General features: G+C 32.7%; 4 protein-coding genes across 5 annotated transcripts; 3 read left to right on the forward strand and 1 right to left on the reverse strand.

The window, feature by feature from the left end:
* The first annotated feature begins 26,643 nt into the window (after positions 1-26,643).
* LOC115694893 (EG45-like domain containing protein) lies at positions 26,644-27,690 on the forward strand. Its single transcript, XM_030621997.2, has 2 exons — positions 26,644-26,788; positions 27,407-27,690. The coding sequence occupies exons 1-2, from the start codon at positions 26,677-26,679 to the stop codon at positions 27,688-27,690; spliced, it is 396 nt and encodes a 131-aa protein (XP_030477857.2). The 5' UTR covers positions 26,644-26,676.
* Positions 27,691-34,692: 7,002 nt separating this feature from the next.
* LOC115694894 ((R)-mandelonitrile lyase 1-like) lies at positions 34,693-38,706 on the reverse strand. The gene is made up of 3 exons (XM_030621998.2): positions 38,625-38,706; positions 37,649-38,308; positions 34,693-36,594 (listed from the first exon to the last, which is right to left on the reverse strand). The coding sequence occupies exons 1-3, from the start codon at positions 38,704-38,706 to the stop codon at positions 35,741-35,743; spliced, it is 1,596 nt and encodes a 531-aa protein (XP_030477858.2). The 3' UTR covers positions 34,693-35,740.
* Positions 38,707-42,332: 3,626 nt separating this feature from the next.
* Positions 42,333-47,183, forward strand: LOC133039114 (uncharacterized). Its single transcript, XM_061117929.1, has 2 exons — positions 42,333-42,992; positions 44,354-47,183. The coding sequence occupies exon 2, from the start codon at positions 44,364-44,366 to the stop codon at positions 47,181-47,183; it is 2,820 nt and encodes a 939-aa protein (XP_060973912.1). The 5' UTR covers positions 42,333-42,992; positions 44,354-44,363.
* A 9,261-nt stretch (positions 47,184-56,444) lies between these two features.
* On the forward strand, positions 56,445-60,244 carry LOC115724800 (patatin-like protein 2). 2 transcript variants are annotated; one of them, XM_030654150.2, is made up of 7 exons: positions 56,445-56,749; positions 56,848-57,029; positions 57,658-57,853; positions 57,968-58,129; positions 58,356-58,658; positions 59,702-59,877; positions 60,018-60,244. In XM_030654150.2, the coding sequence occupies exons 1-7, from the start codon at positions 56,618-56,620 to the stop codon at positions 60,100-60,102; spliced, it is 1,236 nt and encodes a 411-aa protein (XP_030510010.2). In that variant the 5' UTR covers positions 56,445-56,617; the 3' UTR covers positions 60,103-60,244. The 2 variants fall into 2 exon arrangements, with proteins under 2 accessions (XP_030510010.2, XP_030510011.2); XM_030654151.2 differs by having other exon boundaries at positions 56,517-56,749; positions 57,661-57,853.
* The last annotated feature ends 11,845 nt before the right edge of the window (positions 60,245-72,089 follow it).

Raw genomic sequence — 72,089 nt, forward strand, 5'->3', positions numbered from 1 at the left:
GATCGTTTTAGTAAAACAATTTTTTTAATCCTATGAATTTATCCAAACCTATGAATTTTTAACATTAATTAATTAAACCCACTAAATGTATTATAAAACCCTAATGGACCTTCATATTGGGTTTTAATTAAACGATTACCTACTTTGTAAAAATACCATAATATTTTACTTTCGTAGTTAATGCAACTTTAGCTCTCTCTAGAAAATTGGTACAACTACTCTAAGCAATAATATCAACTCACTAACAACAAAAATAAATGAGATAATTATCCTTGCACAATTAATATCCAAAAAAAAAAAAATTAAATAGTATTTTAAACTGGATATTACAGTTTGCCAGCTCTAGGGTTTCACCCTATAAAGCTAGTCGGTTCATGCCTGTGTTTAGAGACCCTGGCCAGTTCTTGGCTGAGTCATGGGACCTTAGTTGCCCCTTTCAAGGCTTGGGAACCATGGCCGGCCTGGGCCTTGGTTCCAAGCGGGTGGCCAGATTTCTGTCCTCTTTTGACTTCGGCAAGAATCTTGTTATAGCCTTGTAGGCATATACAACCTTAGTCTTATATGTGGTTCCCTTAGAATTAGAAAGTAATTAAAGAACACATAGAATTTTTATAGAGATTCGGCCCCTTTTGATATCAGTTCATGACCTACTCCCCTTTTAGATGTATTGATACTGAGGGACAATACTATTCAGATCGCCATAGGTGGGATTTGATATTGCTCCTTTAAAGGTACAAAGTAGGAATCAATAAGCTTGGCAAATTTCAAGTGTAGAGAATGCTATATGGGCGTGAGAGAGAGAGAGAGAGAGAGAGAGAGAGAGAGAGAGAGAGAGAGAGAGAGAGAGAGAGAGAGAGAGAGAGAGAGAGAGAGTGAGGGAGAGAGTTGTCAGACTTGGGTTTAGAGCTTTAGCATTTGGAGGCTAAAATGAGGCTTAATAATTTAGTTTTTCTAGGTTAGAGTTTAGGCATTTATATAGGAAGCCTAAACCCTAATTTCCAACTTGAAACCCTAGATATTTATATATATTAAATTAGTTTATTACAAAAGACCAAAATATCCTTGAACATAGATATTATCCAGCTATTTTATTGGGCTTATAGGGACCAATTCCCAGCCCAATTAGCAGTCCACGTGTAGAAGTGTATAGAAAATCTTGCCAGGCTCTAACTTGGCCAGCCAGACACCCGCAGGGAGTAGGCTGGCCGGCCTTAGTGTAGTCCAGAGGCTTGCGACCAGCTTCTGTGAGGAAGCTAGTCTGTCACTTGATGTCCTGTTTGAGTGTCGGGGTCCCCGTTTGCTGAGGTACTAACTTGCCTTTCTTGTCAGTGAGCTGTACTGCCACGTGGCCCTGATTTTGTCCACATAAGCAATGCCACGTTAGGTGGGCAAAACTCACGATAACAATTTTCATTGATATTAATGTGTACCCCAAGTGGGAGATAGTTAGATTATTTTTTTTAATAATTCAATATGTGGGCTTACAAATTAAGACAATTCATTTGAGCTAATATTTTAAATTGGACTAAATAAGTGATCCAAATAAATGAGCCCAATAAACATCTTATTCGGTATGGGCTTTGTAATGTGTAATACCCAATAGTAAACTTAATTAGGTGTTGAAATAAACTCCCTTCATTCCTTGTACACTAAAACCAGTTTATTACAAAGAGAGTTACAAAACAGTAAAAATAATTTCCTAGGTGGCCTTCGGCCTCTAATATACCTAGGCAGAACACTTAAGTTAGTTACAAAGTATTTAACCACTTTGTAACTAACTCTCATGTTTTTTACTGCATTCCACTATTACAACATATATAGATCAACATGCTCAGATCAGAAAAAAAAAGAGAGAGAAAATCAGAGCAGTACAATATCACAACTCCAGATTAGAATAATACAGAGGAAATACAAGATCAGGTTATGAGGGAAGAGACTTACATGGGAGTAAGTCTTGGAGCACTTTGAAGTGGTGCTCGGAGATCCATCAAAACCGATCAGAAGGCAACACAAACAAGAAGAACAAGGAGGAGTTAGTGTGTATTTTACAGAGAGAAAAAGAGTGAAAAGAAACACTGTAAACACCAAAAATGATTACCAATCGTACCTGTGATTTGGAATCGTTTCATTGTAACTTTTGATCTTTGAAGATTTATAGTGGAATCGAGCTATCTGAGGCGAGCTCAAGAGGACGTACCCGCACAATTTTGGGGAACCTCTATAAAACTGGTGTCTTCTTCTCCTTTTATTTTTCTGCACTTTTCTATATTGTGTTTGTATTTTTCTGGGTTGAAAAAGGGGTTTTTTTTATTGTTGTTGTTTGCTGGGTTTGAATTTTCTGGGTTGGTGTTCTTCATGTTCTTCATAGAAGAACATTGACGAAGGAGGATTCGGCTTGGGGTATATGTGTTGCTGGGTTTTAATTTTCTGGGTATTTAGTTGTGGCTGTTGCTTTTGTGTTCTTCAGAGAAGAACGTTGAAGGTGGCTGCTAGGTTCTAGTTTGAGTGTGAGAGATAAAGAAAAGATATATATATGATTGATATTAGGGTTTCTTGACATATGTATTAAACGACCTGTATTACAATTGAAAAAGGGATGTCGTTGGGTTTAATGAGCAGAGGTCAAAAAGGAGGGCTTTGACTGGGTAAAGGTCAGTTTTGACCTTGGCTTTTTGATTAATCTTGTGTTGTGTGTAGGGACAAGTTGGGAACAAAAATCCTACAGTGGTATCAGAGCCAAACAAGGCACAATCTGCAGCAAAGATTAATCAAGAAAGCTTAAAGAAATCATCAAGAAAGCATCAAGATTCACATTCATACCAGCAAGAATTCAAACCCACAAAACCAAGATTGCAAAGAACAACACCAGGATTTTTCTAAACTCATTAGCTATATAATTTCTTTAAAATAACTTTATACATATACAATTATGAGTTCCATGAAGGTTGATATAGATAAGTTTGATGGTTCAGGTGATTATCGTATTTGGAGGAAGAAGATTAGGGCTCTATTGGCTCAACACAAGCTGTTGAAGGTTCTTAAAGATCCGGTGGAATGGTCAAGTGATACAACCAAAGACCAGCAAGAAGAGTTGCTAGAAAAAGCAACCAGATTGATCATTTTCAACCTCTCTAATGCTATAATCAGATTGGTTGACAAGGAGGATACACCTGCTAAGATTTGGAACAAGTTGGAAGAGCAATTTCAAAAGAAATCTTTGATCAACAATATTTACTTGAAGGAGAGAATCTTTGGTTTTAAAATGACTCCATCTAAATCTCTAGAACAAAACTTGGATGAGTTTTTGAGGTTGCACATTGAGTTAGCAAACTCGGGGGAGAATGAGGCCTTAAGTGATGAGAATCAAGCAATTATAATTCTCAATTCACTACCGGAATCCTACAGGGAGGTTAAGACAACCATTAAGTCTGGGAGAACTGAGATCACTCTTGAAGAAGTAATCTCAGCTTTGAAATCGAAAGATTTGGAAATGAAGGTTGAAAGACCGGGGCATACTAATGGGGATGTTAACCTAAGTAGGGGAAGGCCTAGACAAAAGAAACCATGGCATAATAAGGGAAGAAGCACTAGTAGAGGTTCAAGCACTAGTAGGGGTTCACACAAGGGTAGCAATCATCATCACAAAAGGAGGTCAAATTCAAAGGGTCCTAAAGATCCAAATGGGTGCTACCATTGTGGAAAGTTAGGGCATTTTAAGAGAGAATGCTACTTTTACAAGAAAAGCAATGGGAAACAAAATTCAGATCATCAAGAGGAATCAAACAAATCAAACAAGACTAAAAATGACTATCAAAATGCAAACCTAAGTGATGGTTATGATAGTGGAGATATCTATGTGGCTGCATCATCTTTTAAAGATGATTGGATTATTGATTCGGGTTGTACTTTTCACATGACTAACAATAAGTCTTATTTGTTTGATTACAGGAAATCTAGAGGGGGCAAAGTCATTCTTGGGAATGACCAAACATGCAACATTGAAGGTTCAGGTTCTATTAATTTTAAAATGTTTGATGGCATTATTAAAACCTTAACTAATGTTAGATATGTTCCTGATTTATCTAGAAACTTAATTTCTATTAGTGCACTTGATGATCTTGGTGTTGTTAGCAAAATTGAGGCAGGTACAATAAAGTTGGCAAAAGGTTCTATGACTATCATCAAAGGACACAAAAATGGTGGTCTATACTATTTGCAAGGAAGCCCCGTAGCTTGCTGCCACAACACCAAGGAGCATGTGACGGAAGACACTAAGGCTATCCTATGGCATAGGAGGTTGGGACACATTAGTGAAAGAGGGCTACAACTTATGAGTGAACAAAAGCTACTTGGTAAGGACAAGGTAACCAAGGTAGATTTTTGTGAATTTTGTGTACTAGCTAAGAAAGCATCATAGACTTAAATTTCAAACTAGCACACACAAATCACAAGGTATCTTAGATTATGTTCATTCGGATTTGTGGGGTCCTGAGAAAACCCTAACTTTTGGGGGTAGTGCCTATTTCTTGTCTATTGTTGATGATTATTCTAGGAAGGTTTGGGTTTATCTGTTAAAGCATAAAAATGAGGCTTTTTAAAAATTTGTACATTGGAAATTACTTGTTGAAAACCTAACTAACCGGAAATTGAAAACCCTAAGAACAGATAATGGCCTAGAATTTTGTAATGATGAGTTTACAGGTTACTGTCAAGACAATGGAATCCAAAGGCATAGGACCGTGAGGAAAACTCCTCAACAAAATGGTGTTGCTGAAAGGATGAATAGAACCATATTGAACAAAGCAAGGTGCATGCTTTTCAATGCCGGGCTCGCAAATGGATTTTGGGGAGAAGCAGTTGTCACTGCTACATACCTAATCAATAGAAGTCCCTCTAGTGCAATTGAAGGTAAAACCCCTGAAGAAAGGTGGATTGGTAAACCACCTGACTTGTCTAATTTGAAAGTTTTTGGATGTGCAGCTTATGCACATCAAAGTGTAGGCAAGTTAGAGCCTAGGGCTCTAAAATGTGTGTTTCTGGGTTACCTCGAGGGTGTAAAGGGCTATAGATTATGGGTAAAAGGGAAAGGAGGTTTCAAAACCCTCATTAGTAGAGATGTGATTTTTCAAGAAAATGATTTTCCTTGTAAAAATACTAATGAGCTTGATGCAGGTTCCACAGAAACTAACCCTGCAGGTACATCTATTGGAGTCTCTCAAACCAGCCCAACTGAAGTGGAACCGAATCCAGATCAGGTGGAACCAATTCAAATGGAACCTCAAAAAGCACCAAATCAGGCGGAACCAGTTCAGGTGGAACATGAAGTTCAAGATGAAGAAGACGGGAATCAGGAAGACCTCACAGAATATCAGCTTACAAGAGATAGAGCTAAAAGAGTCCCTAAACCGAACCAGAAGTACAGTTACAATGTGTGGGATGAGAGTATTGCCTATGCCTATATGTGCAAGCTTAAAGCTGAGATCTATGAGCCACAATCTTATGAAGAAGCACTCAAAGACCGAAACTACAAGGCTTGGTTGAAAGCAATGAAGGAGGAAATGTACTCTCTCATAAAGAATAAGACTTGGAAAGTTGTACTTAGACCCGATGGCAAGAGTGTGGTATCTTGCAAATGGCTTTTCAAAGTCAAGGAAGGGAGAACCGAGGATGAACCGGTAAGGTTCAAAGCGAGATTGGTGGCAAAGGGGTTCACACAGAAAGAAGGGATAGACTTCACAGAAATATTCTCACCAGTGGTGAAATATAAGACTATAAGGTTGATGCTCGCACTAGCTACTCAGTTTGACATGGAGATTGACCAAATGGATGTGACCACGGCTTTTCTACATGGGGACCTAGAAGAAGACATCTATATGGAGCAGCCAAAGGGGTTTGTGGTTAAAGGCAAGGAAGACCATGTTTGCAAGCTTGACAAGTCTCTATATGGATTGAAGCAATCCCCGAGACAATGGAACAAACGGTTTGACACTTTTATGACCAAACAGGGGTTCAATAGAAGCTATTATGACCACTGTTTGTATTTTAAAAGTTCGGAAATTACTAAAGTCACTTACTTGCTACTTTATGTGGATGATATGCTAATAATTAGCAAGGAGAGGTCAAATGTCAACAAGGTCAAGGATTTGCTCAAGTCGGAATTTGAAATGAAGGACATAGGTGTGGCTACTAAGATTTTGGAGATCAACATTCTAAGGGATAGAGGCAAAGGAAAACTCATGCTACATCAGGAAGACTATATCAACAAGATCATAGAAAAGTTTTCTATGAAAGATTCAAAGGTTGTTTCACAACCGATTACCAACCAATACCTTATGTCTAAATCTATGTGCCCTAAGACCAAGTTAGAGCAAGAAGAGATGGCGAATGTTCCCTACTCTAATACAGTGGGGTCCATAATGTACTTGATGGTTAGTACTAGACCTGACCTTGCTTATGCAATCAGTGTACTAAGCAGGTTCATGTCTAGTCCTGAAAAGGAGCATTGGAAAGCCATGAAATGGCTTATGAGATACTTAAAAGGTACATCTAAGTTGGGATTGGTCTATCAGGGTCACCAAACACATCAGAACATCGAAAGGTTCACAGATGCAGATTATGCGGGGGACAGGGACACTAAAAGATCTACTTCGGCCTACTTTTTCTTAACGGGGGGAAATTGTACTAGTTGGAAAGTACAATTACAGCCAGTAGTGGCATTGTCCACTACTGAATCTGAATATATAGCTACTGCAGAAGCCATTAAAGAGGCTCTATGGTTAAAAGGGCTTATGGAGGAGCTGGAGTTAATGAAAAAGGAGCCTATAATCTACTCCGATAGTCAGAGCAGGATCTATTTGTGCAAAAATCCATTTTTTCATGATAGGACAAAACACATTGAGATAAAATATCACTTTATCAGGGATAAAGTTTCACAAGGACAGATCGGGATAGACCAAGTGCCTACTGAAGTGAATCCAGCAGACATGGGCACAAAGGTGGTGTCCCTCAATAAGTTTAAGCTTTGCTTAAGCTTATTGGGGATTGACACAGGTTGGTAAAACCCTTAATGGGTTGAGCTAAGACCCTCAGATACTCAGAACAACAACAACAACTAAGATTACAGTGCACAGTTCATAAGGGAGTTTAGGTGGAAATTGTTGAAATAAACTCCCTTCATTCCTTGTACACTGTAAAACCAGTTTATTACAAAGAGAGTTACAAGACAGTAAAAATAATTTCCTAGGTGGCCTTCGGCCTCTAATATACCTAGGCAGAACACTTAAGTTAGTTACAAAGTATTTAACCACTTTGTAACTAACTCTCATGTTTTTTACTGCATTTCACTATTACAACATATATAGATCAACATGCTCAGATCAGAAAAAAAAAAGAGAGAGAAAATCAGAGCAGTACAATATCACAACTCCAGTTTAGAATAATACAGAGGAAATACAAGACCAGGTTATGAGGGAAGAGACTTACAGGGGAGTAAGTCTTGGAGCACTTTGAAGTGGTGCTCGGAGATCCATCAAAATCGATCAGAAGGAAACACAAACAAGAAGAACAAGGAGGAGTTAGTGTGTATTTTACAGAGAGAAAAAGAGTGAAAAGAAACACTGTAAACACCAAAAATGATTACCAATCGTACCTGTGATTTGGAATCGTTTCATTGTAACTTTTGATATTTGAAGATTTATAGTGGAATCGAGCTATCTGAGGCGAGCTCAAGAGGACGTACCCGCACAATTTTGGGAAACCTCTATAAAATCGGTGTCTTCTTCTCCTTTTATTTTTCTGCACTTTTCTATATTGTGATTGTATTTTTCTGGGTTGAAAAAGGGGTTTTTTTATTGTTGCTGTTTGCTGGGTTTGAATTTTCTGGGTTGGTGTTCTTCATGTTCTTCATAGAAGAACATTGACGAAGGAGGATTCGACTTGGGGTATATGTGTTGCTGGGTTTTAATTTTCTGGGTATTTAGTTGTGATTGTTGCTTTTGTGTTCTTCAGAGAAGAACGTTGAAGGTGGCTGCTAGGTTCTAGTTTGAGTGTGAGAGATAAAGAAAAGATATATATATGATTGATATTAGGGTTTCTTGACATATATATTAAACGACCTGTATTACAATTGAAAAAGGGATGTCGTTGGGTTTAATGAGCAGAGGTCAAAAAGGAGGGCTTTGACTGGGTAAAGGTCAGTTTTGACCTTGGCTTTTTGATTAATCTTGTGTTGTGTGTAGGGAGAAGTTGGGAACAAAAATCCTACATTAGGGTTTATGGAGCTCTAATTAGTTTGCTATATAAAGAACATAAGAGTGGTCCTCAAGGCTAATCTCAACTACTCTTCTACTCTAAGAACCCATAGAGAGAAGATTAGTTAAGAGATCATATACGTACCCACTATCTCATCTCATATCCAATATCATAGAATCATGTATGTCTTCCATCTTATTGATTCATATAGAGTAACTTTGATATTCTAACATGAGTTTAAGATCCATACATATTTTATATCTAATTAAGGCACTAACAAAATCCACCATTGAAAATATAGAAAATAAAGTTAATGTATCAGCACTATGCTCATATAATTTAGTCATTGTCATATTATATAGATATATAATAATTTGCTCATAATTATATATTTGGCCGATTGGCTTTAAAATATATATTAACTGCGGCATTTGATAATGTTAATATAAACTTTGGTTTACCAATAAATTTTACTAATTTTTCTATAATGAGTTCATTAAAAAGACAAAAATATATAGTACTGTACATATATAGATAAATATATATAGCTTTATAGACCATTAATTCAAAAACTATGGATAATATTCACGGTATATTATGAATGAGTCGACTGGCACAGTAAATACATATATAATTCAATATTTTAAAATTAACTTCTTAAAAAAAAATCAGATCCAATTGTCGTAGCTAGAAGATTTATAGTTAGCTCCAAGAAAAGAATATAATAAAATAATTAACTTTGTAGTTTTAGGCGGACACCATTGTAAACTCATAACCATTATTGATTGGCTTAATCAATTCTCTCTATAAAATGGGAGCAAAACTTTCGAGTTAGAGAAAAACATATAAGAATTAAAAACACATACATATATATTATATTAAATTATAGTGCTTTAATTTTCTTATTATATATTTAATAAAATATGGGAATAATGATCAGAGTAATAATGATTTTTGTAGGCATGCTCTTATTCCAGTTCTTAGTCGCTTTTGCAGACAAGGGAACCGCAACTTTCTACACACCTCCATATACCCGTAAGTTAAAAGAGATGTATTGATACATCTTTATCTGTTTTTTACCACCCGAAATACAAATTTTTTCTGATGCTCATGTAAATTATAAGTATTTAAGATATTCCTTAAAAAAATTTCTCGTATAAACAGTGTGTTACACGCGTGACTATTCTATTTCGAATGAATATATATATATAGGACTTTAGTTCACACCCAATTAAGTACAATATTTGTATATATTACAGCGTCTGCATGCAATGGATTCGAAGAGGAAGGAGTTATGATAGCAGCAGCAAGCGAAGCCATATGGGACGATAAGGGCGCATGTGGAAGAATGTATAAGGTGAGATGCATCGGCGGCACCAACCAAGGTGTTTCGAACCCATGCAGGGGTGGAGGCTCTATCGTCGTCAAAATCGTCGACCTTTGTCCCTCTCCTGGTTGTCGCGGAACCATTGATCTCTCTCAAGAAGCTTTTGCTATGATTGCTGATCCTAATGAAGGAAAAATAAACATCAAGTTCACTCAGTAAGTAATAACTTTGCTAATAATTAATTAATTTATAATAATAACTTTGAAGTTTAATATTCTTATGTTTAATTATATCATGTGTGAATTTCGTAGGGTTTGAAGAAACTTACGTACGTATACGATCAAGATCTTATGTATTACAAGGGATTTAATTATTTGTAGTTTAATTTAAGCTATTAATTAAGAAATATATATAACTCTCCATGATGTTATAATGAAGTGCTATCGATTGTATAATTAATTAGAGCAAATCTCCATTTATATTTTATTTGTAACTCTCCACCAAACTTTCTAAAATAAATAATAATAAAGAAACTCTTGCTTCTTTTTAATTTATTGTACATTATTCACTTATTAATTTGTCTTGTGAGTGGACAATATTATTATTATTAGGGTAAATATATAGAGCTATAAATAATGGGTAAAGACTCTGTTATTATTTTAAACGTGACACATATAAGATTTAAATTCTTAATTATTGGGTGTTGACAAAAACACACTACAACAAATATTGGTATTACCGGCGGAGCCACCCGCCGGTAATAATAGAGGAGACCGCCGGCATTAATTAATACCGGCGGATTCCGCCGGTAATTATCCGCCGGTATTAATTGGTCGCTATAAGTTACTATTAGCGACGAAAATGGTATTCCGCCGGTAATAATATTAATACCGGCGGATTAATAGCGGTGGGGTCCGCCGGTATTAATATCTGCACTTTTCCACGCAGATGCATTAATACCGGCGGACCACAATCAATTTCCGCCGGTATTAATATTTATAAATTAAAAAAATATATATATTATCTTAAATATAATATATATAATAAAATTAATTATAATTAAATTAATATATATAATAATTAATATATTTTATAATTAAATTAATTATAATTATATATAATAATTATTTCATAAATATATTATTAATTAAATATAAAACATTAATATTAAGAAATTAAGCATTAATATTAATTTGTCCATTACAAAATAAACTTTATTATCTTAAATAAAATTAGATGAAGTTTAAAACATAAAAATTGACATAATTAAAAACACCTAACTATCATTGTTCAAATCAGTATATTCTAAAAATTCATCTGCATTCGAGCTAAGTCTTGAACCATCAAGATTATCACGGGATTGCGCTGGCGGGGCAGGATAATAAGGTTGTCCAGTTTGCGGTGTAGGTAAGATCTCCATAAACTGTCGAGGATGCGGGCGAACCAAAATAGGTTGTTGCTGTTGTTGCTGGCTCTGCGCACTGAAAATCTGACCATACATAGGCTATTGTGGAGATCCTCCCATTAAATTTTCAAATTTATGACATAAATTTTCAAATTTATGACATATTAAATTTTCAGGATTTTTTTTTTAAAAAAATAAATTATGATATTTTTAATAATACGTATTTAATAATTTAAAAATTATTTTACTATTAATTAATTAAATTAATTTTTCATATTTATACTTCTAAGTAAGTATTACTTTATATATACATTACATTTTTTTATTTAAAAAATTTATATTAATTTAATTTATTTTTATTTTATTTTTAAAAATTTATTATTTCAAATTTTTTATATTTATTATTTATGATTTTTTATATTACTCTACTTAGTTATATTTTTGTATATTTATTTGTCAAAGTACTTTTAATTTATAATTTTTTTCATGTTAAATCTTTATTATTTATATACTACAATATTACATAATTATTTTAAAATATTATTTTATTATAATAAACTTTTTAAGTAATTAATATATTCTTATTCTAATTTTTTTAAAAAAAATAAAAAACATTACAAAATTAATTATTTAACAAGCTTATAATTTTTTAACTATTCAAAATTCTAAATGTTAAACAAAAATACACATTTACTATTATAAAATACATTTATTACTATATAAACTTAAAATCTAAAATTTTACAAATTTACACATTTAAAACTTTTAAGCATATATATATAATATATATTATATTTATTATTATATAAAAATTTACATATGTAAAATTTTTAAACAATACATTATATATATTACTATATATACACACTAAAATCTAAACTTTTATAAATTTACATATTCATAATTTTTAACAATATATTATATATACATATAATATAATATATACACTGTTTAAAAATTATATATGTATATACATATATACATATCACATATATAATATAATATATTGTTTAAAAATTATGCATTCATATAACACATATATCAGACATACACAAAATTATATATTTACTCATACACAAAAAAATTACTAAACAGTTGCATAAAAATTACTAAACACAAAATTATATATTTACACATACATTTGCATAAAAATTTACACATACACAGATATATAAATGTAATATACTAATTACTAAACATTCAAAGATTGAAAAAATAAATAAATAAATAAACCTGTAAATTTTTTTGCCAAGCTTTTACTCCTCCCTCGTTTTCACTTTCCGTTACTGTTTCGAGCAAAATATCTCCCCCAAAACTTCAAACATGGAGAAAAAACTAATAACTGTCAAATAAAAATAAAAATAAGATGAAAAAAATGAAAAAACCATAATGAAAAACACATTACCTGTGAAAAAAAATGATGGTGCAATGGCGCTTCACGGTGGCAAACGGGCGGACTATGGCGGAGGAGGACGACTCGGAGAAGGGGACTATGGCAGAGGAGGGTCGAGCTTAGGGAGGAGGAGGAGGAGGAGAAGGGTCGGAGTGGGGTGGTGTGAAATGGAGTGGGAAAATGGAAAATGTTTTCTGAGTTATGGGGGGGGATTATATAGATATTTATTACCGGCGGGACCCGCCGGTATTAATAGGGGTTCCGCCGGTATTAATAGAACGGTCAGAATCCCCTGACTAATACCGGCGGAACCCGCCGGCAATAATCCGCCGGTATTAGTCTTTTCAAAAATTTGGGCGGTAAAAATCCCGCCCAAACTATTAGAGGCGGATTTTCCGCCGGTAATACTAAAGTTCCGCCGGGAATACTAAATTTAAATAAATATTTAATTAATTTTTAATTATTCAAAAGTAATACCGGCGGAATGCCTTTTCCGCCGGTAATAACCCCATTAATACCGGCGGTTTGGCTCCGCCGGTATTACTTCCGCCGGTACTGAGTAAAAATGTTGTAGTGACATGTAGTATCATTTTTTTCTAATGATATTCTTTTAATAAATTAAAACAGAATTTATTCTGACGAAATTGGAAGAAAATTACAGTTTCACAAACATTGAGTACTTATACCTCTAAAAATGAACATTGAATTTATGTTGCTTACAAACTTAAAATTTTGTGTACTTATGTCGCTATTTACCATATTTAATAATAACAACTAAAAACTCAAATGTTGAAAAATACCATAATGCTCCCTTTTATTCGAAATTAAATAGCTAGCTTAGATAGGTACCAGATTTTAAAACAAAAGTTACATACTAAAAAAAAGGTGCATCTAATGCACCTCCTAAGAGGGGTCAATCGATACACTTTCTATTTATATTTCAGCATTTAGAAAATTTGTTTATTTGTTAATTTTTTTTATAATTGTCTATGTTATAGTTATTTAAGACATCTTACAAAATTTTGAGAAATTTAAAATAATTTACAATATAAAAAATAATGTTCAAATAGTCTATTTTACACGAGTATAATATAAAAAAAAAATCGTAAAAAAAAAAATTGAAATAAAAGACTCATGAATACAGAAATAAACAGAATTACATTTTTTAAATTTAATTAAACTAGTTTTTTTTTTTGACGTGGTGAACAAAGTCACACTTGATTAACAATTCAGCACACCACAATTGGCGGTGAAGCCCCTCGAACAAGGATAGCTCATTGTTTAACCGAAAGGCATGTTTTGTCAAACCATGTGTAATATCCAGTTTAAAATAGTATTTAATTTTTTTTTCTTTTTGGATATTAATTGTGCGAGGATAATTATCTCATTTATTGGTGTTTTAGTGAGTTGATATTATTGCTTAGAGTAGTTGTACCAATTTTCTAAAGAAAGTTAAAGTTGTATTAACTACGAAAGTAAAATATTATGATATTTTCATAAGTAGGTAATCGTTTAACTGATATGCAAGTCCATTAGGATTTTTTTTTTTTATAATATATCTATTAGATTTAATTAAGTGTATAAGTGGTATTAAATAATATTATTATTTGATTAATGTTAGAAAAATCTTAAGTTTAGAGAAATTCGCAGGTTTAGAAACTGTTTTACTAAAATGATCATATCTGCAGTTTTATAACTCCGATTGAGGTGATTCCAGTGGCGTTATTGTGACAGTCAGTAGTCCCGTGATCCGTAAGGGGAAATACCGGGTAAGCTGTGCAATCCCACATCGCCTGGGGAAGGTCAAGTGGGATAATTCTGAGACTGTGTAGGTATGGGACTACACAGTTGAAGAGGGCTTAAATGGATTGATTGGTACTACCTATGTCAACAAGGTGCATCTTGTTTTTCGGTAGCCCATCTCGAAAGAACTCCACAGTTAAGCGTGCTTGGCCTGGAGCAATTTCAAGGATGGGTGACCTCCTGGGAAGTTTTCCCAGGAAGCGTGTGAGTGAGGACAAAGCATGCTGGAAACACTTGTGTTGGTCTGTAGGGTCAGTCATCAATCCATGAAGCAGCCAGAGTGGCGTACTCGTGTATAAGAGCCATTAGTCCGTGGGTGTAAGGGCCCAATGGAGGCTTGAAGCGGGGACGTTACAGAATGGTATCAGAGCCTTGACCCAGCCGGAAGTGTGGTCGACGAGGACGTCGAACCCCGTAAGGGGGGGTGATTGTGACAGTCAGTAGTCCCGTGATCCGTAAGGGGAAATACCGGGTAAGCTGTGCAATCCCACATCGCCTGGGGAAGGTCAAGTGGGATAATTCTGAGACTGTGTAGGTATGGGACTACACAGTTGAAGAGGGCTTAAATGGATTGATTGGTACTACCTATGTCAACAAGGTGCATCTTGTTTTTCGGTAGCCCATCTCGAAAGAACTCCACAGTTAAGCGTGCTTGGCCTGGAGCAATTTCAAGGATGGGTGACCTCCTGGGAAGTTTTCCCAGGAAGCGTGTGAGTGAGGACAAAGCATGCTGGAAACACTTGTGTTGGTCTGTAGGGTCAGTCATCAATCCATGAAGCAGCCAGAGTGGCGTACTCGTGTATAAGAGCCATTAGTCCGTGGGTGTAAGGGCCCAATGGAGGCTTGAAGCGGGGACGTTACAGTTGGTATCAGAGCCGATCGTCCGTTAGCCCGAAGGATACTCACGGTATACATACAGAAGACTGAAATAGATCCCTCTCAGTATTATGTAAGTGTTAGTTTTAATTTTCTTGGTATTTCCATTAATTGTCTTATATGTGATACATAGATTTTTTTTTAATAAATATGTTTCTAAGAATTAGATCATCATCTGAGGTGGTGCTTAGAGACATCAATGATACCCTCTATCTCTTATGATTAATTACACTTTTTAGGAAGACGATGAATAAATTTATGTTTCTTTATTGTCTTGAATTGAACTAGGAAGGACCGCGTTCCTTTCTTGAAAATTTAGAATAAATTATATTGGGAGTTCATAAGACTTTATTTGATAAATAGAATATTACTAGTTAAGCTTGACAACATTAAGTTTAGATATGTACACATAATCTTCTCTTCCAATAATTGAACTCTTTTATTTCCATTAAATCAACCTTTCTTGTAAGAGCTCACACATGAAACTAGAAGATCAGTTAGAATCAATGTGAAAGGAACGACCAATAGAGGTGGGGGCTAAGGATGTGTGTTCCGCTGACCCACAGATGGTTGATGTTCCAGAGAACCCAATAATAGTTAAGGCTAACAATCTAATAGAGGTATTGGAAGGACTACGAGCATGACTAAGACAATTTGTTGAAGAGTTTTTCACAGGCTCAGCAAAAGATCACCAACACTAGTAGTGGAACTTGAAGCACATAATGAAATGTACCAATAGCCAACTAAGTACTGACGCATATATTTTCACCTATCTATGAATGGTTGAAGAAGCAGTCTCTGCACCTACCTATGAATGGAAGCCCAACATATAGGAAGTAGGGATGACTTAGAATATTAGACGTTATACTAGACTGGGACAGTATAGTTTACGAAATCTACTTATTAAGAAGGATGAAATAATAGATCTTTAAGGAGCAAGTACTATCTTGTTGGATATTCTATAAGTTACACACTCCTAAGTTAGATGGTAAGAAGTATGAGTATTGTATGCAAAGACATTAGAGATAAGTCTGTTATAGAAATGAGTCAGGAGAGGATGATGCCATCATATAGAAAGGAGTGTAGTGTGTTGAATAGAATCCAAAATAAGAAGTTAGAAAGAGACATGATAAAATTACTAGAGGTAATAGCTTATGAAGGTATCTTAAACACTAAGAGATAAGCAGAGCATCAATAAATATTAGATTACCGAAGGAAAGTTGTAAACTTTAAACTCAAGGTCATCTACTTGGTGGAGGAGACAATAGAGAAAAATGTGCATGGTTTCGACAGAGACATTTTCAAAGGAGAAAGACAATGAAGGTCCAGGCACGGCTAACAATTTGGGTACAACATGAATGAGAGACAACTAAGAGGGTGACTACTCGGAATGGATCACAACTACACAACTAAGAGATTGTGGATGCAGCTTTGTGGCGGGTGTACAACAAACAACTACAGAGAGTGGATCACAAATTCAAAACTTGAGAAAGAGGAAGAATTAGCATTCAAGGGTGACATCCCTAGATTCCAAACACTCACTGCTACAACAACAATGGTGTGGAGTATAACTCAATGAGAAAAATGTTAGGAAAGCCTCACTTAGAGACATGAGAAAAGTGAGACACAATTAGGACCAAAGTAACATATATTGAAGAATTTCATGGCATGGCAAGGACTATACAAGTTTCTGATAAGTGTTGTGATTAGAAAATACTCATGCAACATAAAGGAATTCAAGGCACAACGTAAGCAAATGATACTACAGTCCAATTACGACTTATATTATGGACAATAGTATAAGTATGTTAGAGTGTCATCTAATGAGAAACTAAGAGAAAAACTCACAAAGTCCAGCCCTGCTGAAAAGAGATGGTGTTTCTAGGCCCTATAGTGCCTGAGAAGAGAATGACTATGGATTTGTCAAAAGCTAAAATTTTTAAGAGCAAAAAAAAAAAATTGGATATTTTTTTTTCAATCTAAAAAGCCAGTAATAGAGATCTTTGGAAGGACTCTCTCAAGCTGACAATAACTAACTTATTGCACACTACTAAGTTTTGTCCAATTGAAAGTGCAAAAATTTGAAGAAAAGAAGAAGATAGGTATTGATAATTTGGTGGCGTTTGGATGTAAAATCAGACGCTTGAACGAAGTATTGACTTGTGCTTAAAGGTAGTATGGGAAGTAAGAATCAAAAATCCCTGACTAAGGAATTATAAATAGTGAGTCTCCAGTAATAAATCAAATACAAGTAGGGGTATAGGAGGTATAATGGTGATGGACAGAGTAAGGTCTGTTCGGCATAGTTTGCAAATTATATATATAGTATCCTTACCCTAATAAATTGGTTGATCAATACATTATGAGATTGGTATGGTTGACTTATTATTAAAAGTCAACGGAAAGTAGATAGTTGGGTTATGATAACCCATGGTAGGGTTGAACTTATTTTAAAGGGGTTATTAGTGTTTTTTTTTTATTTATTTTTTTGTTTTAATATGTATATGGTATAGGCTTAAGTAAATAATCAGTATAAGAATGTATGTTTCAGAGATTTGGAAGTTTTAGAGGTACAATTAAGAAGTTAAGATATGTTTAGGCGAATTAAAGAGGACTGCAAGATACAGGGCATGAATATGGCTGGAATAATCAATGGTATGATAAGTATGAAATTATGTGATACCTCAGATAGTTAGTATTACAAAAGAAGTGATCATTGAGCATAACTACAAATTTATCAAGATTACAAATTTGACCACAATCGTAAAGTATCACAAAAGTAGACAAAAGTTATTGTGTAAAACTAGCTAATCTCATAATCAAGTCAACTTGATTGAAAGGAGTAATGGAGGACCAAGCACCATAGGAGAGATTAGCGAAGAAAATACAATAGAGTGATACAAGAAAGTGACTACAAAAGAAACCAACAGCAGTTACCTATGAAAATGGGAAGGCGTGACAAGTGCAATGAATACATGGATAAAGGATATCAAGAAGTGAATGTTAGACAAAAAAGTGGTCGAAATGGATTATTAAAGATATTTATATATAGAAGACTTTTTTTAAGAGCTTACATGTTTATTTCCAAGTGTCATGGAACAAGTGTCTATCGATGAGTGAGTAACATCTATGAAATTGAAAGAATGACACTGTAGCCTTACAGTAGAAAATCAAGTAGAGAAGTAAGATTTTTATACGTAATAACATTTAACTAGAGAGTGGGAATGATTAAAGAGAAGTTTGCATAAGGTCTTCTACCCTACTCCTTGTGTTTATTATTTTGTATTGTATAATGTGTTCTCAAGTGACATGTAAGGATGTTCATTTAGAGAATAAATAGTTTTACTCTTAATGGCATGTAAGGATGCTCATGGAAGAATAAATAGTTTCACTCTTAATGTCATGTAAGGATGGTCATAAGAGAATAATTTTTTTTATAATATTACGAGCATGCTATTGCAAAACTTATGTATTTATAGCATGTATATGTAATTTATTATGATAGAGTACGTTTTGATATTTAAGTAATGTATAGAGAAATAATAATGCTTAATTAATAAGTTATTTGTATTATATGTGTTATGGATTGATCGACAAGATTTAGGTTAAATGCATATTTGTTGGCTCCATATAGTAGATAAGGAGGTAATGCGGTAAGTGGTGAAAGACATGAAGACTCAACACCCCGAGTGTTGGTAAGTTAAATTTCGAGGACGAAATTTCTTTTAAGAAGGGTAGAATGTAATATCCAGTTTAAAATAGTATTTAATTTTTTTTTCTTTTTGGATATTAATTGTGCGAGGATAATTATCTCATTTATTGGTGTTTTAGTGAGTTGATATTATTGCTTAGAGTAGTTGTACCAATTTTCTAAAGAAAGTTAAAGTTGTATTAACTACGAAAGTAAAATATTATGATATTTTCATAAGTAGGTAATCGTTTAACTGATATGCAAGTCCATTAGGATTTTTTTTTTTTATAATATATCTATTAGATTTAATTAAGTGAATAAGTGGTATTAAATAATATTATTATTTGATTAATGTTAGAAAAATCTTAAGTTTAGAGAAATTCGCAGGTTTAGAAACTGTTTTACTAAAATGATCATATCTGCAGTTTTATAACTCCGATTGAGGTGATTCCAGTGGCGTTATTGTGACAGTCAGTAGTCCCGTGATCCGTAAGGGGAAATACCGGGTAAGCTGTGCAATCCCACATCGCCTGGGGAAGGTCAAGTGGGATAATTCTGAGACTGTGTAGGTATGGGACTACACAGTTGAAGAGGGCTTAAATGGATTGATTGGTACTACCTATGTCAACAAGGTGCATCTTGTTTTTCGGTAGCCCATCTCGAAAGAACTCCACAGTTAAGCGTGCTTGGCCTGGAGCAATTTCAAGGATGGGTGACCTCCTGGGAAGTTTTCCCAGGAAGCGTGTGAGTGAGGACAAAGCATGCTGGAAACACTTGTGTTGGTCTGTAGGGTCAGTCATCAATCCATGAAGCAGCCAGAGTGGCGTACTCGTGTATAAGAGCCATTAGTCCGTGGGTGTAAGGGCCCAATGGAGGCTTGAAGCGGGGACGTTACAGTTGGTATCAGAGCCTTGACCCAGCTGGAAGTGTGGTCGACGAGGACGTCGGACCCCGTAAGGGGGGGTGATTGTGACAGTCAGTAGTCCCGTGATCCGTAAGGGGAAATACCGGGTAAGCTGTGCAATCCCACATCGCCTGGGGAAGGTCAAGTGGGATAATTCTGAGACTGTGTAGGTATGGGACTACACAGTTGAAGAGGGCTTAAATGGATTGATTGGTACTACCTATGTCAACAAGGTGCATCTTGTTTTTCGGTAGCCCATCTCGAAAGAACTCCACAGTTAAGCGTGCTTGGCCTGGAGCAATTTCAAGGATGGGTGACCTCCTGGGAAGTTTTCCCAGGAAGCGTGTGAGTGAGGACAAAGCATGCTGGAAACACTTGTGTTGGTCTGTAGGGTCAGTCATCAATCCATGAAGCAGCCAGAGTGGCGTACTCGTGTATAAGAGCCATTAGTCCGTGGGTGTAAGGGCCCAATGGAGGCTTGAAGCGGGGACGTTACAGTTGGTATCAGAGCCGATCGTGCAGACCAACACCCACGGACTAATGGCCCTTATACACGAGTACGCCACTCTGGCTGCTTCATGGATTGATGACTGACCCTACAGACCAACACAAGTGTTTCCAGCATGCTTTGTCCTCACTCACACGCTTCCTGGGAAAACTTCCCAGGAGGTCACCCATCCTTGAAATTGCTCCAGGCCAAGCACGCTTAACTGTGGAGTTCTTTCGAGATGGGCTACCGAAAAACAAGATGCACCTTGTTGACATAGGTAGTACCAATCAATCCATTTAAGCCCTCTTCAACTGTGTAGTCCCATACCTACACAGTCTCAGAATTATCCCACTTGACCTTCCCCAGGCGATGTGGGATTGCACAGCTTACCCGGTATTTCCCCTTACGGATCACGGGACTACTGACTGTCACACCATGAGCTGCGGAAAACAAAACGCAAGCCACATAGGACAAAACTGTCCCCGAAAATATAGACAATAAAACTATAACGTATTTGAACAATACCCCATCACCTTGAAAAATACCTTCCCTTTATTAATAGTTGTCGCCAGAGTTAGCGAGACTGCAAAAACATCACAACACCAAACCAAAAACACAGTTATATTTGAATGACAATCTTCAAAATAAAATCTAAAATACAAACTTAAAATTTAACACAACTCAAATCACTAGCTCAAAATTACTAAAAAACTAAAAAACCAACAAAATTACAAGAATAACTAGCCAAAGGTATTACCCTTTGGCTAGTAACAACAAACTAACACCCTTATTAAAATTGCTAAAAATCAATAACAAACAGATTATATTATTTAAAATTAAAACTTATCGACAAATTCTCTGTAAATATAGGCCCTCCACAAAACAACCTACAAAATAACAAAAATAAAACTTCATTACCAAATAATATAATGAAAAAGAGTATGCGAAAGAAATGATGGTAAACCAATCCATATTAAAATTAAGAACTTAAAAAGACTTAAAATACTTATCTGTTGAAGTGAAAAGGTTGTTGAAGTAAAAAACAAGAGCACAAAATGGATCAAATTTCTTGTCCATCATACCACAAACCTATCCTAATCAAGTAGGAACAAGCCATAAAATGCCACTAAAACCATAAAAGGTACAAAAACTATAAAAAAACATAAAAAACATCAAAAAATTGTAAGAGCGAAATAGTGGGTTATTATTTATAATACAAGCACATTATATAATAATTATTAACAATTAAAAATTAATTATCTAAACTAAATAATAAAATTTATTATAAATTAATATAAAATGAAATGAAAGACAATAAATTAATATGATAATGTATATTATTAAAAAATTAATGAATAAAACACCCAATAAATGAAAAAGTCAATAAATATTAATAAACGTCAAATTTGTGATTTCAAAACATTAATGAAAATTTTAAAATTAAAAGGAAAGTCAAAAGTATCTAATTAATAAAAGTTACAGAAGAGGAAAGAATAAATGAGAAAAATAAATATCTGTAATATATAAAAATTTAAAGTAAAAGGAAAATAAAAATAGTTTAAATTATAATTAGAGTTAATAATGAACATGTTTTGAAATAAAATAGTAGCAAAACTAAAAAATAATAGTCAATAAAATAATTAAATTTAAATCAATAATACTGAGATACTGAGATAGTATAATTTTACACAACCTATTAATACTGAGATACTGAGACATTATAATTTTACACAATTTATAAATACAAGACAATATAGAATATAATATTGTATTAAATAATACCAATATAATCTACCATAATACTATATTATACAATAAAATATGGTGTACCAGTGAGCCCTAATTTTTGAATACCTTCAATACTAGTGGCTTTTTCTTAACTGCACATTAGAAATAGAACAATCATATACTAGCATAATCTAAGAACTATACTTAATTTTCTTATCTTGAGAGTGGAGAGAAGAAAGAGTATGCAATACTAGCTTTTAAAACCAAGACATTTAAATAGGTAGCTAGTTCATTACAAAAAAATCGATTAATTACTTGTGTATTTTTGTCATCAAACTTTTTGTTTAAGTTGTTAATTGTAATAAATATAAGGGTATTTTTTTAGTGTCTTAAACATGACACATATAATATTTAAATTTTAAATCATTGAGTCTGAACAAAAATTCATGGTATGAATTACTTCTGATTCTTCTTCTAATAAATATTAAAACAGAGCTAGGTTTGTATAGACAAAAAACTATAGGTAAAAATTATAATTTTATTAACATTGAGTACTTATGCCACTAGAAACAATCATTAAATTTGCACTACTTACAAACTCAAAACTTTAATCACTCATCAATTTTCTCCTTAAATATAACTACATAGAGAGTTTTGCCGTTGATACTTTTTACATAAGTTGTCAACAAATAAAACAGATAAAAACTATAAGAGTTTATTGTGTACAATTCTGAAAATTACACCAATAATATACTAAGAGATGTTCTTAACAATTCTCCTTAATTTATTATATCAATTATTTGCCCTCTCTTGTGATCTCTCACTTAGTTGATTTTGGTTTGTAGCTAGTGATCTAATAATGGCACGTACATTAAGTTGGTTGATTATTAGATTTTTAGCATTTTCAATTACATTAATATTGACAAAAAACTAAATATTATATAAGTTGAAATGTATACATAGTTTGATATTAATTTATATGAAAATCAAAACTATATATATTTATTTACTATGTTTGACAATAAATTTAACAGTTATATATATACGAATGGTGTACAAGACAAAGAATAATGATTCATGAAGAGTGAGACAATTGTAGGCAAACATTAAGACTCAACCGAAAAAAAGCATATAAAACAATATTTAATCAAACGCATGTATAAATATATGAGCTAACACTCGATGTAGTTGTAAATTAACCACCTCTACAATTACTAAAAAAATTTCACTTATAGTCACAATAAAATTTATATATAAAAGTAAAAAAATTATAATTAAATAATAATTTTTATGTTATGATTAAAAAATTCGTGACTAAAAGTATTAGTCACAAAAATTTGTTATGGTTAAATATAATTTTAGTCACAATATTTATTGTGACTAAAATTAAATTAGTGATATTACTACAAAAAATCTTACTTTTAGTTACAACAAAACTTGTGACAAAGTGAAAAAATTGTGACTAATTATAAATTATTATTCTTATGTTATAAAAGGTCCGTGACAAAAAGTATTAGTCACAAAAATTACAATTTGTTATGACTAAATGTATCTTTAGTCACAATACTTGTTGTGTAACTAAAACTAAATTACTGACAACTTGTATCTAAAAATTATATGTTTTAGTCACAGGTAACATTTGGTTGTGAATAAAAGTCACATTTAGTCATAAAAATATTGTATTGTGACTAAAACGTTGTCACTAAAAGTAGCAGTTTTTTGTAATGATAACTTGTATTTGAATTCAATGTTTTAGTCACAAGTAACTTTTTATTGCGACTAAAAGTCACATTTAGTCAAAAATTTATGTTGACTAAAATATTATCACTAAATATAATATTTTTTAGTAATAAATATATGTAATATGATTTGAACATTGTCTCAAGGCATCATTTAATTATTTCTATATTAGTATTTACACTGGCAAAAGTTAGATTTTTGTTAACACTTTTCATTTTGCATTGGTAAAAGTTTCAACGCCAACACGGATTAATTTGCCAACCGCTTTTACTAGCACAAAAATGTCCTGCCGCTGGCAAAAATAAATATTATTTTACCAAATACGCTGACAAAAATCTTATTTCTTGTAGTGGATACTGATACCACTGATCATTTGAGCATCACTAGATACCAGTGGCTCTAGTCTCTTGATCATGCATTAAAAAAGAAAACTTTAGTGTAATTTTTTAGTCACAATATAAATTTTTTATAACTAAATGTGACTTTTAGTTACAACAAAAACTAACAAATTATGACTAAAACATAATATTTAGATATAAATTGTCACTAATTATTATATATATCTTATTATTTTTATCATCATGTTCAGTATGTTATGTTAAATAATTCTAATTTTTATATTATTATAATTAATTAAAAATTAAAATTTATTAGTTACCAACCACATTGGATTTCCTCACAACATAGCTATAGCAAATTGACCATTTATATATATATATATATATATATATTTATTTATATATATATCTCAATTGTTTGCCCGCTCTTCTGGTCTCTCTCGTTTTTGGTTTGTAGTGATATCATAATGGCATGTTATGTTGGTTGATTAGCTTTTGTAGCATTTTCAATTACATTAATATTGACAAAAAAATATACTTAATATTTAGATTTTAGTGATAATTTACAGCTTAAGTTATTGAAATGTATATGTAAATATATTCACATGAAAATCAAAAGTATAATAACGACATATATATACATATACGTACGGTGTATATGACAAAAAATAATATATGAAGAGTGAGAGAGAAAGATTAGCAAGATTTACATACAATAATTTGCTAGCTAATATTGTCCAAAACCTAATTAAATTAATGAGTAAATTAAAATCATCACTATTTGAGTCATTGTCATCATGTGTGTATGTATTTTATAATTAATAACGTTTCCTTGTAATATAATTGGCCAATTGACATTAAAATATTTAGGATTGTATTTTTCAATGGTTTACATATATACACAGTTATTATATTAACAATAAAGTCCATATTTACATTTTTTATAAATGCATTTCATGTACATGCAGACCTAAAAACTTTTCTCAGCAAAATCGCAAAAATTTTACTAAAAATATGTAATATATACACTCTTTAGTATCTTGGTAGATCTTATTTTGATATTTTTTTAGTCTAATTTTTTGTCATGATCGTGTACGTTATAGTTATTAAAATTCTTAAATATTATATTTGAATCTTTGACGTTTCAATTTTTTTTTTTTCATTTTAAAAAAATCTAAATAAATTTGTGAAAGATATAATATTAATTAGAAACCTTAACATTTAACAGATAAAAAATGATTAAATTTACAACTGTAGCAAATTTATATAAATATATAATTAATACTGTATTATATAGTCTATGTCTAGTATAAATGTATCCCTAAATATAATATAGTTTGTATAATATAATTCATTGTATTTATTATATATATATATAGTGAAACTTGTATACTTTTTCAATATTTTCTTATAAATATTTTATTGTGCCAAAAATAAAATTTAAACCATTTTCTTACTCAAGTGAAAGAAGCATAACATCTATATTCGACATTTTAACCTATTCACAAATTTTGAAAAATTTTTGTAAGCTTCATTGTAATAAACTTTGTCCTAAAAACTAATGGAGACTCAAATACTTTAAATTATGTCAATTCCAAAATATAATGTACTATAAATATATATTTTTTAAAATGAAGATCTATATTAATTATAGTACACATTCAACCCGTTTAATTAAATTTTCAGTAATATTTTATATACTGTAAATAGTGTTAAATAATTAATTGCACACATGTAAAAAAGCAAGCCTGCAATGTTTCAACCATATTATTGGCATGATAAATTATTTTAAATTTTATATATATACTATAACTACAATGAACATAAAAATTATATATATAAAAAATTAAAGTATAATTTCTCTAAGTGCTAAAAAATAGAGATGTGCATCTCAATATATATATACTACAAAATTAGTGTCCTTACTATAGAATTTTCAAATCAGGACTTCTTTTTATAAGTAAACTATAATATTGTTACTTTGGTTTACTATGTAGTAAAATTATTAGTTAAAAAAATTATAAATTATCATATTTAAACAATAAGTTTTTAATAAATAATATTAATTTGTTGTAACTAAATTAAAATTAGTAATAAATATTGTATCTAAATATTAATTTTCAATAACAAATGATTTTTTGTTGCGACTCAAACCGTTACAATGGAGAGGTTAGTGTATTGTGAAGACGGCTTCGGCCCCTCCCAAATTTTTTATTTATAAATAAATTATGGGTTATTTTTCATAAGTTGTTTACTAATAACTTTTAGGGTTCCTAGAATGAGTCAATAAAACAAAATATAGTATTTTTACATGCATGCATGAAAAATGATAAGAGTGAAAATGACTAACAGAGTAAATACAAAAATAAAAATAAAATGGAGATGGATCGATGATTATCATGAGGGGGTAGTGTAGGACAGAAGATCTTGGTCCAAATTAAAATATCAAAGTTGTCCTGTACACTATTTAATTTACTATATCTTAATTAAATATTTGTCTACGTAAGTGTAACTCCAAAATAAATTAATTAATAATTAACAATGTGTAAGCAAGGATTTTTGGCCAAATCAAACTCAATAATGATTGGCTTAGTCTTGATCTATAAATTAGAAGGAAAGTTTTGAGTTTTAAGTACCACACAAGAAAAAACAGTTAAAGGGAAAATAACATAATAACTGTTTAAATTTAGTACTATATATTAATATTTTGGGTATCAAATTGATCATCAAAATGGCAACAATGAGAGTAATAATAGTATTTGTAGGCATGATCATGATATGCCAATCATTAGTCTCATTTGCAGAAAAAGGAACTGCAACTTTCTACACACCTCCTTATACTCGTAAGTATACATGCACACATATATATATATATATATACAAATATATTTAATTAGATGAGTGTTTTTATAGGTAGGGGTATTACTTTGCTATTTGTGTTTTTTATTTTCAGTATTAAGATGCCTAATATCATATCGATGTAGCACGTTATGTTTCTTATGTTAATTATTAAATTAAAATGTGTGAGACTCGATATTAAATTACATCAGTAATAATATGTAGCTAGCAATGAAGTTTTCTATATGGAGCTTACCTATAATTTTCAAAGTGAACAAATAAACTTAGTTACCTACTCAGCAAAAGAAAAAAAAAACTTAATTTTTTATGTAGTGTGAAAAATATATATAGTGCCTAAAGTATATTATGATGACAAAATTTGTTGTAATACTTTTTTCTTTGAAATTAAAAAATTAAATCCCTATGATGTATACATGGAATTTTTTTATTGATGAACTTTTGTTACCACACAAATCTCTCAAAAAAAATTCGATTTTGACATAAATCATTAATTATAGTGATGTATAGTATTATTAAAACTACATTAATTACAAAAATAATATTCAATATAATGCCATTGATTGACAAAACATACTAATAAAAATATTGGGTATGAATTACAGCATCAGCTTGCGACGGAAACAAAGAGGAAGGAGTTATGATCGCAGCAGCAAGCAAAGCCATATGGGACGACAAGGGCGCATGTGGAAGAAAGTACAAGGTTAAATGCATCGGTGGCACCAACGGCCAAGCCAACCACAACCCATGCAGAGGAGGCTCTGTCGTTGTCAAAATCGTCGATTTTTGTCCCGCTGGTTGCCAAGGAACCATTGATCTCTCTCAAGAAGCTTTCGCTATGATCGCTGATCCTAACGCCGGAAAAATAAACATCAAATTCATTGAGTAAGTACTATATAACTAATAAATTAAAGATTTTGTCACATTTTAATTATTTATTTATAAATAGTGCATCCCTAGCTATTATTTGTGTAGAATTCTAATGTGTGTTTTGATGTTATTTTATCTATGAATTTGCAGGGTTTGATGTTGAGATCTTATGACAAGGGTATATACATATGGCTTGTAATTAGAGCTATATTTATTTTTAATATATTAATAAAATAAAAATTAATGTATATCCATGCCACGAAGAGCTATGTATGAAGTTTCTGAAACAAATTAATAAAGAGCCCCTTGATTTATTTTTCCTTTAATTAATTTTTTTGATTGACATTAATTTTATTAATTATCTTTTTTTTTTATTGGTATTAAAACCAAGGTATGTACGTATCAAACTGGATGTAATTAAACTTATTACAAAATGAAAAATATTTAACAAATATATTAATATCACTTTTTTACGTACCATCATACAAAAATTAAGAGCATGTAGTCACGAGTTAAATGTAACGAAATATATAAAATCCAAGCAAAACATATAAAGAAAAATCAAATATTTATTATTCCTATATATATTATAATTCTAATGGTTATTGATTTTAATATTATAATTATATCAATATTGTAAATGCTTTTTCTTGTATCCATTGTATGTCGTTATGGGGTAGGGATGGAGTATATTCAAAAAAATTTAAAAACAAAAATTATTTAGTATATTTATAATTGTTATATTATTTAATATAATAATATGTAGATTAAAATGTGATAATAATATATGTTATTATGTGAATAATATATATTAAGTGTTTGGTAAATAAATTGTGTAAAATATGATTTATTTAACCTATAATTGTAACCTACACTTTATAACATGGAGATGAGTTATAAATTTAATTGCTTTTGTAACTTCTTTTGGTTGATCATATTTTTATGTAATAAAAGAGATGTTACACAAAATTGATGATAGGATTCAAATATTATGAAATATAGTTGTTACAATTATATTAATGCTCATTATATGAGAGAAATGAGATGGTATTTTGAATCCTAAGAGTGATCACATAAACACTATATATAAAGGAATCTAATGTGCTTATTGAGATGAGAAGTTTTCTCTCAAGAAAGCACTTTGCTAGAAAACGCTAAGGCTTGATAATTCCCAAAGCTATTTCCCAGAGAGTTCCCTTAATGCTTAGAGATATATAGGGAGAAAGAAGCTTTTGGACAAATGTGTAATACTTGTTCAAGTCATGGTGATCCCCACTAATCTACACTCAAAAAGTTGTGAGTTAGTATATATATATATTCTCTTGCTATATATATATATTATATTACATGTGTTGTTCTTATCTTCTTCTACCTTTCTTATATATAATATATATAATGTATATATATATATTGTATATTATGTATTGTAACATTAATTTAATCTCTTTGTTGATCCTTGTATTATTTTATAATTGAGTTGTACATATCTTGATTTATCTTCCATTGTCATAAAATCTCTAACAATAATTTGGCTATCCTCATTTTATTTATTATATTTATTTTTACTTTTAGCGGTCACTTCAGGTTAATTATTTATATACATATATATACTAGGTTGATGTTACGTATATATAATGCACGTCTAATTAATTTTTTTTTTTAATTAAGTTCAATTAGGTGATGTTAATTAGTGCAATACATGCATGCTTTATTATTTTTAATTATGTATTGTATTTTTTTTTTAATTTTTGAAATGAACGTTTGAGATTTTGATCTTTAAGAAATTTTTTTAGCTATTGCTACATTGGTGTGTCATTTGAATGTGATTATATATGTACGTATTTTTTAAATTTTTAATTTTTTTAATTAGATAACGTATGGTGCATATATTGTAATTTATTATATTCTTACCCAAAACTCACATAACTGTGTCTATATATAGGTTGGATACGTAAATTTGATATAAAAGTTTTTTATTCCCAAACTTTATGAAAAATATGGTGTATGAATCGATTTACCATAACTAAAAAAGAAAGCAATCAATTCCTTATTACAACTATTTTAATTTAAAATATAAAATAAATAATAATAAAGTTTAAAATATGGTTGAAAATATTTATAATATTTTAAATTTAAATTTTTTTTATATCAACATATATAATTTTTCTTTTATTTTAACTTAAAATTAAACTATTAAATTTAAAAATATGATTTAAAATATCAATAATATTTATATTTTAAATTAAAATTAAATTTTTTTTGTATAAAATATTTATATAATTTTTATTTTTAAATATATGTCATAATAATAATATAAAATTAATAAAAAAAAATATTATGTTTAAGTAATAGGATATATATATTCTGTTAAAGTTAACGTAGAAACTAAAAAATATCGTTAAACCAAGAATTCCATTAGATAGCCACATTTTATATAGAATAGATATAAATATATATCTTTATATATAAAATGTGACTACCTAATTTAAATTTAACAGTGTTAGTATGGTTGGTTTTATAAATATTAATATTATTTATTTTAGGTTAATTGAACTTATACTAATTTTAAATTATTTTAAATATAGGGAAAAAAACAGAAAAATACAAAAAAGGAAAAAAAAAATTACAAAAATACTTTGGGCCGGCCCATTAAACATTTATACAGTCCACATACAAATATTTACAAAAATACCACATGCACTAAGCCTTCAGCTGTACAGAGCGAACCATGAAGATGAAAATACGCGCTCGTTTCAAAACCGCAAAACAACCAAAATGAAACCAAAACGAGAAAAATACAACTATTAATTCTGGCAAAATCAACTGGAAAAGAAGACCTGCAATGATCTAAACTGAAAATGACGAAAAAAAAATCAGAAAAACTGTGAAGAAACTGAAATTACACATTTATTTTCTATTTTATTCGATCAAAACAACTCCCCCTAACATCGAAATCCAGATTCATGAAATGTAGATCTGTAACAAACAGATCTGGAGCTCCCACCAAATTCAAAACAATGTATGATGTGAAAATTTTTAAAAAAACCTCATGAATAATACATCTACGTTATATACAGTTACATTTTGATTGATTACTGGTGTTCAATATAAATATATTTTTTGAAAAATAAAATAAGAAGAGTAAAATCGAATTAAGGTACAACCAATTATGTATAAGTCTGTTTATTTTTTGTTTTGGTTACCTTATAGTTGCATTATCGTTTTATGATAGTTTATATATTATGCAAGAATTTAATTTGATGGGGACTAAGAAATAGTAGTTATACATAGTAAGTTTTGTGCAAATAGTTGCATATTAATTTTATAGTGAAATAACATATGCAAGTAGCAAAACTATAATAAAACTACAAAACAACTGTATGCAAGTGCAAATAGTTGCCTTATAATTGTATTATCGTTTTATGATAGTTTATATATTATGCAAGAATTTAATTTGATGGGGACTAAGAAATAGTAGTTATACATAGTAAGTTTTGTGCAAATAGTTGCATATTAATTTTATAGTGAAATAACATATGCAAGTAGCAAAACTATAATAAAACTACAAAACAACTGTATACAAACTAAAATACAGGAAAAACTCTTTGAACATCAACATCCATGATAAATCTCATTGTTACCCATTGATGATATAAAAATGGACAGGAAACAACTAGATAAAAAACATATTAAAAAAATACATACAGAAGGTGTAAAATTTCAAATATGGGAGAAAACTAAAAAGAAACCGAAAACTAAAATTTCAAAAGGTCCGTTTCTTCGTAAGAATATATAAGAAACTAGCTTTACAATTAAAAATTAAAAATAAAAAGAAAAGAAGAATTGTTATGGAAAAAACTTAAAAATTAAAAACTGAAATAAAATTAAAAATAAAAAGAAAAGAAGAAAAAAAGAGAGTAAAATGATGGATTGATTGATAGAAGTCAATCCTAGACCCCTGACGTGTAAGCAACAAGTGTGATGCATGAAAATGTGTGTGCAAAGTGGTAAAAGTGTAATAAAATAAACTTGATGAGTAAAAAAGTAACAATAACCGTGTGAGGGTATTTCAGTAATAAAGAATGCATTTTGTATTTATGGTGTAAAAATTTCTTAAATATATAAATATTAATATATTATGTGTAACATTATTAATTATTTATTGTTATTTTTAATATAAGAATTATGTTCAATTTTAATATTTTTAAACTTTATATTTGTTTTCTTCTTCAAATTTTTAAAAATTTAATATTATTTTTTTTAGAAAAAAAAATTAATAAATTAATAAGTGGTTTCCTTTAACTTATAAAAAAATTTAAAAATGCACATAACATTATACAATATACACACCGAAAAGAAAAGGAAGTACTTGCAAACAATAGAAATTTATACATTTAACACCTTATTTTCTTATCAAATTATCAAAAATAATTTCGATAATAACATTTTATTTGTTTGGGTATTTACGCTATTCGAATGAGCCTAAAACATACTATTGTGATTTACTTTTCAATGTGAACATTTTAAAATATTTGAAACATAAATTTTTTTTGTTGCTATTTCCACATAAGAAACCATTTAGTTACTAATATAGTGATTAGTTATCGTTTTATAATATTTTTAAATTTTAGTTAATAATATTCATTTTAGAATTTTGTTAATTGAACTATATTATATTATATGGTAACTAATTAACTTTCAAAATGCTAAAAAGGCATATAAAATAATTAATATATAAAAATGGTAGTTTGTTGTATTATATTATATAAAAATGCAACTCATTAGTTTCGAAGATAATTTTTAAAATTACTTAAATATATTTTAAATTATAATCTACCATAATAAAATTTAAAAATAACTAATTAATTACTAAAATGTATACAAATAAGTTTTAAGACGGAAATATGTTTCTCAAATTATATGATATAAAAATAATTTTTTTAAGTAATTTATTGGTTTTTATCAATATCATTGTATCCAAAAAATAACTTTTAAAAATACAAAAAATAACAAAAAAAATAATACGAAAAATGTCAAAAAAAAAACATTAAATTTGATTGACATGACACGCTAATAATAATAGTAATAATATTAAATACAAAGTACAAGCATGATCAGTACATATAGATTTTCGAATGCATGTATCCGATCTTGTAATTTGAAATTTACATCTCTTGTGAGGTTTTCAATTTTGACTAGCTATATTCTTTCTTTCAACATCTTAAGCCCGATATAGCTGCATAAATTAAGAATCAAATTGAGAAAAAGAAAAATATTTGATCAGTACAAGTTAAATATAATAAATTAATCACAAGTAATTTAATTATAAATTAAGAGGAATATATACTAATTAAAAAGATTTTTATTTTTGTTGTCATGAATCATGTGAAAGACATAAATGAGTTGAATGTTTATATAATTTTTAGTATATGTTTTGATGCTGAAAAATGATCAACTCGGTGTACGTATAGAAGAGATGAAAGCTAGAAATAACTAAGTAAAATAGAGAGCAAACACAAGAATTTATATTCACTCCCCATGTCGCGTTGGTAATGGAGTTAAGTTTATTTTGAATTTTTATTTTTCATGAGAATTACAAAAAAATTGATTGTCTGAAAGCTCTAACTTCTAGAGAGAGATGCTCTAACCTTATGGACACTTTTTTGAATGTGAAAAAAGAGCTAGATGAGCTCTCCTTTTATAGGGAAGGAGGTTCTATTAAATAATAATAAAATATTCCAAAAAATATAGAAAAATACATTTAGGCTATTTTTGACCAACGATGATACAGTAAAATTGACTTTGGAGGTCGGTCTTCAATTTCTAGAACTTGAGTCGTGTTCGCAGGACCCACTTTGGGTAAGTGGTAGCTTAAATTTGTAACTCTCTTGAGGACGAAATTAGAGTTAAGAACTTCATAATTGTGATTAGATTAAGTATGATACATGACTTGATAGATCATTGAAATAGCTTCGAAACTCAAGTTGAAGTGCGTCAATCGAATCAATATTGAGTGAGTTACGACTGTTTTATTGAAGGTTGTTCTCGGACCAGAGCCTAAGTTGACATCTAGCACCCAAGTTCACATATGATGTCAACTGGACGCTAGGTGAGTAGAAAAACGTGTTGGGGATGTTTTTTTTTTTTTTTATGCCTAAGTGATATTTTGACATCACTTAGTTTGTTTCTATGTTTTGGTGAAGTTGTTCATTAGTTCTCAGAGGTGTTGTTATTTCGCGAAATTAGGAGACTCGAAACTGCCCAATTTGCGAGTGAGTCACTTTTCTTAAAAAGTGAAAATATGAAGTTGTGATTTGACATCTGACTTGATAGCTCTCAGTTACTATAAAAAAACTAGACGAACGCTCGAGACAGAATTAGAATCGGATAAGCAGAACCCAATGCACCAGGTCACATGTCAACCTAGGCTATGGGTGCTATTTTTGGAGCTTCCAGGATGTTGTTTTTATACTTTCCAGGTTCTTAAAATTAAGGACAAGGTCTTACCCTGTTTTTGACCATTTCAGAGAGAATTCTCGTAGCAGAGTTTACATTTGGATGATCAAAACCAGCGCACCAGGTTGATTGCCAACCTGCGCGCTGGGCTCAGTTTTCATGCCCCTGGAATTCTTGTTTTCTTCTTGAGTTTACTTGTATCTTCATTATTTTCGATGATGAAAAAAATGCCTAAAATACTTTTTTGGAAAACATGATTGGAAACAGCCCAAGTTGATAAAATATTAACCTGGGCGTTGGGTCCAGCACTAGGTGTCAACCTGGGCGCCGGGTCCAGTTTCAAGCCACTAGAATTCTATTTGATTCCCAAAAATACTTGTATCTTAATCTCTAACGAAAACGGAGGATATGCCCGAAAGACTTCTTGAAAAAACTCCTTGGAATTGGCCTAGGTTGACAAAATGTCAACCAGGGAGTTAGACTCTTATTCTTGGTCCCAGATTGGTTTGTTTCTTCCCTTGAAAGTGCTTGTCTCCTCACTTTTGATGAAGTTGAAATATATTCCTGGGATAGTTGTTCAGCTTGATGCTTGGAAGTGGTCCAGGTTGATAATATGTCAACTTGGGCGTTGGGTGCCTAGGGCACCTGGTGCTCGAAAATAAAAGTGCTCTGAATCTCATTCTAATGTCTCATATATATTTGTGACATGTCCAAGTCATGTCCCAGTGCAAAGCTTTTACTTATTTGCACTAAGAAAATCTCAAAAACTAAAATTCTAGTTGGTTGTCAACCTGGGCATTGGGTGAAACCCTAGGCCACCGAGATGATTTCCAAGGTGTTATTTCGTGTTTTTTTAGCTCTTGCGCCTTGGACTTGGATTCTTCATGTCTTCATGGTATAGAATACTAAAATATAGTGAGGTAAAAATAACTTAGTAGGATCCAAACACACATTTTGGAGTTCCCGAAATCAACCTGGACGTAGGACTATGGACGCTCCCTAGGTCAACTTGTTATAACCCGAGACAACTCAATTCTAAAATATTTTTTTATTGGCACATGTCAAATATTGATGTCCACATCATCGGGATTACTTTTGGTGTAAACAGTAGGAATGTTTATGCTATCTTAATTTAGTTCAATTCAATTTATTTATATTTTTATTAATAATTGAAGTTTATTTATTTTATTTTATAATTAGTGTAAAGTAAAATAATTCACAAAATTATATATATTTAAAAAAAATTAAATTATACTATATATAGGAATTGAACTTGTAAAGTAAGGGCATCATCTTTGCCTGTACCTTAGGGATCTTTTATTTTCGGCCCCAAGAAAAATTATATTTCATTTTTTTTATATGACCTATATTATAGCTATAACAAATATCACACACTTTTTTGCTAAATTTTTAATAATTTATTATAGTATTTAAAATCAAGTTCAATTCGTGATAGTCAAAAAAAAAAAAAAAACATGTGCAAATAAATGTTTTAAATAATATTTTTTAAAATATAAATTGTTTAGAACTTTTTTTTAAAAAAATAGATATAAGACTAATACTATAATAATTATAATATGTATTGTAAAAAAAATAGAAATATTTGCTTTGACTTACCGACCAATCATCATTAGGGTAGCCTGAGGGTTTGTCCCAGGGGACATAACAAACGTTGAAGCATCAACAACTCGAAGTGAATCAGTTCCAATAACTTTAAATTCTCCATCCACAACCTTCCCTACCAAGCATCCGCCATGATAATGCCAAAAGGTTGTAACTGAGCTTCGACAATAATCTTCCATCGATGAATTATTTGAATTAGGGTTAGTTGGCAAAGGAGGCCCCAAGAACATGAAATCTCTAACACCATTCAAATCAGTATATTTAAACTCATCCAATGACTTAGTCTTCAACAATTCACTAAACTTCCTCATCGCGCTAACACACCGCGAGAGGTCAGTTGGATGAGAAAAATAGTTGAATCGAACATGCGGTGTGGCTTTAACATCAGTTTTTGAAGCTAACCAGAGTGAGCCAGTGGACAAAGGTCCTACAACTTTTTCAACAATTGTTCCTAGACTTAGTTGAGGTGGAGTTAATGGGTTAGGGTAAAGACCAAAAGGTAATTTTGTTGGTGAAAATGGTAAGTTATAAGCAAAAGTCTGTATGTAATAATCTTTAGTAATTCCTACAATTTGAGCTGATGAGCCTTGGAATGGAAATGGGATTATGAGATCAATACCATTACGTGGGTTATCAGCCATGAATTTTCCAACATTTGATTGGGAATGAACTATGGGAATATGTTGTGATGAGAGGTATGATTTTGGACCAATTCCACTTAGTAATAAAAGTTGAGGACTTCCAAGTGCACCTGCACTTACTATTACTTCTCCTTTGTTACATATTAATGCCTTGTGTGATTTTCCTTTTGAATCGGTGTACATAACTCCAATAGCAGTTGGATCTGTTTCTTGAAACAACAATAATAAGTACACATAATAATACATTTGAAACAATAATTTATTTAGTGAAGAAAAATCAGTAATTAATTTGTCAAATTTAATGAAAGGTTACTAACATCTACAATAATATATTAGAGCTCAAATTAGTAAAAGAATATACTGTTATTCCTCTTCTTATATATTACACAATAGTAAATGCTAAGAGTCTCACCTTAAGTTTGCCAATGCACCACATGAGTTGATGTATAGTTATTTTAATATGGAATCTCACATTTTTTAATTTAATATATTATATGAAAAATTGCTAACTAATTATAATGTGTCATGTCAAAATTAATGGTGTTGGGCTTTAAGGAGCCAAATGATAATTTACAAAAATATTGAATTTTGGGCAAAAATTTACAATTTTATTGCTACACGGAATTTTTTTATAAAAATACTGTTTTTTTTTATAAAACAATTTTAAAACAACAAAAAAGAATAATTAAAAAATAACACTAGAACAACTAAAAAATAACCGTGGAACAACAATAGAAACTTAACGCACACTACAAAAAACTGTTACTTTTAGTGACAGCGTTTTAGTCACAACATAATTTTTTGTGATTAAATGTGACTTTTAGTCACAGCAAAATGTTACTTGTGACTAAAACATAGTATTTAATTACAAGTTGTCACTAATTTAGTTTTAATCACAATAAGTATTGTGACTAAAAATACATTTAGTCACAATAAATTGTAATTTTTGTGACTAATATTTTTAGCCACGGACTTTTTAGTCACAACATAGGGATCGTGATTTATAATTAGTCACAATTTTTTAACTTTTAGTCACAAGTTTTGTTGTGACTAAAAGTAAGATTTTTTCTAGTGATACAGTACACAGTATAAAACTTGCACATTATTTTTGAAAAAAAAAACACAGTATTTTTAAAAAAAATTCTACCCTACAGTAAAAAAAAAATAAAAAAAATTGAAAATTTCTGTAAAAACTCCAAATAAGAATGCTTTTCAAATATATATGTTCAAATGAAATGCAAGATAACTAAAACATACTTGAGGATTTAGTGGAGAAGATGATTTTCTTCACATAAGCATGAATTGCAATTTTCATGTTTTTGAGGTCTCCTTTATTAAGCAACTCCACAGCTCCATGCCTTCGACCCTTATCATCAAAAGTAGAACCAGATTGTTTAGTTCCAACCTTATGTTTTGTAGTAACTCCATTATCAGGACCAACACCAGCTTCCAACAAAGCTTCTTTCACTGCTAAATTCCACACCGACAAATTCGAATATGATACTATGCTATCTCTCACCCACTTATACGCCTTCTCAACCTCATCCAAATCCCATTCAACGCCAGACTTAGTAAGAAAATCATTGTCAGCTTCTGAAAAGAAACCGCCGTTAATCATGCTTGTCCCTCCCAAAACCCTACCTCTAAAATTCTGCACGCCTTCCATTGATGTGAACCTTTGCGCTGGTGTATCACCATCGTCTTCTTCGATGAGATTAGCAAGATTCTTTGATGCAATTAACACATTGGGGTGAGCTAAAGGGGTGTTGCCTCTTTCAAGGAGAAGAACTGAGTATTTTTCCGAAAGAGTCGCCGCCAAAGGGCATCCTGCAGTGCCTCCTCCGATCACAATGTAGTCATATTCTTCCACTAGTGGAAGATCAGTTGCATTGTAAACCGATTTCATGTAACTAAAATCTGCTTATTAAACAAAATCAATTAAGTAGAGGTTAGATACATAAATAATTATGTTTGGGAAATTATCCCATATACTATTTTCTTAACTTTTTTTTTTTAAATTTACGGTTTGAGTTTCTAATAAAGTGGTTGCAGCGCTAGTTGCAATAGGAGTTTCTATACTATTTTTTTTGTTGCAATTTAGGTTGCAGCGCTAGTTGCAATAGGAGTTTATGTGTAGAATTTTATAAAATGCAAAAAAAAAAGTTATTTTGAAGTGTAAAAATAAAAAACTCCATTATATTTTAACATTATATATATAGAAGGAAGTACGTACCATGATCAGAAGCTAGAACCTTTATTTTAGCATGAAATAATATTGTGAGAATAAGAATTAGGAAGAGAGGAGATAGGGCCATTTTTAATTATGTTGTGTGTTTGAACTTTGAAGCCATATATAAGTAACAAAATAAGGTTTGTTTATAGAAAGATGAGGATGATCACCAAATCCCTCTTTTTGCCGTCCAAGGGCGACCAAATATATAATAATATAACTTTTATCTGAATAATAAAGTAATTGAAATAATTGTGATGGTGTGATTTTTAATTTAATTATATTTAAGAAACTTTTTGAGTGTTGTTTTTCATTTTGTTTCCTTTGATCACTTACATATACTTTTCCCATTACATGGTTTTTTGATCCGTTCTTTTTTTTTTCCTAAAAAAAACTTGAGTTTTATTGATCGAAACAATATTGATCGATATATAATAATTATTTCATTTCATTTTAATATGTATATCCTTTTGGCTGTATATTATTTTCTTTCAATGGTTTGTACAATATAAAACTCAAAATATTATATATATATATATATTTATATATATATGTATATAAACTCATGCATGATAGTGTTATTATAGTGTTATTATATATATTAGAACTGTGGTGTGATTTAATGTGGTCTTGCTTCTTTCATAAAAAAATAAAAAATAATAATAATAATAAAAAAATTCACTCAGTTTTGATCTTGCTTCTTCCAGCCCAAAAAAAAATGCCTCCCTTTTGCAAGATCTTCTGGTGTTAATGATCAATGGATTGAAAGGGATCTGATTATTAGATTTTGGAGGATATGATAAAGCTTCAAAGGCATCTCAGTCTAAATCCCCTTCTCTATATATTTTTCCAAAACGATTGAAAACCTCCCGAAGAACACCATTTTTTCGATATCCCAAACATTTGTCGATTTCTCAACCACTGTTTTAATTTTTCTCCTAGAATCTCAAATTAAAAGTATTCATTTGTCTTCTTCTAATCTAAATAAAGTTGGCCTGTAATGTTCTCATGAAGATAGCAAAAATAGTTTTCCATAATCGATATCGATATTCACAAAAAACTCACCCCCTCAAATCTTATACCCATACAAAATCAATAAATTTCAACTCAATCAATAGTACTGCACTAAGAATTTTCATTCAACAAATCATAAACTATCATACATAAAAAGAATTTTCAAAAATTTTGAGAAATAAGAAATATAATCTTTGAAATGGAGAATAATCAATACATATATATGTGTTGGTAAAAAGGGTTGGCATTGTTATTAGAACTTTTGTGAGCACAAAATAAAAAATATTGGCAAAAATGACTTTTTTCAGTGTGTAAATGCACTGGTAATAAAAATTAGATTTTAGTCACTACAAATGTGTGCTAGTAAAACTTTAATCTTTTTGCCAGCTCAGTTTGTGAAATGCGCTGTTAAAAGCTACTTTTACCAGCGCAGTAGCGAACTGGTAACACTACAAGAATTAACTCCATTAGCAGCGAACTTATTAGCGGGGAACATATTCCGCCGCTAATAATAACAGTATTAGCGGCGGACCCCTAATTTCGCCGCTAATTGGGGGAAGTTTTTTTTTATTTTGTTTTGAAAAATTATTACTGGCGAGCAGTCCGCCGCGGTCCGCTGCTAATGAGTAGGCGGGAAAAATCACGCCCTTTGAGTTTAAAATTATTAGCGGTGGGGTATTAGCGGCGGGATCCGCCGCTAATAATAATAATAATAAAAAAAATATACTATATACATTAGCGGCGGAGCATCTGTCGCTAATGCTCCGGCGCTAATGTGTCTATAAATACCCCATCCGACCCTTCTCCCATTTTTCCCAAATTTCCTTTCTCGTCATCTTCAGCTTAAAATTTTTCCTCCATTTCTCCACCACCCCCACGACGCACCACCGTGTACCGGCCATTTTTCCCCATTTTAGGTAAGTAATTTTTTTTTTGTTTTATATTTGAATAGAAAAAATTTAAGGATATATATAGTTTTTAGGTTTTAAATTTAATACATAATGTGTATTTATATACAGAAATATATATTTTAGGTTTTAAATTTGTTTTATATACAAATCTATAAATTATATATATAATTTTGTGTATAAATATATATAGATGATTTTAGGGGTTATAAATTTGAGAATTATAGATAAATATATATATCTGTGTATCATCTGTATATATATGTGTATTATAGATATATAGATAATTTAAATCTATAAAATATATGTATACTTTTTTTTTCATTTATATATATGCATATATAATGTACATAGTATATATTAATGTGTATATATAATATATATATATTGGGATATGATTTTGTCCCGTGATGTACTTTCGCGAAATGTATTCTGTGGTACATTAGATGAGTCTCAGGGTACATTAAATGAGTGTCAAGGTACGTTTCTACATTTTAACCCTAATTACCCCTAGATCAATCTCAGCCGTCAAATCAAATAACTCCCTCATCTGACGGCTGTCGTAGATCACGGATTACAATCCGTGAAAGTACAATAACGGGACAAAATCATATCCTTATATATATTATGTACAGTTTATTTATATAGATATTGTATTGTATTATTTTGTAGTATTTTTAATTGATTTCTGTAATTGAAAATATTTTATATTTTTTATTTTCAGATTGAGCAAAAGGGTTCTTAGCAGCTTGGAAAAGGTGTACACAATTTTTTTTTTTTTGTAAAATGTATGTTTTTAATAATGTGTATTTTTTTTTATTTTATTTTTGATTTTATTTGAATTAAATAAGTTTGTTGGGTATGTTGAAGATGTAATATTATTATAAAAAAGTGAGAATAATAAAAAAATTTAAAAAATATAATCTATTATAAATTTGTTTTATAAAGATAAATTTTTAATTTTAGGAATTAAATAAAATATTAGTTTATAGTTTAATAAATAATAATAATTTTTAAAAATAATTCATTCATATTTATATAATTTTAGAAACTAAGTTTAGTCATTTGTTATTTTTTAAATAAATTAATAAATAGCTTAAATATTAAAAATTAAAAAAAATTAAATAAAAGGAATTTATTTATTTTTTAATTTAAATATAAATTGTAATTAAATGAATAAAATTTTAATTTAAGTTTTTAAAAAATAATTTGTCAATGTAATTTTTTGTTGGTATAATTTTATTATTATAAAAAATTGAGAATAATGAAAAAAAAGGTATAATTTTTTATAAATTTGTTTTATAAAGATAAATTTTTAATTCTAGAAATTATAAATAAAAAAATCAGTTTAAATTTTAATAAATAATATAAATTTTCAAAATAATAATAATTTGTTCAAAAAAATAATTAATTTATATTTATTTAATTTTAGAAAATAAGTTTAGTAATTTGTTATTTTTTAAATAAATCAATAATTAACTTAAAAATTAAAAAGTTAATAAAGAGAATTTGTTTATTTTTTTAATTTAAATAATAATTTTAATTTAATGAATAAATCTTTTATTTAAATATGTGTGTAATTCATTAAATATTCATAATATTTTACAAATTATGTTAATAAGAAATGGTTGAGAAAAGAATATATCATGGATTCGTTATATCATAGCTTTGTTAACGTATTGAAAAGACTCGGTTTGACCGAGTCAAATGGGTTTATATATATATAAAATAATAATAAAATAATATATATGTATGTAAAAAATAAAAAAAAAATAAAAATTTATTTTGAATGCATACAGAGCATCTCGTCCCCCTCACTCTCTATCTATATTTCTCATTCTCTCTCTCTTTAAAATACCAAAAATAAAAACCCATAAACCTCCATAACCACCACACTCCGGCGACCCACCTCTGGCCACCGCCCGACCCAACGCGCCGGACAAGTCGAAAGCCCAAGTGCCGGCGACCTCACTCCCCAAGCGGCGCCGCTCCTCTCGCCGCCGTTGACTCGGGATCGCAAGTCAAAGTTTGGGATTTTAAACTTTGAACGGGTTTTCCGGTCACCTCCGGCGTCCGTTTGACGAGAGATTTTCACCACTACACTCAGCTCGTCGAGGAGAACAACCTACACTAAACCATTTTTCCCGGTTCGCAACTTTTTCCGGTGACATTTTTGTAGCTCCGCCCCTTTCCGGCGACTTTCCGGTGACCTCGTGTACCGTTTTGACAAACGGTTGGCATGAGTGTGATCTACTCGTCGAGGTGGTCGTTTTGATATATACTACTCCTATTTTCGGCGACATTTCCGGTACACCAATTTTTACCGCCACCGATTGTTAATGTGCACCGCTTAGGTGAGAGTAATATGTAAGTTTGGACTAAACAATGGGAGCTCGGGACTTGAGAGCTTAAGATCGTCTTTTGGAAAAAGTTTAACAACTCGGGAGAGGTAGGGACTCAACTTGATTTTTGGACTTGATTTTTATATGCGTTGTAGAACATTAGACATATTCTAATTTTTTACGATTTACAAAATTGTTTGAAAAATTGAAAACTTAATCTGTATATTTTCTGGACTGTTCTGGGGCACCGAGTGCCAAATATATTTTTGTATGCAAATATTTATGCAGGTTATGATTTTTGGGTTTATTCAAAATACAGCTGTTATGCTGCCGAATTTTCTAGAAAATAAAAAGGAATATGTTCTTTTGTTATGCTTATTATTTGCCTGCTTTGGTTATATTGATGAGAGCCATGTTGATCATGTTCGATGCATATTGTTGTTTCACGACCTAGTCTCTGTGTCATCATAGGTAGATCGGTGTGTGCACTCACCGTAGGTGAAAGACCTAGAATCATACAGGGAGTGAATTAAATCTGAGCCCCGTTATTTATGGTGGATATCAGATGCGACTACCCGGTTTTGGATGTCGTTTTCTATGATTTGGTATTGAGAGCTAGGGGTCTAGTGGACGGTGTGATATGCATTTGACGTTTGATTTGTGATTATTTGTGGTCTCTCTATTTTATTTGTACATATTCATACTGTTGATGAGACATTTTATTTTTATAAAGCTAACCATGCAGGAATTTTATTAAACCAAGGGTCCTTTGATATTAGTTGTTTTCCTACTGGGCTTTATAAGCTCACCCCCTATTTTCTCCCATTCCAGGAACTCAGTTTGATGCTAGTGGATGAGGATGGTACCGTTGAGAAAGGAATGTCGTTATTAGTTTAGTCATATTTTACTCTTTCACCTTCTAATGAGACTGATTTTGTATTTAAGAACAAATGGATGGTCTGGATGACTTAAATTAGCTATGTACTAGTTAGAAATGGGAAATGATGGATGCTAGGTATTATTTTGGTATTTTATTGACTTATTAAATCTATCTATTTGGTGATTACATAACTGTGGGAATATTACTGTTCTTTTATATTGATGAGTGGTCCTGATTTTATTACTAATATATTTTTATTAATATAGGAGTTAATCCATTCTTTTAAATTAGTATTTTGTAATATAAATAAAAGGATCATTTATAAGCTTTATTTTCTTACAAGGGTCAAAGTGTGACCTTTGACCACCCAAGTTATGGATATTACACATCTGCCACAGCCTAGGGCTCGGGTCGTGACAGAAAAATGGTATCAGAGCACCGGGTTTAATTACCTCGGAGTGTGTCACCAAATAGTTTAGATTTATTTTAAATAATAATAGTAATAAATATCTTGGTATTTATATGTATAAGGCATATTTATATTATTAGCATCCAATCCTCACTAACTGATTAGCTTTTGGTTCTCAGACCTAAGAAAATGCCTCCTAAAGGAAAGAAGACAAGGAGAACGGTTGGAGAAGACGCCCCTCAAGCTAATGTCCAACCTCCACAAGCTGAATTCCCTATGAACGCCCTTCTCGAAGCCTTAAGAGCTATTCCCGCTCAACAAATGGATCCTGCCGCTCGACAAAGTCATCATTTTCAGATCTTTCATCGAATCCAAGTGCCTGAGTTTGAGGGTGGACAAGATCCCATGGTAGCTGAAAGGTGGTTGAGGCAGATAAAGAAAAATTTCAACATAATAGGAACACCTGAGGAATACCAAGTTACTTTCGCTGTGTCCAAGTTAGAGGGTGGTGCAGCAGATTGGTGGGAGACCTTGTCCAGGACAATGGAAACTGATGGGATGACTTGGCGAGAATTTGAGGAAGTTTTCAGGGAACAATATTTTAGTCCATCTCACAGGAGGGCTCTTATTGGAGTATTTGATGGTCTAAGACAAGGGGATATGACTGTTAATGAATTTTACATGAAGTTTGTAGAGCTATCCTCTTATGCATATCCTGGTGTTGTTGATCAACCCTTGGTGATTGAACAGTTCATGCGTCGTTTGAGGCCTGCGATACGTGGTCCAATAGCCCCTTTGACCTTTAACAACTTGACTGAGTGTGTGACAGCAGCCTTGCGAACTGAGGCTCATGTAGAAGGGAATGAGAAGAAGAACACAAGCAGAGGAAGAGGAAATGACCGAAAGATGACCAAGAAGAATCAAGGACAGTGGTCCCAAGGACAACAATTTAGTGGGGGTAGCACTAGTAGTGGTTCATCTGGAAAGACTCGTAGTGGACCATACGGGTGTTTCATTTGTGGTCAACAAGGTCACAAGAAGAAAGATTGCCCGCAACGACAACAAAGATTTCAAGCATCTCATGGGGGACCCATAGGGAGCTATGTAGAGTCTACTCCTTTTCATGGACAGCCCAGGACAAACCAGTCTCAGTCTTCATCCTATGGTTTCACACCCCAATCGGGCCAGCAGTCTCAGTATCAACATCAGTTCAGGCCACAAGGTTCAGGGTTCAACATGGGGTACTCACAAGGTTTCCAAACTCCTGCTCCTAGTGGGAGTCAAAGAGGGTACAATCAAGGTGGAGGGTCTGGTGCAAGTACAAGCTACCCTAGTCAGGGAAGGGGCAAGGCAAAAGCAAAGTCATCCGCTCAAGCCTACGCTCTTGGGGTTGATGATGTGCAGGGCGGTGCCGACTGTGGAGTTGTCGATGGTATGGTTCTTATCTCACACTCTTGGGCTCATGTGTTATTTGATACGGGTGCATCGCATTCCTTTATATCTTTGATGTTTGCTAGTATGTTGGGTTTGAGTTGGGAAACTTTTAGTCCTGCATTGCATTTGAGTGTACCTATGGGGGGACATGGTGAGGTATCCACCATATGTAGGTCAATTTGTATTGTGTTCGAGGGACACAAGTTGTCTGGAAACTTATTAGTGTTGCCTATGGGGCAATTTGATGTAATTCTTGGTATGGATTGGTTGTCTAAATACCAAGCTATTGTGGATTGTTCACGTAAAAGAGTGACTCTTTTAACCCCTAGTGGTGATTTCATTATTTATCGAGCCAACATGAGTGCAGTGAGACAAAATCCTATCTTAAGGGCATGTTTAGGTGGAAAGAGAAACTTAGAGTGTTATGGGAATCTGTTTGCGATCGATGATGAGTCTAGGAATTTAGACCAGTTCCCTTGGATATCAGTGGTTAGTGGTTTTCCGGATGTGTTTCCAGAGGACTTACCAGGGTTACCACCTGATAGGGAGATCGAGTTTTGCATTGATTTGATTCCCGGAGCTCAACCAGTTTCTATTGCACCTTATCGCATGGCACCTGCAGAGTTGGTTGAATTGAAAAAACAATTAGGGGAGTTAATGGATAAGGGCTACATCAGACATAGTACTTCCCCATGGGGAGCTCCAGTCTTGTTTGCCAAGAAAGCTGATGGGACTTTGCGACTTTGTGTCGACTATAGAAAGCTGAATCAGATGACAATTAAAAACAAATATCCTTTACCGAGGATTGATGAACTATTTGATCAACTTGGTGGTTCAAAGTTCTTTTCAAAGATTGATCTGAGGTCAGGCTACCATCAATTGAGGATTAGGGAAGAAGATATCCCTAAGACTGCTTTCAGGAGACGGTATGGACACTTTGAGTTTTTGGTAATGCCATTTGGGTTAACGAATGCACCTGCTGCATTTATGGATCTTATGAATAGAGTCTTTAGACCTTTCTTGGATAAGTTTGTGGTGGTATTTATTGATGACATCTTGGTGTATTCTAAGACACGTGAGGATCATGCTGAACACTTGACAACAGTATTACAGACATTGAGAGATCACCAATTATACGCTAAGAAAGAGAAGTGTGAATTTTGGATGACTGAAGTCAAGTTCTTGGGCCATGTAATTTCTCAAGATGGTATCACTGCTGACCCTGCAAAGATAGACTCTATTCTACAGTGGGAAAGACCAAAGAATGTCACTGAAGTTCGAAGTTTTCTTGGGTTGGCAGGCTACTACCGTCGCTTTGTAGAGAATTTCTCACGAATTGCTATGCCTTTGACGAAGTTAACAAGAAAAGAAGTAAAGTTTATGTGGGATGATAGTTGCGAAGAAGCTTTTAGAGAATTGAAGGAAAGATTAACTTCGGCGCTGTTCTCACCGTTCCTAATAGTGAGGAACCATATGTGGTATTCACCGATGCTTCGAATGTCTTGGATTAGGAGGTGTCCTCATGCAAAACGGCAAGGTGGTTGCCTATGCTTCTCGACAATTGAAACCACATGAGAAGAATTACCCTACACATGACCTAGAACTTGCTGCGGTAATCTTTGTCTTGAAAATTTGGAGATGTTATTTATATGGCGTAAAATTTGAGTTATACTCAGATCATAAGAGCTTGAAGTATCTTTTTACTCAAAGGGACTTGAACTTGAGGCAAAGAAGATGGGTTGAGTATATGGAAGACTATGATTTCGCTTTGCAGTATCATCCCGGGAAAGCTAATGTAGTAGCTGATGCACTAAGTAGAAAGCCTCATAGTACTTTGGCATGTTTGGCTCTTGAGGACTGGAAAAGGACAATCACAATGGGTGATTATAACTTGCAATACTATGAAGGGAAAGAAGTAGCTTGTATCTCTAACTTAGTGGCTACACCAGTACTACTTCAACAAGTTAAGCAACGTCAGTGGCAAGATGAGAAATTAAGACTTATTTGGAACCGAATCCAGGATGGTGAGCAACTAGATGGGTGGACAGCTAATGGTGAAGGGTACCTATACCATATGGGAAGACTAGTTGTTGCGTATATCCCCGAACTTAGGGAGACCATTTTGATTGAGGCCCATAGATCCAAATTCGCTGTACATCCTGGAAGTACAAAGATGTACCAAGATTTAAAGAGACAATATTGGTGGGAAGGAATGAAAAGAGATGTGGCCAGCTTTGTAGCTAAGTGTATAGTATGTCAGCAAGTAAAGGCTGAGCATCAGAGACCCTCAGGTTTACTTCAGACTTTGCCTATACCAGAATGGAAGTGGGACAAGATTACCATGGACTTTGTTACCGGGTTGCCATTGACACCTTTGAAGCATGACGCCGTTTGGGTTATTGTTGATCGTTTGACTAAGTCTCGCTCATTTTATTCCAATCAGGAAGGATTACAAGCTTACCAAGCTAGCTCGACTTTATGTAGACAATATAGTTCGACTACATGGAGTGCCTTCAAGCATTGTTTCTGATAGAGATCCTCGATTTACATCAAGGTTTTGGAAGGCCTTGCAGCAAGCCTTAGGGATGAACTTCACTTGAGTACCGCCCATCATCCACGGACGGATGGACGGTACGAGAGGACCATACAGACTTTGGAAGACATGCTTCGCTCTTGTGTTTTGGATTTTGGAGGTAGTTGGGGAGAACATTTGTCACTAGTGGAATTCACATACAACAACAACTACCAAGCCAGTATAGGCATGGCTCCTTATGAGGCCTTATATGGGAGACCATGCAGATCGCCATTGTGTTGGGCAGAACCAGATGAGCATGTCACCATTGGACCCCAGATTATCACTAGTACCACTGAAAAGATTAAGGGAATCCAAGAAAGACTTAAGGTTGTTCAGAGTCGTCAAAAAAGCTATGCCGATCTCCATCGACGGGAAGTTGAGTTTAATGTTGGTGATTATGTCTTCTTGAAAGTTACTCCTATGCGTGGCGTAACGAGATTTGGAGTGAAGGGTAAGCTAGCCCCGAGGTATATTGGACCTTTTGAGGTTATCGAGAGGATTGGGGAGGTCGCTTATCGATTAAACTTACCAGGACGGTTGGGACATGTTCATAATGTGTTCCATGTGTCTATGTTGAGGAAGTATACTCCAGATCCGTCACATGTTATTGAGTATGAGGCAATCCCTCTTCAGGAAGATGTGACTTATGAAGAGCAACCTGTCAAAATCTTGGCGAGAGAGCTAAAAGTGTTAAGGAACAGAAAGATTCCAGTAGTCAAGGTCTTATGGAGGAACCACAGGGAAGACGAAGCTACTTGGGAGATAGAGTCCGAGATGTATATGAAGTATCCTCATTTGTTTAATTTTCAACTTGAAGTTGTACTTTAAAAATTTCGGGACGAAATTTCTTTAAGGAGGGGAGAATCAAAAGACTCGGTTTGACCGAGTCAAATGGGTTTATATATATAAAATAATAATAAAATAATATATATATATGTATGTAAAAAAAAAAAAAATTATTTTGAATGCATATAGAGCATCTCGTCCCCCTCACTCTCTATCTATATTTCTCATTCTCTCTCTCTTTAAAATACCAAAAATAAAAACCCATAAACCTCCATAACCACCACACTCCGGCGACCCACCTCCGGCCACCGCCCGACCCAACGCGCCGGACAAGTCGAAAGCCCAAGTGCCGGCGACCTCACTCCCCAAGCGGCGCCGCTCCTCTCGCCGCCGTTGACTCGGGATCGCAAGTCAAAGTTTGGGATTTCAAACTTTGAACGGGTTTTCCGGTCACCTCCGGCGTCCGTTTGACGAGAGATTTTCACCACTACACTCAGCTCGTCGAGGAGAACAACCTACACTAAACCATTTTTCCCGGTTCGCAACTTTTTCCGGTGACATTTTTGTAGCTCCGCCCCTTTCCGGTGACCTCGTGTACCGTTTTGACAAACGGTTGGCATGAGTGTGATCTACTCGTCGAGGTGGTCGTTTTGATATATACTACTCCTATTTTCGGCGACATTTCCGGTACACCAATTTTTACCGCCACCGATTGTTAATGTGCACCGCTTAGGTGAGAGTAATATGTAAGTTTGGACTAAACAATGGGAGCTCGGGACTTGAGAGCTTAAGATCGTCTTTTGGAAAAAGTTTAACAACTCGGGAGAGGTAGGGACTCAACTTGATTTTTGGACTTGATTTTTATATGCGTTGTAGAACATTAGACATATTCTAATTTTTTACGATTTACAAAATTGTTTGAAAAATTGAAAACTTAATCTGCATATTTTCTGGACTGTTCTGGGGCACCGAGTGCCAAATATATTTTTGTATGCAAATATTTATGCAGGTTATGATTTTTGGGTTTATTCAAAATACAGTTGTTATGCTGCCGAATTTTCTAGAAAATAAAAAGGAATATGTTCTTTTGTTATGCTTATTATTTGCCTGCTTTGGTTATATTGATGAGAGCCATGTTGATCATGTTCGATGCATATTGTTGTTTCACGACCTAGTCTCTGTGTCATCATAGGTAGATCAGGTGTGCACTCACCTGTAGGTGAAAGACCTAGAATCTGTACAGGGAGTGAATTAAATCTGAGCCCCGTTATTTATGGTGGATATCAGATGCGACTACCCGGTTTTGGATGTCGTTTTCTATGATTTGGTATTGAGAGCTAGGGGTCTAGTGGACGGTGTGATATGCATTTGACGTTTGATTTGTGATTATTTGTGGTCTCTCTATTTTATTTGTACATATTCATACTGTTGATGAGACATTTTATTTTTATAAAGCTAACCATGCAGGAATTTTATTAAACCAAGGGTCCTTTGATATTAGTTGTTTTCCTACTGGGCTTTATAAGCTCACCCCCTATTTTCTCCCATTCCAGGAACTCAGTTTGATGTTAGTGGATGAGGATGGTACCGTTGAGAAAGGAATGTCGTTATTAGTTTAGTCATATTTTACTCTTTCACCTTCTAATGAGACTGATTTTGTATTTAAGAACAAATGGATGGTCTGGATGACTTAAATTAGCTATGTACTAGTTAGAAATGGGAAATGATGGATGCTAGGTATTATTTTGGTATTTTATTGACTTATTAAATCTATCTATTTGGTGATTACATAACTGTGGGAATATTACTGTTCTTTTATATTGATGAGTGGTCCTGATTTTATTAGTAATATATTTTTATTAATATAGGAGTTAATCCATTCTTTTAAATTAGTATTTTGTAATATAAATAAAAGGATCATTTATAAGCTTTATTTTCTTACAAGGGTCAAAGTGTGACCTTTGACCACCCAAGTTATGGATATTACACATCTGCCACAGCCTAGGGCTCGGGTCGTGACACGTATAGTCGATCGCAGTCGCCTGGTGGTTCGTCTTCTCAGAGTTATGTCGCTCATCCACAACATTAATAACAACGTCCTTCGCAACCACAATTTCAGCCTTCTTCGCAGCAGCAATTCTAAAAATTTTCGCAGCAGCAACCCTAATCTTTTCCTCAACAGCAACAACAGTCTGGTCCGCCATTGGAAAATCAGTTCTTATATAGAACACCATCAGAGTCTCGTCCGCTCGGCTCAAATTTTGCTGATTTTGGATTATTTGGGAGTTCGTCCCAGGAGCAACAATTTTTTTCAACTCCTATTCTTAACCAATCTGAGCTGGGGAATCTAACAGTGGGTTTATCATCAGATCAAGCATATGTTCCTTCTCCGCCACGGCCATCAGGAACTCGTCATGATAATAATGCGGATCAAAACTTTATAACTCGATCGAGACCTTAGTGAAGATTTTATGGAATAATTTGTTTATGTTTTTTAATAATTTAATTTAATTTTGAGATAATATTGTAATAGAATTAACGTTAAAGTAGTTTATTTTTAGACATTTTAAATTATTAATAAATTTTATTGGATTTAAATTATATTATTTATATTTGATTTATTATATTTAAATTATTATTTATATATTTATAATTAATTATTTATATAATTATTAATTATTTATTTATATATTTATATAATATTATATATAAAATTATCATTTTTAAAATTATTTTTTTAAAAAAAATGATATTTGCGGAGGACCATTAGCGACGAGATCCCCCCGCTAATGGTCTCTGCTGTTTTGAAATACAAAACTGACAGGGTGCATTAGCGGCGGGATCCCGCTGCTAGTCTGTCGCTAATACTATTATTAGCAGCGGAGCCCAATAATTTTTCTGCTAATAATAGTATTAGCGCCAGACTTTTAGCGGGAGACTTCCGTCGCTAATAATCTATTGTGGCCGAATGGAGGGCTATTAGCGGCGGAGTGGTCTGCCACTAATAGAGTAATAATATGTTGTAGTGTAAAAGTGACATTTCTTGTAGTGTGGCTAGCAAGTATTTAAGGTCCACCCATTTTAAGGATCAAAATTTGAAAAGTATTATAATAAGATATATATTATACTTTTATGAATAACAAATTTTCTTCTAGTGTATTAGTTTCTTGGAGGATTCATCTTTGTTGTTTCCCCTACAAGAAGACATTGACTAGTTGACCATGTATATATCTATGGACTTTTAAACTACTACTTGACATATTTATACTTTTCGTGGCTGAGTACTACTGAGTCTAACTTGTATACGTAATACGTGTATCATTCTGTTACAGTTATTAAATTATTAAAATTATATATATATGTAAACCTATAAACAAAGCCAAAAATTTATGCTAGCTAATTATCATATAAATCCATGATTTTATAATATAATGACAAAAAGTAAAGACCTAACTAATTTGAAGGTGGGGTTTTGGAATTGGTCAGATTAATAGGACTTGGATCCCTTTCCATTTAATTAATTAATTAATTAGTTATTTATGTTATTACCTGTTACTATTACAACACGTAGGTCATGATATACTTATTACTTAATTTCTCATCACTTTCTTTATTTGTTTGTTTTCGCAGCAGCCATTCAAATATGAAGTCATGCTTTGAATTTTCATTGGAAAATATTATCACTACATAAATTACTTTTTTTTTTTTTTTTAATATTATCACTAATAATCTATGTAGAAAATATTATCACTCTCTACATAAATTACTTGTTCAAATAATTAATTCATAATTCTATATATTTACAAATATATTGAGTGTTTCTGTAGCTAGCTTGCTCTAAAAAAAAAAGAGTTTCGTTTCTTTTTTTTTTTTTTTTTGTAAAAAACGTGATAATATATTAAATTAAATCAATTGTTATACGAGTACTTAAGAATCTAGAGTAAGCATCAGTCTAAACATGAACTCATATTGAACTATAGTAACAAATTTAGCTAGTGCGTGAGTCACACCATTCGCAACACCCGAAATAGCACAACAAAAACTACCACCAACTGCAGCTAAAAGAGATAATTTTATCAATAATAGATTTGAACACTATTAAAATCAGGAAAATTAACCCAATTACAAACAATTGAAGCATCCGTCACCATCTTCCCGACTTTGAATCCAAAATTAGAAGCTCAGAGTAAACCCATACGAAGCACCAAAAGCTCCGCCACCACCACTAGAAACTCGCCAACACAGCCAATCGACCAAGCCGCCCACACAACTCTGTTCATTCTAGTTCCTACTCCTTTTTTACTTATAATATACGTAAAAACAGTAAATCAAAGTGATTAATTTGAATTAAACTTATGAATTTTTAGTTCTTATCAATGATTGAAGAGAAGAAATACAATAAAAAGGATTTCAATTTTCGTGTTTTAAATGAAATGAGGGAACTAGAATTAGCAGTATTCTATGAGATACTATCTAGTATGGTAGAGTCACACACTAAGCATAGCAATTATATTAAATCAACTGATTAATAGAATTTTTATTCAACCTTATAGAATTATTTATTTTTGGCATCACTTATCACCCCTTCAAAACCAGCAAAACCTCTCCCCGGGTCACTGCTACATCAGTCGATAGAACAAAACACCCTCTAACTCCCCTTCTCGACTCCCCTTCCCCTCAAATCCAACTGCTGATGTACACCAGAAAAATCAATAGCTTAAAACTCCTCTAAAGCCACTGCTGCAAGGTCAACAAGCACCTCCAATCTTGACTTCTTTTTCTCAAACAACACCTAGCTCCAATCGTACCATATCCACTACCACACCAAAGCAACCAATACGAAATTATCTCGACCCAGCTCTTCGAACAGCCACACTAGCAGCTTAGAGAAAGGGCCATTTCTATGGGGACAAAGCTGACCCCAAACCCCTAATCGATGCAAAACTGAAATCAATGAAGAAAAAACACCAAAGCGTGCTTAGGGGTTTCAACCTCATCACCGCACCTCTCAAAAACTGGTTGAACAGGTACTTTTCTCTTAATTAGTTGATAATTCGTTGGGATAACTTGATAAAACATTCGCCACAGAAATTTTTTTTAACTCTCTACAGCACTCGTAAATTCCAAAGGTCAATCCACCAAGTACTCAAATTCATCGAAGAACAACCCTTATCCTCACTCACCAACTCTAAAGACAGTGAATATCCACTTTTTACCGTATAACATCCATTATAATGATAATGCCAACACCAACGATCCTCACAAGCTCCACTCACCAAAGGGATACTAAGAATCACTTCTACATCCATCGGCAAGAAGACTTGACATAAAGCCTGTATATTCCAAGAGCCATTTACATCAATAAACCCCTTAACCAACAAATTCACCCTTGGCTTAGATGTTATAGGACAAAACATTATTAGTCGCGACAACCAAGGATCTCTAAAAGTGTCAATATGTCTTCCATCCCCCACTGTCATCCTTGGTCCCTTACGCAAATTCTCCAAACCCCGAACTAAGCTTGATCACAAATGGGAAGACCCATTTCGATCCTTAGCCGCCAAGATTGACGGATGCTGAAAATACTTATGCTTCAAAACACGACTTGGTAATGAGTTAGGATCCTAAAGTAATTTTCGCATTGTCTTAGCCACCATCACTTGATTAAATAACTCCAAATCCTTAAATCCTAATCCTCCCTTTGATTTGGGTTTATAAATAGTATCCCATTTCACCCATTCAATTTTCCTTTTGTTACTCTTAGCACCCCACCTGAACTATAGTATAATTGAGCGTAACTTATGCAATTAAAAAAATCATAAGATAGTTTGGAACAGCCTGCAGAATTGACTTAATGAGAATATCCTGTCCTCCTGCCAAAAAGATCTTCGCTTCCACCCACGAACCTACTTTTGAACCTTCTCACAAATACTATCAAACTATCAAAGGTTCTCTTCTTGTTTTTCTTAAAACCATCGGAAGCCCCAAATACTTGTCATGAGTTTCCAATGAAGTCAAGCCTAATATACCCAATACACTGGTGCGCTCCGCTTGTTGAACATTCGGGCTGAATTCCAAATTGACTTATTGTCCAAAACCACACTCATAAAAATGAAGAACTCTTCGAATTGTAGCTAAAGCCAATCCATTAGCTCTACCAAAAAGAAAACTATCATTAGTAAAAAATAAATGAGACACCCTAGGCCCATACTGAGAACACTGAAAAACCCATCAATTCTCCACTCAATTCATCTTGTCGGAGAAGAGTTAAAGCGCTTTAGCACAAAACAAGAGCAGATATGGCGATAACGGGCACCCTTGCCGTAAACTGCTTCGTGTTTTTCTTTTCTAAATAATTATAGTTTTAATTTTTTATATATGTATATATATAATGATATATATTATAGTTGTTTAAGATATTTTATAAAATTCAAAATAATTTACAATATAAAAATTAAAATCCAAACAATCTAGTTCAAATGATGTCTAAAATAAAAGAAATACGTATGTAACAAACTGTTTGAATTTTTTCTGAATTTTCTAAAAATTTACAAGATGTCTTAGATAACTATTTTGTATAACTGACATACAAAAAATTAAAATTAATTTTTTTTTAATAAATTTCAATCACACATAATATTATCCTAAACATTATCTGAATATTGAAAAACAAAACAAAAGTACAATATTATTTGTATTTTTAGATGATTCACCATCAAAATTTCCAATATTATTTATTAATAATATGGAACTGTATGGAAGAACCCAGTATTTAAATTTTCTAATTGGTACTGATTCAAGCTCATAAAATAGTTTTTCATTTTTTCTGATACAAAATATAGTTATTGTTAAAAGTGTATTAGGTAAATACTATTTTAGAATTTATGTTTTGTAAAAATTACTGATTGGATCCCTTATTTTGTGATCAAATGATAAAATGGACTTTGTATTTTCTAAAATGATAAAAATAAGATATTGAGCTTAATTTTTGATAATTTTTTCATTATACAACCGACTTGAAGACAATTCCTAATACAAATAGATGCAGAAAAAATAACCAATTTTGTCATAATATTTTTAGATCTAATTATTATTAATGAATTATTATTAAGTAATTTTATTTTGACAAAAATCAGTTAAGAATCTTATTTGTATCATTTTAAAAAGTAAAAATTTATTTTATCATTTAACAAAATAAATAATCTATTTAATAATTTTTACAAAAACAAAGCCCAAAATAATATTTATCCAACTATATATATTTTGGACTCATTAAAATAGATTATATAATTCGCCAAGTAATTGGAGAGTTGAAAAAGAGAGTCAAATTCAAACTTTGGATGTATTTACATGTGGGTCCAATTTCAACCTAAATCACAAGTTAGGTGATAATAATACAATAATTTTGACTCAGCATAATATATCAACAGTTCCATATATAATAATAAAATACGAATATCCCAATTTTCTAGAGCTTAAGATTAAGAAAAGTCCAATGCTAACCCTAAAAAATTTACCTATAAAAGAAGCACTCATGGGTTACATTTCTTACACATTCCCAACACAACAATATTAATAATAATATTACCCATAAAAGGAGCTCTATATTTCTTTTATTCTCCTCTTTTAACAAAATCTTTAATCTTATATGGAGAGAGCAAGGTCGTTCTTACAATCTCCAACTTATGGAAATGTGATAACTGTCCTTAGCATCGATGGTGGTGGGATTAGGGGTATTATTCCTGGTACCATTCTCAGTTATCTAGAATCTGAGCTCCAGGTACGTACAAAACGACGTCGTACCATATACATAAATATAACATATTTATTAATTCATGCATATATTATAATAACATGCATATATATATATATATGCAGAGACTAGATGGTGAGGAAGCAAGAATAGCTGATTACTTTGATGTGATAGCTGGAACTAGTACAGGTGGACTTGTTACAGCCATGCTTACTGCTCCTGATGAAAACAATCGACCTATTTTTGCTGCCAAGGATATCAACCATTTCTACCTTCAACACTGTCCTAAGATTTTTCCTCAAGAAAGGTATTTATGTCAAAACAATGCCCAATAGGGACACCCAACATTCTACCTACTCTAATTAATTAGTCAGTCCTTACATTCATTTTTTTTACTAACAGCGCGTTAAGAAAGTCACAGTATAATACTGTGTATTACCTTCAATTCATATGTAATTACCAACTCATATTTAAACACAACTTGTTTTTTCAAGTCACAGTGTAATACTGTGTACAGGGCCGGTCCTGAGTTTAAATGAACTATAGGCAAAAATAAAATTTTGGGCCCTTATTATAAAGATAAATAATATTTTTTAAAATTATAAAAAAAATATGTATATTTTTTAAAAGAAATTTTTTTATTTGAGTCCCTAAAATGAGAGGACCCTAGGCGTGGGCCTAGCCCGCCTATGCCCAAGGCCGACCCTGACTGTGTATTACCTTCAATTCTCGTGGCCTCCTATGAGAGTCGAGTGTAATTACTAACTATTTTATAAATAAGATTTTAAAAATTCATATGTAATTACCATCTCATATTTAAACACAGCTTGTTTTTTCAAACATGTATAGTGTAATTACTAGCGTAAAGTAATTACACAATTACTTTCAAAGCAGTACTCAAAATCACGAATTATATACGTGTTGACGAATTGCAGCAGAAGTATTCCGGTACTAGGTGGGGCGGCGGAGACAATTCGAGCTCTCACAGGTCCAAAATATGATGGCAAATATTTACGTGAGTTACTTAAGGAAAAATTAGGAGATCTGAGGTTACACAACACATTGACTAACGTTGTTATTCCCACATTTGACATCAAGCGTCTCCAACCAACTATCTTCTCTAGCTATGAGGTATTTTATTTTAATTTAAATTAATAATATCAAAATGCTTACTTTTAATTTTCTTTTCTTTCTTTCTATTGACCGAATTCATTGGTTATATTTTTGTTAATTATTATATAATAGGCGAAAAAGAATCCTAGCTTAGATGCGTTGCTGTCTGATATATGCACTGGAACTTCGGCTGCACCGACCTATCTTCCGGCTCATAATTTTGAAACCACGCATTCAAACGGCCAAGTCAGAGAGTTTAACCTCATTGATGGTGGTGTCGTCGCTAACAATCCGGTAACTAAATAGATTCTCATTGTAAAAGCGTGTTCTACAATGTACCTTCCTAAAAGGGTGCACCGATGTACTACTTATCTGTTTCAGTATTTAAAATAATTTTTTAGTAATTATTTTATTTTGTAAGATATTTTAAATAACTATACATGTCTGAGATACTGAAAGAGACAGGTAATACACTGTAAGATTTTCCCAATATATATTTATATACATCTATTATTTTCAGGCTTTGGTGGCTATAAATGAAGTGTCAAAGGAAATCCACCAAGGAAACCCTGAGTTTTTCCCCATTAAGCCAACGGAGTACGGAAGATTTTTGGTTGTGTCAATAGGAACTGGTGCCCTAAAAGCTAATGACAAGTACAATGCAAGTGAAGCTGCTAAGTGGGGTGTTGTGGGATGGCTGACCAGCCACCATTCTACTCCTCTTGTCGACATGTTCACTCAAGCAAGTAGTGATTTGGTCGATTTTTTCCTTTCCACTGTATTTCAGGCTCTTCACTCTGAGAAGAATTATCTTCGAATCCAAGTAAGAAGATTTCCGTCGTTCAATTTTAGAGTATTGTTATTACGCATAAATAGTTTTTAACATCATCAGTCAGGCTTGGGTTAAGACGGGCTAGTTTTGTGTCTAACTACCAGTCCAAGGACTCAAAAGAAATATTTTTCTTTTAAAAATATTAATAAATATTTTAGTAATTTTTAAAAGTACAAAAAAAAAAAAAAATCAATAAAGGGCACAATAATTTCTTGCTAAATTTCGAAAGCCCGCCCAATCTTAGTGTCTGAACACATCATCATATTAAATTAGGAAGAATTTTATTTTTATGGTTTTTAAGATATAAATTTTCAAAAATAAGACTTTTTGTTAAAAGAATTATTTTATGGTAAAATTTTAAGAAAAAATTAAACATATAGAAAAATTTGTATAAGGTAATTGGTTATACTCATCTTATGGTAATTAGTTACTCTTCTAGTTAGGTACTTGATTACTTTTACTTAGTGCATGTTTGGCATCATAACTAAAAAACTGTCTTTTGTTTTTAAAAACAGAAAATTGTTTTTAAAAACAATTTGGCTTGTTTGGCCTTGTTTTTTAAAAACAGTTTTCAGAAAACAAAGTTACAAAAAATAAGAATTTTAAAAACAACAAAATGTTGTTTTCTGTTTTAAAAACCAATCCACCTTTGGTCAATATTGTTTTTAAAAATCACTAACCAAACATGACTTGTGTTTTAAAAACTTTAAAAACTATTTTTTGTTCTCATTTCTAAAAAATATTTTTTAAAACAAAAAACAGAAAACAATACCAAACATGCTCTTAGTTTTCTCATTTTTATTAACTTTTTTTTTCTTTCAATTTTTTTTTTTTCCATTTTTTCTAAAAAAAAAAATTGAACCATATATTTTTGAAACCCATTAAATTTTAAGCACGTTTTAGTATAAAAACCAATTAAATATATAATTTCTTCTCAAATTACATAATGACACATTTTATTATGTGTGGACCATATATGTATGTTATATATAATTAATGGTTGAGATGATGATATTTGGATATATATGCTGCAGGATGATACACTAAGTGATACGGTGGCTTCTATGGATGTTGCCACAAATGAAAACATGAATAATCTAATCAAAGTTGGAGAGGCTTTGTTGAAAAAACCTGTTACTACGGTAAATTTAGAGACAGGTTCTTGTGAGCCTTGTTATCATGGTGTTACAAATGAAGAAGCTATCAGAAGGTATATATATATATATATATATATATATATATAATTATTTATATCAAATATGTGGTCTCATATATATTAATAAATAATAATATATAAATGTGAACATTATTATGAAATAATATATATATATATATGTAATTTGTGTGTAGGGTTGCCGGAATACTTTCGAGGGAGAGGAAGGCCCGTGAGGCAAGATCACCAATGGGAAAAGTTGCCACCACAATTCCCAAATAATTAATATGCTCATCAACAATTAATTATATAGTCCAATATTAATTATAGTTGATCTATATGTGTTCTCATTGATTACTATTCTTTATGTAATATTTATTGTTTGAAATTATAAATGAATAAACGTATGCATTAATATTATTCACCACTTTTGCTTATTAATTACTATAGGCAACTGCGTTTTACACAGTCATTATACTAATTAATATATATATATATATATTTATATATATATATATATAAAACTACGTCCAAGGCACGTATATTATATTTTATGCTAGGTTTTTTTTTATATTATTTGAAAGTAAGATTATTATTGAATACTGAATGCAATATATTAGTATTTAAGAAAGCTTAATAATTTTGATTAGACATGGTGTGCATAATTTATTTAATTAAAAAATCAATTTATGAAAGGCATGTAAAACTATTTTATTTTGTAAAAACTACGACTCTACAGTATATTTCATTAGTTGGGCAGCATTATATGAAAAATATTTTTTCCACAATATCTGCGAACATGACAGCAGATAGGCTCTTTGTATTGTCATCAAGTTCAACATATGCTATAGCACTGTAAAATGCATAATAAGATTGTTAGTATATTTTTTTTATTTTAACTTAATTTCAATAACATCATATGTTTTTTGTAATATACCGTGGTGTAGAAAATCCTTCTTGGTCGCATGTTGGCTTGTCACATATGATTTTTTCATCGCGATTGTATAAATCTATTTTTTTATGACATGCGTCACATGACATGTAATAAAAATTCTGGAGAGTATCAGTTATTTTTATTGCCGCCTCAATCCAAAAGTATTTTTTCTACATCCAAATCAAATGGTGTTAATAATAGTAAGATATTGAAACGAAAGTTTTTATTATAGTAGTTTTTACCTTATTATTCAGTTATAGATTTTTCGTCAACTCTGATATTTGGATGTTAGTCACTATTTCGTGTAATCCAACAAAAGATTTAAGAGAAGATTCATATACCTACCAAATGCCCAGTATTTGGTTCAACAGATATGAAAAGTCCAACTCCTTGAAGATTTCCATCACTCTCAATCCTAAAAATTTGATAATCCTGCAAGTACAACAGATTATTAGTTGGGCACCAATGATTATTTCTGATGTAGAGTTTCACAATTCATTAAAGAAAGATTTGTTGACTCCAACTCAATACTTAAGTTCAAACACCAAGTAAATAAAAATGAAACTACATAAACATGTATTGTAGCCAAAAAATTCAATTATGTCTGTGAATCATAACCAAATACAAATTTTTACATGTAGAAAAGTATTTTTACACCAAAGTATTAGGAAAATAACATCCAAATAACATTAAAACAACAATAAAAACTAATATACAGATAACAACAAATTAATAAGAGTACAACATATAAAGACCGTGTTTTCTGTAAATAAAATCATAAAAATCATAAAAATATTTAAAATTTTGTACAACCATATTTTTGTAATTTTTTTTATTATTTCTATGTATTTTTGAAATAATCCCTTTAGAAAAATACCAACCCATTTAAATTGGTTCAGAATTGGGCTGTACTATTTAATGGGCTTTAGACACCAAGCCCAGGCCCGTAGTCCACTCATCATCCCCACAAAACCTAATTAATTCTCTCCCTCTCTCTGAACCCTGAAATTGAAAATTGAAACTGAAATCCATTGAAGCGTGGTTGGCTCACCTCCTCGCTTTTCCTCTCTCTCTCTTGGTCACTGGTTCACCGGAGCTACTTCCTCGCCTATCCTCTCTCTCTCTCTCTCAGCTGTCCTGTTCCTGTTCGCATTGGTAAGATCTTTCGACTTTGTATATAATTGTTTGGTTTTTTTGACGGGAATGGGTTTGAGGGTTACAACAGCTCTTTCTTTACTTGTAGTTTTCAGAAATTTCTTTTCTCCCTTTTTATGATTGTATATTATATTCTGTGATCAGAATTAATTCTATTATTGTTATTATTAAATCAACCTATATAATTGAGAAGAACAGCATTAGGTGATAATAGTTAGTTGTTTTTGAAATATACCGATTTGATTCTTTTATGCTGTAATCTTGTAATCATCTTTTATTCACAGTTGAACCAATTGACAAGAATTTCTTATTTTGACATTTACATGAAATTTATGCAACTGTTAACTATTGTTTGAGTAATAATTTCCAGATCTGGAAAAAGGTTTGAATTGAAAGGGGAAGAGCTATTTTTGAGATTAATTCCCGGTTGTTTTTTTAGTTGTGATTCTCAACTATTTAATATCAGTTCAAATATTAATAGGATTTGTTTTATTATTATTTTATTATATATAAATAATATTTTATTAAATAAAAATTAAAAATTTCTCATAAACCAAGAATTTCAGTTATATAGGCACACTTTATATAGAATAGATATATTCGTAAATATTTTTTTATTGTATTATTAAAAAATATATGTATATTAACTATTGTGTTAATTTTAAGAGTAGTAAAGAATAATGATTAATTTGGTATGATTTAATAATTTTATATTTTATATATTTGTTATAAATTTATTATATAAAAATACAAAAATCTAATCTCTAAAATACAAAAAAAAAATAAAAATACTTAATTCATTTTTCGATTTTGACTATTTAAAAAACTGAAACTAAATTTATGAAAAATTAAAATAATAACAAAATATTTAAATAGACAAATAAATTGTAAAAATAGTGATATTATATTCTTTAAAATTCAAATAATGAAGAAAAAAACAACAAAGACAGAAAAATTAAAAAAAAAATAAAAGAATGTTCAAATATTAGTGTGATATATAATAAGCCTATACCTTCATACATATACATTTATTCATTCAATTATTTTTTTATCATTAATTTTTATAAATAAAATAAAAAATTATTTTTAATTTTTGGACAAATAAAATTTAAAGAAAAATACTTATATAAACTTACTTATAATAATTTAGTTTTTAAACATTGTTTATATGTAAATTAAAAGGATATAGAAATGTAAAATAGAAAAATAATTTTAAAAGGAATTTAATCTATAAACATATAAATAATAATAAAAATAATTAATATTTTTTTATAAATAAATTTAGTGTAAGTAGATATTATTTTTAAAAAAATTATTATTTTTAAAAATATAAATAATATGTTGTAAATAATTTTATTTTTTTTTTAAAAAAAAACTCCTTATTGGATAAAATATTAATCAATTACCTATAAAAATACTATTATTTTGACAGATAAAAAAATGACATAATAAAAATGTTATCCCTCAAAAAATTCAAGATAATTGTACATAAAATTTTGTTCTAGATATGAAAGTCCAACCAAATGAGCATTTTGGTTCATTGCACTCGTACCAATGGAGTACTTTGGCACATATGGAGCACTTTGGCACAAAGAGAGCACTTTGCTACAAAGGGAGCACTTTGGCACATATGGAGCACTTTGGCACAATGGGAGCACTTTGGTACAAATGGAGCACTTTGACACATTGCACCTCCAACCAATGGAGCACTTTTGGCATACTAAGCTCCCGGCTCCGTTAGTTGCTAAGGCACAAAGAGCTTCTAAGCTACCAAATTACCTCAAGGACCTAATCGAGTGCTAACGGTTCTTGCATATATCGAGGATACCTCCTACCAAACTAAGGGCTAGTTTGGCACAGCTGTGCTGTGAGAAAAAACTGTTATAAATGTGGTGTGAGAAAAAGCAACTGTAGCAAAACTGTGGAAAAAAGCTAAACTGAGTGTTTGGTAAATTATGAATTTCAAAGTAATGTGAGTTGTTAAAATCTATTATAATGATAATGTTATAATCTAGTTTATTATAATATGTAAAAACTTATTTTATATAATATCTTATTTTTTATATATTTTTAATTTTTTTTCAATTATAAATTCATATGCATTTGATAAAAATAATTTATAGTATTTTTGTTATTATGTTTTATCAAATGTAAAAAAAAAAAAAAAAAGAGTAGAAACTCAAGTATATAACAAAAATTTTAGGTTGATGTTATTTGTTAATATTAAAATAAAATATCAATTATTTTTTTTTTTTTTAAAAAAATAAGAGATTTAATACTTATTTATTTTATTATAATTAGTTTATTTAATTTTTTTTTTTACTTTTTTTATTATATAATAAATAAGTAAATATGGCTTTAGTACAAAAAATTTATTATAGTCTTTCAATTAAAATAGCTTTTCTTAAAAGTTGGGTTGGAGCAGTTTTATCTTTTAGCTGTAGCTTCTCCAAAAATTCTTAAAAAAGTTGTTTTTTGACTGCTAACCAAACACATTTTATCAAAGTTTTTTCAAAAAGCAGCTTTTAACTTTTCTAAAAGCTGTGCCAAATGGACCCTAAGAATGATGACCTCACTATGCCTATTTTCAATATGGGGAATTGACCCGATTGAATCTTTACCAACAAGGAGAGGTGGTGCAAAATATGCTATAGTCGCAATCGACTTCTTTAAAAAGTGGACAAAATTCAAACTTTTGGTGTCCATCACATGCAAAAAGATTCTTGATTTTGTAATTAAGAACATTATTTGCAGGTTCAGAACTTCCATTAAAATAGTGTCCGATAACGGTATTCAGTTTGATAGAGATTTATTCACTGAGTTCTATAAAAAGAATAAAATTATTAAAACTATCAAGATCAAAGTCCAATGGACAAGTTGAGGTTGTTAATAAAACCTTGAAGGACATTGTAAAAAAGAAGTTAGACAAAATTAAAGGAAGATGGGTTGACGAGTACCACAGGTGCTCTGGGCCCACAGAACAACAAAAAAAATAGCGATGGTACATACTCCATTTTCACTGGTATTTGGCTTGGAAGGAATGTTTTACTGGAAGTTGACATCGTAACACACAAGCGTGAATTCTATGATCAAGAACAAAACCAAGAACTTCTCAATATGTCCTTAGATCTACTCAAAGAAAAGCGCGCATTGAGTCACAAGTCACAAATGTTGCTTATCAACATCGCATCACAATATATTTTAACAAAATAGTTTGAAAAAGATTTAAAGTAGGTGATTTGGCGTTAAGATATGTGCTTGACAATAAGCGAGATCCAACAACATGAGTATTTAACCCGAATTGGGAAGGTCCGTATATCATTGAATGATAAGTGAAGAGATATTTATTTTTTGAATGATTATTTTATTATTATTATTTTGTATCTCAAACTTAACCCAACTATAGTTACGGGAAGGTACACATATGATTAAGAAATTTTAAATCCTAGATGAAAATCTATATAAAGGGAGTGAAGTCACTTGTAAAGGGACCCTAAACTTGATACTCACAAAATCATACTCTTGAGCTCCCACTCTCAAATTCTAAAAACTTACTTAAGGAACATAACTCTGGAGAACTCTCCTCAAGCATTGAGATCAATAACACTCCAAGTGGACTGGCCTATTATTGCTGAAAAAGGATGAACCAGTATAAAATTCTTGTGTTCGTCTTTGGTGAATTTACTTTTGCAAACTGGTTTACTTTGATTGACTATTACTTGTTGTAACACCCTAACTAACATAGGCGTATTACGTGATTTTTAAACATACTGTGCAGCTCGTTGCTAATCAACGAGGTTTATAGAAAAACGTGATTAATGAAAATTTTTGCTTTTTAATTAAACTTATAAAATAATATTACAAAAGACTCGGGATCCCGATTATAAAATCATTTACAAAAAGATTTAACTGTTTAACTGATACACAAAATAAATGTCGCCTAGCGACCGCCATAAAATCAGCCTCGCTGTCCCGATGATCGTACGCTCCAGGCCTAACCGCCCCGACATGTACAATCTTCACAAGCTCGCTCACGGTCCATCAGCTTTAGCCTTGCCTTTACCTACACATAAACGTAGAACTGTGAGTCGACAGACTCAGCAAGAAAAGCATAATAATACTCATACATAAATCCCGGTCATGATCAGACGCCCATACCCCTGATCATAACCCTAACTGTCGTGTCCAACACGATACTAGGTCCCGCTACTGCCGTGTCCAACACGGTACTGAGCCACTACTGCCATGTCCAACATGGTACTGAGTTCTGAACGTTCATAGGGACGGTACTATTGACACGTAACAGCCTGATCGGTCGAACCGGTCATACTCCGCCGTCTTGGTCATACTCCACTCGTACCGACGTGTTACTATATCCACCGATCGGCCGAACCGGTCATACTCCGCCGCCGGTCATACTCCGGCTGTGCCGACGGATACGTCAATAGTACGGAACCACCAACCAAGTGTCGGGCCTCGATCGGCCGAACCGGCCATACTCCGCCGTCGGTCATACTCCACTCGTACCGACGTGACAAGGTTGGATGGTTCGAAGCCAACATACATAACTAATGTAATCTAACAGGCTTCCTACATGCACGCTAAACATGTAATCTACATATGCATACTGTTATACTAATCTTACCTGGATTCCGAATTCAGGTGTGCCGGTCAACCTGAGTGGAACTATCAGCTCGGCGGACATGTGCTCCTAAACCGTAAAAATCACAACACCGATAAGTGACACGCTAAATCACAACGGGGACAAAGGTTTTAAAACCAAACTTAACCTACTGAAACTTAATACAAAAATACCCCAAACTAGCGTAAAAACAAACCGCTCGAAAACCCGCAACTAGCACGAAACGACCGCTGAGAAAACCGGTTTCTCACCCTACCGCAAAATCCGGTAACCGGTTTTACAAGCAGTGTAAAACCGGTTAGCCGGTTTTACCCAGAAAACCCACAAAAATCAATTCTCCAACCAAAACGTTTCCAAACTCAACCAAACTTTCCAGACCTGCTAATTAGACCCTAATAAACATTTTCCAAGTGATAAAACAAAGCTTCATGCATAAAATCAAAATCCACCATTAAAGCTCCAAGCTTTGAGTTCAAAACTCAAACTTGGTGAAATCTAACAAACAAGCATCCAAACCAACTCAAATCTTCCTAGATATGCATAAAATAATCTCAGAAAACAACAACAAGCAACAACAATAAGAGCAGCAACTGATTCATCAATTTCTTTGAAAAAAACATAGTTTTGAGTAAAAATTTCATAGCTTGATAAAATCAACAAATCATCAACACAATCATGCTTGAATCAACATTCTAAATCATATTCTAACTTCAGAGATCAACAACAAACAACCACAAACCCACAACAAAGAACTAAACTCCATTACATGCATGATTTCTTTTCTTACAATTCAAGAAAATAAGAAGGAAAGAGCTAAGGACCTTACCTAGATTAAAGATCACAAAGAATTTGATTGAAATCCATAGATGAAGCAGCAAATTCACCAACCCTAGCTGGGTTCTTAAGGGAAAAACGAGAGAGAGAGTTTGAAGAGAGAGAGAGATAAGCTTCTTTTTTTCAATTTCTCATTTTTTAAAAAAGTGGATAAAATAATGGTTTTATTAACTCATTTCAGCCAACACAATAAATAATAAACCCACATAATCACATATTTTCACAACATAAAGTCCACAAAAGGACAAAATAACAATGGGGCAAAATGACCATTTTGCCCCTTCTCACTAAAATAGCATAACTAACACTAAAGGGGTATTTTGGGAAATTCCGAATTCCCGGCCATTCCCGACATTCCCAATGTCTAATAAACCGTCCCAATCTACTAACATACTAAGTTTTGATTTTACTGAGCCAAACACCGAGTTCCATGTTACCGGGCACCGGAAATGCAAAATTATGAAAACTACTAACTGACATAAAAATGCATCTCAGAATTCAATAATAACAGTATAAATAATTATTTAAATAGCTATAAATAATTTCATAATTAAACATAATTAACTGCTAATTTCCAAATTAAACTAAGCGGTCTTTACAACTATTCCCCCCTTAAAAGGATTTCGTCCCCGAAATCTAACCTTAATAACTCTGGATATTGAGCTCTCATATCTGATTCTAGCTCCCAGGTGGCTTCCTCCACCTTTCTGTTTCTCCAGAGAACTTTGACCAATGCTATGGTCTTATTCCGAAGGACTTTATCCTTTCTATCCAGGATCTGCACTGGCTGTTCTTCATATGACATATCTGGCTGCAGTTCAAGGCTCTCATAACTGAGTATATGAGAGGGATCTGAAACGTATATTCTCAACATCGAGACATGGAATACGTTGTGAACTGCTGATAAAGCTGGAGGCAATGCTAACCGATATGCCACTTGACCTATCTTCTCGAGAATCTCGAAAGGTCCTGTAAATCTAGGGCATAACTTGCCTCTTTTCCCGAAACGTTTAATCCCCTTCATCGGAGATACCCGTAAAAACACATGGTCCCCTACTTGGAACTCAACATCTCTGCGTTTCGGATCTGCGTAACTCTTCTGTCTGCTCTGTGAGGCAAGCATTTTAGCTTTTATCTTCTCTATCGCCTCATTGGTCCGCTGCACTGACTCTGGACCTAGGTACTTCCTCTCCCCTGTCTCATCCCAGTGGATAGGAGATCTACATTTCCTACCGTATAACAGTTCATAGGGAGCCATCCCTATCGTACTCTGATAACTGTTGTTGTAAGAAAATTCTATCAACGGTAGATACTTATTCCATGAGCCTTCAAAGTCCATGACACAGGCTCTCAACATGTCCTCCAATATCTGAATTGTCCTTTCGGGCTGACCATCTGTCTGAGGATGGAATGCTGTACTAAATTTCAGCTTTGTGCCCATTGCTCGTTGCAAACTTTGCCAAAACTTGGAGGTGAATTTCGGATCCCTGTCCGAAACTATAGACTTCGGTACCCCGTGAAGTCTTACTATCTCTCTGACATATAACTCTGCCAACTGATCCACTGTAAATGTTGTTCTAACCGGCAGAAAATGAGCAGATTTTGTAAATCGATCCACCACTACTCAGATGGAATCAAATAAACCCGTGGTCCTAGGTAACCCGACCACAAAATCCATCGTAATATCTTCTCATTTCCATTCTGGTAGGGTTAAAGGCTGCAACAACCCTGCTGGTCTCTGATGTTCAGCCTTAATCTGCTGACAAGTGAGGCATCTCGATACGAATTCTACCAAATTCTTCTTCATACCGCTCCACCAGAAGTACGGTTTCAAATCTTGGTACATCTTAGTGGTGCCGGGATGCAGAGAATACGGGGTAGAATGAGCCTCCTCAAAGATCTCATTCCTAAGTTCCACACTATTCGGAACACAAACTCTGGCTTTATACAAAAGCATCCCACTGTCTAACACTGAAAAGTCCTTGGCTTGACCAGCCAACACCTCCTCTCGGATCTTCACTAACCCTGGATCCGTCATCTGAGCGACTTTTATTCTTTCCAACAGATCAGATTGCAGCGTTAAGTTGTGAAGTTGACCTACCACAAACTCAATGTTGGATCTAACCATATCCTCTGCTAGCTGAGGTGAGATCTGAATCATACTAGCTACTTGCCCGGGACCCTTTCTACTCAGGGCATCGGCCACTACATTGGCTTTCCCGGGGTGATAGAGGATCTCACAGTCGTAATCTTTCACTAATTCCAACCAACGCCTTTGTCTCATATTCAAATCCTTCTGAGTAAGGAAATATTTGAGACTTTTATGGTCGGTATAGATTTCACACTTTTCCCCGTAAAGATAATGCCGCCAAATCTTCAATGCGAAAACCACCGCGGCAAACTCTAGGTCATGAGTCGGGTATCGCTGCTCATAATCCTTTAACTGACGGGAGGCATAAGCGATAACCCGATCGGCTTGCATCAATACACACCCCAAACCCTGTTTGGATGCGTCACAGTAAACTACGAACTTCTCCTTGTCTGAAGGCAAAGCTAGCACTGGAGCGGTAATCAACCTCCGCTTTAGCTCTTGAAAACTAGCTTCGCACTTGTCTGACCAAATAAATCGCTGATTTTTCTTTGTAAGTTCGGTTAGGGGCATTGAAATTTTTGAAAACCCTTCCACGAACCTACGGTAGTACCCAGCTAAACCCAAGAAGCTTCTGATCTCTGTCACTGTCTTCGGTCTCGGCCAATCCTTGACGGATTCGATCTTCCCGGGATCCACCTCGATCCCATCTTTGCTCACCATGTGCCCTAGGAAGGACACCTGAGATAGCCAGAACTCACATTTCTTGAACTTGGCATAAAAAGCTTGTGTTCTCGAAGCCGTTGCAGTACCATCTGAAGATGTAACTCATGCTCCTCTTCTGATTGAGAGTACACGAGGATGTCGTCGATAAACACAATCACACAGATATCGAGGAAATCCTTGAATACTCTATTCATCAAGTCCATGAATGCTGCAGGAGCATTGGTTAGTCCGAATGACATAACCAGAAATTCGTAATGTCCATACCTAGTGCGGAAAGCCGTCTTCGGAATGTCCTCCTCTCGGATTCTCAATTGATGATAACCCGAACGGAGATCAATCTTAGAAAAGACCGTCTTCCCCTGAAGCTGATCGAACAAGTCATCGATCCTAGGTAAGGGATATTTATTCTTCACCTTCAGCTTGTTCAATTCTCTGTAGTCGATACACATCCTCATAGATCCATCTTTCTTCTTGACGAATAAAACCGGGGCTCCCCAGGGTGACACACTGGGCCGAATAAACCCTATGTCAAGCAACCCTTGGAGCTGAATCTTTAATTCCTTAAGTTCAGCTGGACCCATTCTATACGGGGCTTTGGAAACCGGTTCCACCCCTGGTGCCAAGTCTATCACGAAGTCAATCTCTCGCTGAGGTGGTAACCCTGGAAGTTCTTCGGGAAAAAACATCCAAAAATTCCCGAACCACCTTGATGTCCTCTGGCCGAATGGTATCTGGCCGAGTGGTGTCCACCACCACGGCCAGAAACCCTAAACAACCGCCATGCAATAATTCTCTAGCTGACATGGCCGAAATCACCGGAATCCGGGATCCCTGAATTGAACCAACAAACAGAAAAGGTTCTTCACTTTCCGGTTGGAAGATCACCATCTTCCTTTTACAATCAATGCTCGCCGAATATTTAGATAGGAAATCCATTCCTAAAATAATATCGAATTCGACTAAACTCATCTCTACCAGATCAGCACTTAACTCTCTACCATCTATCCTGATCGGCATAGGCCTAATCCACCTATTGGAGATAACTAATTCTCCGCCAGGTAATAGGGTTACAAACCCTGATTCATATCTATCATACAGTCTTTCCAATTTTCTAAAGACTTTGGCTGCCACATAAGACATTCTTGACCTAAACACTCACCCGGAGGATGCCTCTTACTAATGAGACACTCCATTAGGAATAACGGGTCTCAACACTAGCCTGACGACCGTCTTGATTCTGGTTCCCTCAGAACCTCTTGTTCTGCCTCGAGCCACCGGAAGCAGTGGATGCTCTCTTCCTCTAATCAATGGCCGAACCACTACTCCCCCTGCTAAAGCCTGATGCAGGAGGGGTAGGAGCCCCGCCACTCGCCGGAGTACTAGCTGACTCCGACATACACCCAACTGCGCCCTCAGCTCGCAGTGCCTTCTCCACCATCTGAGCATAGGTGGTGTTGTCGTCCGTGGTAATCATCAAATCATGTTTGATCTTCGCATTTAAACCGTCAAGATACTTCTCTTTCTTGCTGAAGTCGGTCGGCACAATTCTCGAGGCTAACCTCACCAACCGGTCAAACTGAGTAGTATACTCAGTGACGCTCATATTCTCACGCTGGGTCAGGTGAGCGAACTCTTTCCTCTTGGCGCTTCTGACCGCCTCATTGTAGTACTTCGCGTTGAAGAGTTCCTGGAACCTTTCCCAGGTCATAGTGATGACGTCATGGATCTGAGACACCATGTCCCACCGTACCGCAGCGTCTTCTTGAAACTGGACGGTGGCACACACCACTCTGTCGTTCCCGTGACACCCATAAAATTCAAAATTTTGGTGATCACCGTTAGCCACCGCCGGCTTTCATCACGTCCGACCTCCCAGAAAACCGAGGTGC

The sequence above is a fragment of the Cannabis sativa genome, chromosome 6 (assembly GCF_029168945.1).
Source record: "Cannabis sativa cultivar Pink pepper isolate KNU-18-1 chromosome 6, ASM2916894v1, whole genome shotgun sequence".
Taxonomy (NCBI): Eukaryota; Viridiplantae; Streptophyta; class Magnoliopsida; order Rosales; family Cannabaceae; genus Cannabis; species Cannabis sativa.

Coding starts and splice junctions, on each gene's coding strand:
- LOC115724800 (XM_030654150.2), top strand. CDS start 56,618: ATGGAGAGAGCAAGGTCGTTCTTACAATCTCCAACTTATGGAAATGTG. Junction 57,030..57,657: donor AAGATTTTTCCTCAAGAAAG/GTATTTATGTCA, acceptor GACGAATTGCAG/CAGAAGTATTCCGGTACTAG. Junction 57,854..57,967: donor CTATCTTCTCTAGCTATGAG/GTATTTTATTTT, acceptor ATTATATAATAG/GCGAAAAAGAATCCTAGCTT.
- LOC115694894 (XM_030621998.2), bottom strand. CDS start 38,706: ATGGCCCTATCTCCTCTCTTCCTAATTCTTATTCTCACAATATTATTT. Junction 38,309..38,624: donor GGTTCTAGCTTCTGATCATG/GTACGTACTTCC, acceptor TTTAATAAGCAG/ATTTTAGTTACATGAAATCG. Junction 36,595..37,648: donor CTTCTCCACTAAATCCTCAA/GTATGTTTTAGT, acceptor TTCAAGAAACAG/ATCCAACTGCTATTGGAGTT.
- LOC115694893 (XM_030621997.2), top strand. CDS start 26,677: ATGGCAACAATGAGAGTAATAATAGTATTTGTAGGCATGATCATGATA. Junction 26,789..27,406: donor CTACACACCTCCTTATACTC/GTAAGTATACAT, acceptor TATGAATTACAG/CATCAGCTTGCGACGGAAAC.
- LOC133039114 (XM_061117929.1), top strand. CDS start 44,364: ATGCCTCCTAAAGGAAAGAAGACAAGGAGAACGGTTGGAGAAGACGCC.